General features: G+C 41.0%; 1 protein-coding gene across 4 annotated transcripts; it reads right to left on the bottom strand.

Moving 5' to 3' along the window:
* Positions 1–38,889: 38,889 nt before the first annotated feature.
* On the bottom strand, positions 38,890–67,563 carry CDC7 (cell division cycle 7). Of its 4 annotated transcripts, XM_053592310.1 has the most exons (13): positions 67,453–67,563; positions 66,608–66,783; positions 58,181–58,264; positions 57,753–57,888; positions 55,397–55,490; positions 55,172–55,314; positions 52,693–52,942; positions 51,977–52,072; positions 51,026–51,204; positions 49,780–49,862; positions 46,362–46,511; positions 39,319–39,465; positions 38,890–39,219 (listed from the first exon to the last, which is right to left on the bottom strand). In XM_053592310.1, exons 2-13 carry the CDS (start codon positions 66,696–66,698, stop codon positions 39,191–39,193), a joined length of 1,482 nt encoding a protein of 493 aa, XP_053448285.1. In that variant the 5' UTR covers positions 66,699–66,783; positions 67,453–67,563; the 3' UTR covers positions 38,890–39,190. The 4 variants fall into 4 exon arrangements, with proteins under 4 accessions (XP_053448285.1, XP_053448284.1, XP_053448283.1 ...); XM_053592309.1 differs by having other exon boundaries at positions 38,890–39,465; XM_053592308.1 differs by lacking the exons at positions 38,890–39,219; positions 39,319–39,465 and adding an exon at positions 42,978–43,445.
* Between the last annotated feature and the right edge of the window lie 4,526 nt (positions 67,564–72,089).

The following is a 72,089-nucleotide window of genomic DNA, read 5'->3' as shown; positions in this document are numbered from 1 at the left end:
TTTTTTGATGATAAGCTGTAATCTATTGGCTAGGATTTTGTTGAGAATTTTTCCATCTATATTCATGAGTGAGATTGGTCTGAAATTCTCCTTTTTGTTTGGGTCTTTTCCTGGTTTTGGTATCAGGGTGATGTTTGCTTCATAGAAAGTGTTGGGGAAGATTCCTTCTTCCTCAATTTTTTGGAATAATTTCTGCAGTACAGGAATAAGCTCTTCCTTGAAGGTTTGATAGAATTCTGGAGTGAAGCCATCTGGACCAGGGCATTTTTTAGTTGGAAGCTTTTTTATTGTTTCTTTGATCTCAGTGCTTGAAATTGGTCTGTTCAGGAGGTCTATTTCTTCCTGGCTAAGTCTAGGGAGAGGATGTGATTCCAAATATTGATCCATTTCCTTCACATTGTCAAATTTCTGGGCATAGAGTTTCTGGTAGTATTCAGAGATGATCTCTTGTATCTCTGTGGGATCAGTTGTTATTTCCCCTTTATCGTTTCTGATTGAGGTTACTAGAGATTTTACTTTTCTATTTCTAGTAAGTCTGGCCAATGGTTTATCTATTTTATTTATTTTTTCAAAAAACCAACTCCTTGTTTCATTAATTTTCTGAATGATTCTTTTGTTTTCAATTTCATTGATCTCTGATTTGATTTTGGATATTTCTTTTCTTCTACTGAGTTTAGGCTTAGATTGTTCTTCTTTTTCCAATTCCATAAGATCTCTTGTGAGACTGTTGATGTGCTCTCTTTCTGTTTTTCGAATGTAGGCATCTAAAGCAATGAATTTTCCTCTCAAAACTGCTTTTGCAGTATCCCACAGGTTTTGGTAGCTTGTGTCTTCATTGTTGTTATGCTCAAGGAAGTTAATGATTTCCTGTTTTATTTCTTCCTGCACCCATCTGTTATTCAACAGAAGATTGTTTAATTTCCATGCCTTTGGGTGGGGTCGAGCATTTTTGTTAGAGTTGAGTTCCACCTTTAGTGCCTTATGGTCTGAAAAGATACAAGGTAAAATTTCAATTCTTTTGATTCTGTTGATATTTGTTTTGTGTCCCAGGATATGATCAATTTTGGAGAATGTTCCATGGGGTGATGAGAAGAATGTATATTCTTTATCTTGGGGATGGAGTGTTCTATATGCGTCTATCAAGCATAGTTGTTCTAGGGTCTCATTTAAATCTCTTATATCTTTGTTTAATTTCTGTTTAGAGGATCTGTCCAACTCTGTAAGAGGTGTGTTAAAGTCCCCTGTTATGATGGTATTATCAGATATCATATTGCTCAGACTGAGTAAGGTCTGCTTCAAGAATCTGGGAGCATTTAAATTGGGTGCATAAATATTTAGAATTGAAATGTCTTCTTGTTGTAGTTTTCCCTTGACCAATATAAAGTGACCATCTTTGTCTTTTTTGACTTTAGTTGCTTTAAATCCACATGTATCTGAAAATAAGATTGCAACTCCTCTTTTCTTCTGAATTCCATTTGCCTGAAAAATTGTCTTCCATCCCTTGACTCGGAGCTTTAATTTGTCTTTTGAAGCCAGGTGTGTTTCTTGCAGACAGCAAATGGATGGCTTGTGTTTTTTAATCCAGTCAGCCAATCTATGTCTCTTCAGTGGGGAATTCAAGCCATTAACATTTATGGAGATAATTGATAAGTGTGGTAGTATTCTATTCGTCTTATTTTGTGAGAGTCCATTGCTTAGTTTTATCTTTTGCATCAGTGTGGAGGTTAGGCTCTGTCCTTTGATTTCTGAGTTCTTACTTTGCTGCTGATCCATTGTGGTGGTCAGTGTGCAGAACAGGTTGAAGTATTTCCTGTAGAGCTGGTCTTGTTGTGGCGAATTTCCTCAATGTTTGTATATCCATAAATGATTTGATTTCTCCATCAATTTTGAAGCTTAGCTTAGCAGGGTACAGAATTCTGGGCTGAAAATTGTTCTGTTTAAGTAGATTAAAGGTAGATGACCATTGTCTTCTTGCTTGGAAAGTTTCATTAGAGAAGTCTGCGGTCACTCTGATGGATTTGCCCCTGTAGGTCAACTGGCGCTTACTCCTGGCAGCTTGCAGAATCTTTTCTTTTGTCTTGACTTTGGACAGGTTCGTCACAATGTGTCTTGGAGAAGCTCGGTTAGAGTTGAGGCGACCTGGGGTCCGATATCCCTCTGAAAGCAGTGTGTCAGAATCTTTGGTGATGTTTGGGAAATTTTCTTTTATAATATTCTCTAGTATGGCTTCCATTCCTCTGGGGCATTCTTCTTCCCCTTCTGGAATTCCTATAACTCGTATGTTGGAACGCTTCATAAAGTCCCATAATTCTGACAGTGAACGTTCTGCTTTCTCTCTCTGCTTTTCTGCCTCTTTTACTATCTGAGTTATCTCAAAAACTTTGTCTTCTACCTCTGAAATTCTTTCTTCTGCATGGTCTAACCTGTTGCTGATACTTTCCATTGCATCTTTAAGTTCCCTGATTGACTGTTTCATTTCCTTCAGCTCTGCTATATCCTTTTTATATTCTTCATATCGTTCATCTCTGATTTGATTCTGTTTTTGGATTTCCTTTTGGTTATTTTCCACTTTATTAGCAGTTTCCTTCATTGTTTCCATCATTTCTTTCATTGTTTTCAACATGTGTATTCTAAATTCCCTTTCTGTCATTCCTAACATTTCTGTATAGGTGGAATCCTCTGCAGTAGCTACCTCATGGTCCCTTGGCGGGGTCGTTCTGGACTGGTTCTTCATGTTGCCTGGAGTTTTCTGCTGATTCTTCCTCATGAGTGATTTCTTTTATCTGTTTCCTTGCCCTAATTTTCCTTTCACTTCCTCTTGCTCTTTAAGATCTTGTGCCTGTGGACTAAGGGTTACAGGACCAGAAGGGTGAGAAGATTGAAGAGCAAAAAAGGGATGAAAGAAAGGAGGACCGAGTGATAAGAAAAAAAAAAAAAAAAAAAAGAAAGATAGAGAAAGGAGAGGGGGTGGGGATAAGGAATATTGACAAAAAGAAGAGAGGCACAGAAAGAGGGAGACAGGGCAATATAGGTGTACAGTAGGGTACTTTGACACAACCTTAAAAAACCCCACCTTCTGGGGGTGCCCCAGTTGGGTGGTTCCCTTGAGGTCAGCAGCTCTTTGCTAACCTGATCAGACACAGTACCCCACCTCCACCAAGTAGAGAGGAAAGACAAAAATGCTATAAATCAAACCAAAACAAGCAAACAGAAAACTTTACGGGGATACAATGGGGTGAAAAACCAAATGATAGCGGTAGAAACACTAGCAAAAATGAAGTTGTAGTTATTAAAAAAGGCAGCAATGGGAAATTATAATTAAACTAGAAAAATTGAGAAAGAAAAAGGGATCTGTATGGAAAAGATTGAAATTAAAAAACAAAAGAACATCAACAACGTCAAAATAAACAAACAAACAAAAAAAAAAAGAAAAAAATACACAACCAAAAACAAAGCAGTTTGTATATGTTATTGAATATTGTCTGGGCAACACGTGGTCTTATGGGGTATGAGATGTTAGTCACAGTTCTGATACGACTGGAGGCAGCTGAGTTCTCAAACCCCAGCAGGTGGACACCCTAAATCTCTCTTCAGCCCACTTAAAAGGCACTTTGAACTTGTAAACTTGCTGAGTAGAAGCTTTCCCAGCTTTCTTGCTGGAATCACTGCTGAAGTGGCTATCCACTTACCCAGGGTGCCAAAACCGGTCTCACTCTGCCCCTGAGGGTTAGGGCTGCAAGGCGGCTCAGACCCCACCCTTAGGCTACTTGGTTGCTGGGTTACCAGCTCCCACCCGTTTCTAGCTCTGCGACCCTGAGGGCGGAGCTTGCCGGGGCAGATCACTGACAATGGATCCGTGTGACCCACCGCCAAACACTATTAGCTCCGTCTGGCTCAGCGGCTCAGACTGGGGCCCTAGACAACGGCCAAAGTTCTCCGCACTCCCGCTCAGGCCTTCTCCAAGGCAGTTCAACTCAGTGCCAAGTCCAAGGACATCAAAACAGTTCACAGTTAAGGCCTTTCTGGTTTGCAGTCTCGCTGCTACTGAACTTACAGTTGTGGGCGGGTTTAGACGGATTGAACACACGCGACCACTTGCCGGTTTTCCACTGTTTTAGTCCTCCTCTTGGGGTCCAGAAGTCTCTCGCTGACTCCCTGTATCCTCATAGGAGTGATGATAGGCAGTTCCCACCAGCCAGAGATGCCTGGAGTCCTATCTCCCCCGACTCACGGTGCCCAGATGCAAGGAAGCTGTTACTCAGCTGCCATCTTGCTCCGCCTCTCAAGAGGACTCTATTTTTAAAACATAGTCACAATACCTTTGTTGCATTAACAAAAATAACAAATCCTTAATATCATCAACTATCTAGCCAGTGTTCAAATTTTACATGGTGTCATAAATGTCATGATTTTTTTAAAAAATTTCCTCATTTGATTCAGGATCCAAATAAGGCCCATCCATTGACCCTGGTTGCCATGTGTCATTATGTTTCTTTTGTTATATAAATCTCTCTCTCTCTCTCTCTCACCCTTAAAGGAACTGGGTTGTTGGCCTTGTAGAGTTGCTCATAGTCTGGAGTTTTCTAACTACATCTTTGTGGTATCATTTTACATACTGCTTTGTTCTCTCTCTCTTTTTTTTTTTTCTATAAATTGGTGTTTGGATCTTGGGCTTGATAAACTTCAGTTCTGATTGATTGATTTATGAAACAGAGTCTCACTCTGTCGCCTTGGGTGGAGTGCCGTGGCATCATCTTAGCTCACAGCAACCTCAAACTCTCAGGCTTGAGCAATCCTCTAGCCTCAGCCTCCCGAGTAGCTGGGACTACAGGCACCCACCACAACACCCAGCTAATTTTTCTATTTTTAGTAGAGACAGGGTTTTGCTCTTGCTCAGGCTGGTCTCGAACTCCCGAGCTCAAGCAGTGCCTGACCTTCAGTTTTGATTTGTAAAATTTTTCTGGTAGGATTGCTTCATAGGTAGTGGGGTATTCTTCTGTCAGGAAGTATGTAGTGTTTGGTTTCTCTTCTTTTTGTGGTACTAGTAGCTTTTATGATCAATTCCTAGACACACTAATTCATTGGAAGTTGTGCAGTAATGATGGTGATGTTCCAATTCTACCAGTACTTTTTCATTTCTGGCTCTAATGCTTCTATAAAGAGAAGAAAAATCCTTTTCACCTGCTACTGGATCGCTCAGTACAATCCTTCACAAAGCAGAGGCAGAACAAATGCTTAATTTTTTCCTCTTATTTACCTATAATCAAAAAAAAATTGATCCACCAGCCACCCTCAGGTAACCAATTATTATGCTTTAGAATCCTCAGGAACTCATATTTATGAGCTCAACATATTTAATGCATTTTAATCTATTGCAGTTGCTGACTCTCATTGCCTCATCTTTGACCGGTGGGACTTCTGTCAAGTTTACTCTTCAGGGCTTTGATGCAGTTCTAATAGTCTTTGATAACTTTCTTGCTATCTAGTGTGACAAGATGCTCCAGGGACATTTGTACATTTCTGGCTCTAAATGTAGAATCAACCATTTCTCCAAGGAGCCTTTGTTCCTTGCAGAAGGAAATTGGTATTTCTCAAGTGTACTCTGGGCACTGGGTGCCCTATGGTAATTTGGTTAGTCCTTGTTTCTAGGAAATACCTTCATTTCTTAAGATAAATACATCCTGAGTTCATATTGATATTTCGATTTAAATTTAGGGATTTTGCTTTTTTCTCTCAAAGTTGAGAATCTTGGTTTTCAAAGGTATTGTTCACACACACACACACACACATCTCAGAAAAACTGCCAACATTTCCAGATTAATATAATTCCTAAAAAGAGTTTAAGTGTTTTTTTTCTTTTGTAGTTCTTATTTTGACCAGATATATCCCCCCTGGGACCTGTAGTCAAGTTAAAAGTTTTCAGTCCCATGGACTGTTTCTTTTCTGTGTGGTCGCGCAAACTGTATTCATATTTAGAAATATTGCCTGTTTTTTAATGTAACTTTTGGTAATTACATAAAATATTTGCATAGTTCCAAAGTCAAACCTACCAAAGTATCTTTAAAGTATTTTGGCTTCTACACATAGCTTCTCCACTTTGTTTCCTCCTATGTCTTAGAGGCGTTATTTATTTTAAAATTTTGTGACTTATTCTTCTATTGCTTTTTTTAATTAATTAATTATATTTATTTTTTTTGAGACAGAGTCTCACCATGTTGCCCTCGGTAGAGTGCTATGGCATCACAGCTCACAGCAACCTCCAACTCTTGGGTTGAAGAGATTCTCTTGCCTCAGCCTCTCAAGTAGCTGGGACTACAGACGCCCGCCACAACACCTGGCTATTTTTTGTTGCAATTGTTATTGTTGTTTAGCTGGCCCGGGCCGGGTTAGAACCCACCACCCTTGTTTATGTGGCTGGTGCCATAACCACTGTGCTACAGGCACCGAGCCTATTGCTTGTTTTTAAACTGTGCCCCCCATACACATTTTCCTTTCTCAGCTGTGCATACACAATTTTCTCTACTTTTTTGGTTCACTGTATCCTGGACATCACTCCATAGAGATATTTCTTCTTCCTTATTAGAGTGTGTATGTATGATGGTTTATTCAACCAATCCCTTAATGACGGGCATTTGAGTAGTTTTATCTACTCAAAATAATAATAGCCTTGTACTTTTTTTTTTTCTCTACACTATGTGTTTGGATTAGATTCCTGAAAATGGGATTGTTGAATACATTGTAGTTTTACAGTGTTTCATTTTAAGAACCTTGCACTCAAAAATTGCAATGATAGCATAAAGAACACATTTTTCCTGCACCATTTCAAAGTAAGTTGCCGACATGACGTCTCATCACCAGTGGATACTTCAGTGTGTATTTCCTGTAAACAATGACATTTGCCCACATTGCCAAAATACAGCTATCAAAATCAGGAAATTAACGTTGGTCCAATACCCCCTTCTAATCCCTGGACTCCATTCAATCTTCACCAGTAATGTTCTTTACAGCAAAATGATCCAGTTGAATTCAGGCATTGTATGTTAATGTCACCTCTGTCTAGTCCCTGTCATTTTGAAACAGTTCTTATCTCTTTCCTTGACCTCCATGATCTTGATGTATTTGATGATTATAAGTCCGTTATTTTGTTGTTTTGCACTTCAGTTTGGGTTTGTAGAAGGTTTTTTTAAAAGATGCATAGGCTTAATGTTGGTCGTTTTCTCGTTCAATTAGTCTCAGGGCCTTGGCTGAGAGGGTGGAAAAGGATGAAGGGAGAGAAATCTCTCTAGAAGAGAAGGGCCCACCCCCTTTGGAAATGTGTTTATCTTACTGTACACAAAGGATGGGGTCTTTTTAATGGAGAGCACAGTGGAGGGAAGGAAGCTGATTCCCCAGGAAGTTCTGCCAGATAAGAAATCTGCAACTCCGTAAACTCATCTGTTTCTGTGTTTTTATACTGTCCCTCCTTAGCTTCCTCCTTAGGTCCAGTAGAACTTTTTGTGGGGGAGGAGAAAAAGCCCACCTTTGTTTCAGCTGAACTAAGGGGAGAGGGATTGGCCAAGAGAGGCAGTTAAGAAAAGGCTAAATTGGGCGGCGCCTGTGGCTGTGAGTAGGGCACCGGGCCCATATACCGAGGGTAGCAAGTTCAAACCCAGCCCCGGCCAAACTGCAACAAAAAAACAGCTGGATGCTGTGGTGGACGCCTGTAGTCCCAGCTACTCAGGAAGCTGAGGTAAGAGAATCACCTAAGCCCAAGAGCTGGAGGTTGCTGTGAGCCATGACGCCACGGCACTCTACCAAGGGCAACAAAATGAGACTCTGTCTCTAAAAAATAAAAGGCCAGGGCGGCACCTGTGGTTCAAAGGGGTAGGGTGCTGGCCCCATATGCCAGAGGTGGTGGGTTCAAACCCAGCCCCAGCTAACAACAAAAACAAAAACAAAAAAAGAAAGAGCCAAATAGTGGGAGTGCATAGCAAGCCCTGGACTGGTAGCCAGGGTGTAGGCAGGGCTAAGGGCTCCTCTTTCTGATGACACAAAGGCATAGCACGTGATAATCTATCACTCCCAGTGTTCATTTCCCCTCTGTAGGGCCTACCCTGTTGAAACTGCTGGTGATTCTCTTCTCTATGGAACTGTAGGTGCCTCCTAAATGGGAGCCACAAATCACTGCTACAGCCAAGCGAGAGGAGTGGTGGGTGTTGAATAACCCCCCATCAGTACGGCTCTTAGCTGCCTAGCCTTTAATAGCCATATCAGGAGAGCTTCAGACAAGCTGCAGCTCCTCCAGAAAGAAGCTGGGTAAGGGCACACTGATACGGGAAGAGAAGAAAGGAGAAGAGTGGCCCCTCAGTAAGAAGGACCTAGTGAGGGGGGCTTCTACTTGATAATTATTTTACCATCCATCAGCCAGAGTAGTTTCATTTAAACTGAACTTGAGGAGAGAATGAAGAGAGAGGAAAATAGGAAGTTAAAAAAAAATTGTGAGTGATTTTCTTTTCAATTCAAGCTGCAGGAGCTGTCAGAGGGGTCTAGTTGAGCCAGTACATCCAGGAGCCCCTGAAGCCCGAATCCAGCCAGGCTCAGCCCTGGGACTCTCTATCCTGAGCTTACCTGGCAGGTTGAGAGTTTGGTAAGGCAGGGAGCAATTTACTTTAGCCAGATTGGTAAACTGGAGGTTTTCCTTTTGGTGGTGAACATGACTTCCCCTGGGGAGGGGAACAGACATGACTTCCCATAGGGAGGGACGGTGACGGTGGTAGTTTGGAGGGTGGTATCTGTATGTGTATTTCATTGGGTAGAGCTCCCAAATAGACAGAGTCCTTTCATTACTTCTATCCATTCATGAAGGAAAAATCAAGGTGCACCTTCAAACAATGGCTTTGAGATAACCTTAAAGATTTAAAAGTCAATATTTGCTTATAGGAACTCTGTATACATTCCAGACACTTCATACTTGGGTCTCTTTAAAGTCCTTCTTTCTGAAGGGTCTAGCTTAGAGATCACCACTCAATAGAAGGTCTTGGGCAGGCATAGTTGCCCAGGCCTGTAATCTCAGTACTTTGGAAGACCAAGGTAGGAGGATAGCTTGGGACCAGGCATTCCAAACTAAGCCAGTTTGGGCAACATAGTGAAACCCTGTCTTTATTTAAAAAAAAAAAAAAAAAAGTCCCTATCCTTCGTTTCTTTTTTATTTTATTTTATTTTATTTTATTTTTTTGAGACAGTCTCACTATGTCATCCTTGGTAGAGTGCTATGGCATCACAGCTCACAGCAACCTCAAATTCTTGGGCTTAAGTGATTCTCTTTGCCTCAGCCTCCCAAGTGCTAGGACTACAGGTGCCCAGCACAATGCCCAGCTATTTTTTTTGTTGCAGTTGTCATTGTTGTTTAGCTGGCGCGGGTTGAGTTTGAACCTGCCAGCCTTCGTGTATGTGGCTGGCACCCTACCCACTGAGCTACGGGCACTGCCCTCTTTTTTTTTTTTTTTTTTTTTAAATTAAGCATTTTTTAAAAACTTCTAATGATTGGTACTGGGCTACATAGTTGGAGCTTTCTGGCATGTTTTTGTTTTCTAAAAAAATTTTTTTAGAAATTGAAGCAAGAGCATGATTTGACGTTAGAGCTTCCAGAATAAAAAAGATTTTGTTAAAACTCTTGAAATTTAAAAGCCCTTCTTGTCCTGTAATAGGCCCTTTGAAAGATAATCTGTTTGGGGCCATCAGGGGTTTCTGAGGAAACGTGCAGCTTCAAGGGGAAATGCTTTCTCTCCCCTGGTCCCACAAGTGCACGTTCCTCGACCCAGCCCTTGAGCTGGACTGCTCTGCTTCCTGGTGCAGTAATCAGATATTTGGTGAGGGGAATTTTAAAGCCTCATCATGCTGTGGTGAGGAAGGTGAGATTTCTTTCACTGCATGCCACTCAAGGGTGTATTTTACCCAGAAACCAGGTATTACATTTTGGCTTCTCATAAGATGTCCAGACCAACGAAAGAGCTCATAGTCCCTGACCTTGGAAAGACCATCCAGAGCAGAGGAAAGGCTGCTAGCCAAATAATTTACATGTGTGGTAATTGCAGTAAACTTTTACTATGTTGTCAGTACATTCAACATGTTTATTGCATTTACTGAGCCCAATTACTCGGAACACAAAGTCAAATATTAAAATGATCAAATCTATGCTATATATTCCAATTGTGTCATTACTTTTTTGGGGGTAAGGGGGGTCTCAGCAAGAAAGAAAACACTTCTGGCCGGGCACCTGTAGCTCAGCAGCTAGGGCACCAACCACATAAACTGGGGATGGCAGGTTCAAACCTAGCCCAGGCCTGCCAAACAACAATGACAACTGCAACAAAAAAGTAGTTGGGTGTTGTGGCAGGCACCTGTAGTCCCAGCTACCTGGGAGAATTGCTTAAGCTCAAGAGTTTGGGGTTCCTGTGAGCTGTGACACCACGGCACTCTACTAAGGGTGACATAGTGAGACTCTGTCTCAAAAAAAAAAAAAGAAAGAAAGAAAAAAGAAAACAACACTTCTAATTATAATACAAATACACCTTGATGCTAGGAAATGGAAAATCTGTATCTTAGAATGAATGAGATATGGTAACCCATCCCAGATTTACCTTGGAAGACAGGTAGGGAACAATCTTACCTTGGAAGACAGATAAGAAGCACCATTATACCAGCATCTGGGAGGCTGAGATGGGTGGATTGCTTGAGCTCAGGAGTTCGAGATCCACCTGAGCAAGGGCGAGACCCCATCTCTACTAAAAAATAGAAAAATTAGGCTGGCGTTGTGGTGGGTGCCTGTAGTCCCAGCTCCTCGGGAGGCTGAGGCAGGAAGATCGTTTGATCCCAAAAGTTTGAGGTTGCTTTGAGCTGTGAAGATGTCAGCACGACAGAGTGAGACTCTGTCTCAAAAAAAAAAAAAAAACCCAAAATAAAAAAAACAAAGAAGAGGCACCATTAGAGAAGTCTGAGCAAAGTTAATAAGTTGGTCCACAGCCAGGAACATCTGGTGCTTCCTAAGAGGCAAGATGGAGAGGCTTCACAGAGGAGGTGATATTTGAACAAGACCTTTCTTAAAGAATTAATAAGGGGTTAGCCAAAGGTTGGTTAATGAATACAAAAGAACAGTTAAATAAGAGGAATAAGTTTCAGGGTGCTACAGCACTGTAGGGGGAATATTAAATATAATTAACAACAATTTATTGTGTATTAGCAAATAGCTGGAAGGCAGACTCTGAATGTTCCTAACACAAAGAAATAATACATGTTTTAGGCAATAGATATGCTAATGACCCTGATTTGATCACCACACATAATATACATGTATCAAAATATCATACTGTACCTTGTAAATATGTATAATTGTTACAGGACAAAGAGGGTCCGGCCACTTGTCACTCTCAGTCAATATGCAGAGACAGGGATAGGTCCACCAAACTTTGTCAGAATGTTAGAAGTTCTGGAAAACAGCAAGAGTAACCTCTCCAAGACTGTTCTGTTCTTCCATTTCCAAAATCACAGTTTTATACATGAAAGTTCACAGTAAAAACCATGTTAATCTTTATCTTAAACAACAATAATTTTAACAATATTAAAACAATAATCAGCCTAACTCATGACCCAAACCAACATTCCAATTCAAAAGTTAATCTCCTAAATCAATTGCCCTAAACTACTCAAGATATACACTCTTAGCTTAAAGCAGACTTTATAAAACAGGAAGAATGGGAGACATGAGGTGAAGGTCACGTGGGTCCTAGACCAACAAGACCAGCTGCGTCATATAGGCCTTAGCCTGACTGACTCCATCTTATTCCCACTCCATGTGCTCGCACAATGATTATGTGTCAAAAACAATAATAAAAGTGAAAAAAATGGAAAGTAGACTAGTGGTGCCTCTGACTGGGAAGGGAGGAGAGAGATGGAGAATGATTAAAATGTTCTCAAGTTAGGGTGGTACCTGTGGCTCAAAGGAGTAGGGTGCCAGCCTCATATGCCAGAGGTGTGGGTTCAAACCCAGCCCTGGCCCAAAACTGCAAAAAAAAAAAAAAAAAAAATGTTCTCAAGTTAGACCATAGTAATGGTGGTACAACTCCACAATGATACCAAAACCAGTGAGTTGGTCTACTCACTTCATTGGACACTTTAACGGGTGATTTTTATAGTATGTGATTTATATTTCTGGGAAAGAAATTTTAAGTTTAGAAAAAACATTGAATAAGGATTTTTAGGTGAAGAAGACAGGTTGTACAGGCTGGGGAAACTAGAGGTGGGAAGGCAAAGAGGAATAATAATCTTGTTCAAGGCCTCAGGTGTATCTCTAGGCTTAATGCACACAATAATATCTTAGGCTTTATTTTTATTTATTTATTTTTTTGAGACAGACTTTCACTTTGTCACCCTCAATAGAGTGCCGTGGCATCACAGCTCATAGTAACCTCTAACCCTTGGGCTCAAGTGATTCTTTTGCCTCAGTCTCCCAAGTAGTTGGAACTATAGGCCCCACCAGAACACTCAGCTATTTTTAGGGATGGGGTCTCCCTCTTGCTCAGGCTGGTTTCAAACCCATGAGCTCAGGCATTCCACCCACCTCTGCCTCTCAGAGTGCTAGGATTGCAGGCATGAGCCACTGGGCCTGACCCTAACTTTCCATGCAATCTGTGGAATGTGACCACCCACGATAGCACCCTATAAAAGGATTCTCTAACTGCCCTTGGGCGCAGAGGCCATCTTTGGACTGCCCAGGTGGGTCACTCTTCCCTTTCAATAAACCTGGCCTGAACGTATCCTTTGCAGCCTCTGGGCACCATCATTTATACCTTTCACTTTGAACCCAGGCAGCCTAGAGCCCATCTTTGAATTTCACCAATGTGAGTGATTGTAGCTGAGACCACGTTGAGTGCAAAGTGGGTGGGGCCAGCTCACTAATGTGTTACGTATGCTCACATTTCTGAGCAGTGAGTGGCATTTGGAGAATTTCTGGCACCAGGGGCAAGACTTCGAGGAAACAGCTTTTATCCTAAAGCAAGTGCCTGTGAGATCCAGCCTGTTTCTGTTTCCAAGGCCCCCAGGGTTGGCCTGTGTTAGTGAACTTCTGCCTGAAGCCTACTGGCAGCAAGGCCCCTTCTCATGCAGGACCTGCCTGCTTTGTAACATCACTGTTGTGACGTCTACCCCACCTTCCCCACAGCCTCACACCCCCCAGCTCTCTCTATACCCCAAGTGCTTCTGTGCCTCCGCGTCTTGGTACATCCGCCCCTGAGCTTGTTTACCTTTCATGACTTGCCCAAAGGCCAAGTCATTCCTGTAGACCCAGCTCAAACATCACCCTGTCTATTGCCTTCCCTGACCCCTAAGACAGAAAGCCTCACTCCCTCTGCTTTTCCATGTGGTGATTCTTTGTGGCTCCTGCCTTCGGCAGTGGTAGCATCCTATTGGTCCTTGTCGACCCCAGCAATGCCTGGCAAGTGTCTGCACACTTCAGATGCTCAGCACCTGCTCTGGAACTGAATTGAATTGGGTCACATTTAAATAACTGAAGGAGAATGCTGATGTTAGGTGGATAGTTAGAATTCTGGTCCTCCTAGGCAAAAAGGACAAAATGGGTGCTGGACCTTCCAACTGCCTGGAGCAATTGCCCCCACTGTGAAGAAGGAAGAGCCTGGCCCTGTCTGAGTGCCGCCCCCCCTTAATCCTATTCTGAGCAACTAACTGCCTCCCTCCTCTGGGAGCCAGGTGACCCGGGCACTGGAAGGTTTGGAAAGTGACTTAGAGCTGATGATCATGTCATTAACTGTCCACCAAAGTGGTTCCATGGTACCTTCTGGACCCTGAAGAGGGCCCCACCCAGACAGTATAAAACAAGACGCTAGACCATGACCAGAGCTTTTTTTGTCACAACAAAGGGGCCTGTTTGTTGTCTGTGTTGAACAGTATCTTGCTCTGTGAACCTGTTCCTTGTTCTCTAACCTGTCCCTTGTTCTCTAACCTATCTTTCTCTTCCTCAATATACTTTGCTTCACACTTGTCTTTGCTAGGTCTGGTCCTTCTTCAGACAAGAGCACACCAAGAACCAAGAACACAGCTGTCTGGACCCCAACAGTGACAGCCCCTCGCAATCGAATTCTCCTTTGCATAATCCTCAGGGAGACTAGCTGCTCCTGCTCTTAGCCTGTCTGTTAAAACAGGATTCAAAGAGGATCCAGGTAGCAGTATTGTCAGGGTTTTTTCAGCTTGTACAATGACTGTTGGAGAAGAAAACTGTGCAAGAGAAAAACCATGATAAGGCACCCGCATGACTAGCGCTGAGGCACCTTTCAGGGAAAAGGAAGGTTGGTTTTGTTCAGAGCCTGTCAGTCTGTGAAACTCAATCACTCTTCTCATTGGCGTCTGATGCTATGATGTCTTACAGCGTGGGGCATGAGCCGAGGCCCATTCTGGTGACAGCTGAAGGCTCTACACTTGGTTTCTTCCCTTGATGAACTCATTTGTTCTCACAGCAGCCTCTTAGAGTACAGTGAATTGTTTGAATGTTTTCATGGGTTTTGTCCTGAATTCTCAGCGTGTGATGACTTCTCCCACCTGCACATGGTTTGATGTTTTCCTTTCACACCTACTACTTATGGCTGTAATGCTCTGGGTCCTGCCTGGTGGGCTAGTACCTGACGTCCATCTGTGGAAGCCAGATGCTGATGGTAACAGGTGCCAGTGATGTCGTTAACAAGTAGCCACAGCCCTGAAAAGGAGTTCCAAGGCAGACTCAAGGGCTGGTCCACCAGAAGTTGGATCTGCCTGAGATCAGGCTCCCTCCCTAACCTCTGACCAATCACTGTACTCCCACCTTGGGCTCTCCTACGGCTGTACATGTCTGGTGTCTCTGGGAGTGAGCTGCCCTCTCACCACTAATCCTGCCCCCCGCCCCCCGCCCAGAAAAATAAAACTGACTCTTATTGTAAGAAGAAAACATTGGACCCTCCAACCACAATGTTACTCCATTCCAGGAGCCTACCCTATCACCTCAACTGCTATTTTGCATAAAAATTTTGGTTAATTTATTACAATGTCTAGGAAAGATTCAGCACCTTGAAGCCAGACAAAGCAGCCGCTCATTTTTCTCCCTGAGTTCATAAATTTTTGAGTATGTACAATTTAGAGAAGAAAGTCTGCCCTCTGCTAAAGAATAACAGGAAATTTGCCTACATGTATGTCAGTGTGTGAAAGGCTGTGTGGTAGACTGATCTGCTGAGATTTATCTTCAATTATTGAGTTCTCCAAGTCCCCCTCCAGCTTCTCTTCTCTACTGAGAAAGGTACCAGAAGGTCTGGGAGGGTGGACTGTCCTGAGGCACTGCAGGGAGCTCCCTGCTCCTGAAGGTAAATAGGGACTCCTCCAGCCCACTAGGGTGATCAGGCTGGAGAAGTGGGAGGGAAGCCCTGTTTGCTGGAAATGAGGCATAATGAAGACCTTCTGTGCTTTAAGGGTTGAATACCCAGGACAAGTTGCCAGTAATAGTCCCAGGGGGATGGAAAGGCATGAAAAGTTTTTGTCTGTAGGGCTAGACAGCTTGATTAAATCTAATGCAGGCCCTTGGATGACTAGATCATTGGGGAAAGATCACATAAGGCATGGAATGATGGCATTAACAGCTGCAATTCTGGAAACCCAAGCAGGGAGTCATCTTGGCCACGCTGAACACAAGGGTGGATTGTTTTCCCCAGAGATCTTGCTGTGGTTCAAACATGTGCTCTCCAAAACTCATATGTTGAAGCTTAACCCCCATGTGATGGTGTTGGGAGGCAAGGCCTTGGGGACATGGTTAAGTCAGGAGAACTCCACCCGTATAAATGAATTAGTGCCTTATAAAAGAGCTGGAGGAATTCGTTTAGGCCTAGTTTGTTCTTCCACACTTCTGCATGGAGGACACCATGTTCACTCTGCTTTGGAGGATGAGGCAACCAGGTACCACCTTGGAATAAGATCCTGAACCTACCAGTACCTTGATTTTGGATTTCAGCCTCCAGAACTGTGAGAAATAAAGTTCTATTGTTTATAAGTTACCCACTCTCAGATGTTTTGTTATAGCAGGACAAAGACTTTCAGCAGCTTGTACAACGCTCTGAACCAGCATTGTCTGAAGGCTCAGCTGGGCACCTTCCACAGCTGTGAGGTCACGATCAGCACTTCTCCTGCCAGGTGTGGAAAGCAGCTGACACTTCTTTTTTTATTTTTTCAAGTTAATGTGAGGGTACAAACAACTAGGTCACGATGTTTGCATTTGTTAGGTAAAGTCCCTCTTGTAGTTGTGTCCCCCACCCAGGAGGCATGCCATATACCCTTACATAGTGCCCATTAAGTGGGAGCACACCAGTTCCCCTCTCTCCTCCCCATCCCCTTCCTTCAGTCGCCCCATCACCACCAACTTAAATTGAATTGAGGTTTTCTCTTAAGTAGGCATGTATGAGATCATCTACTGGCTTCATAATAATATTGATTGCCTTGGATACTTGCTTTTGCATTCTTGTGATACTTTACTAAAAAGAATGTGTTTCAACTCCTCCCAGGTTAATACAAAAGATATAAAGTCTCTGTCTTTTTATGGCTGAATAGTATTCCACGGTATACACTTTGTTAATCATTTCTGGGTAAATGGGCATTTAGGTTGTTTCCACATCTTGGCAATTGTAAATTCAGTTGTGATAACAATTTAGTGCAAGTGTCTTTATGATAAAATGATTTTTCTAGATGCCTAATAGTGGGATTGCGAAATCAAACTGGGAGGTCTAATTTGAGTTCTTTGAGGATTCTCCCTACTTCTCTCCTAAGAGGCTATATTAGGTCGCAGTCCCCCCAGCAGTGACACTTCTTTTTGGATTATGTAAGCCTCTGGGATTTTGGATAAACTATGAGAAGAGAGACCCAAGACAGAGATGCTGGACCTTCTGCAAATCCCATGAGAATTTAAGCTACTTGTTTTATGTGAAGAACCTGAATGTGACAGTATTGGCCCCTTGGTTTTGTGGAATAGCCCTACTGGTTACGCTCAGGACACCTATATACATAAACTATTTGAAAACATTAAGTTTCACCACCAGCCTCAAATGGAAAGCCAGAGAAGGGGCTGATCCCAAGCCTCTGTCTTGAGGGTTCTGCAATTTACGAAGTCAAAAATAAGCAGCAGAAGTCATTTGATACATATTTTGTGTTTATCATAAGAAGGCGAAACGATTACTCTGCAGGAGAATAGTGCTCAAGCAAGACAAAATGAGAGTCTGAGCTTTGAGGCAAGGTTTGTCCACAGTCATTCTGCGTTTAATGAATATTTCCCTAGTACCTACCTCTGCCATGTACTAAGTACTAGGGAATAAAATGATAAACAAAGGAGACACAGTGCTTGTCCTCTAGTATAAAGAAATACATTGAAGCAAAAAAAAAAAAAAAAGAAAGGAAAAGAAATACATTAATCAAATAATCACTCAGGTAACTAATTGTAGTTAGCATTGAGGACTAATGGTTATTTCTTTTCAGCCTGACTTATTTTCAGCTAAGAAATAACCTAGATGAACCTTCATATATAAAGCTCCAGGTAGGAAAGCATTAGCCCATGGGACCCTGCTGAGGTTGTCCTGGGGAAAAGAGGACCCCACTCATTAGAGCTTGAGCAATGGGCTGGTTCTTCTTCTGCGTTTAAGAGAATGTGTGCTCCTTCTGGCATCCTGGATGGCCTGGAAGGTCACTGCAGGCTCCGGGTACCACAAACATAGGATTGTTCACTCTCCTTGGCCAAAGAACTGGGCTGGGGACCAAGCTGGCCCACAAACTCAGGTTTTCTCATTTCATTTCAAAGGCAGCCAACTTCAGGGCCTTAAAAATGGACTTTTGGTAACACTGAGAATGATGGTGAGGGGAGCCAAAGTCAATGCCATCAACAGGCCATGCTGCCTTCAGAATGATTTCCCAATCTTTGAAGTGAGTGTGAGATAGCCAGAGTGATTCAGAGGGGAAGAGAGGTGGAGTAACTTTGGTTAGTGAGCTCATGTGTTGGAAATTATAGAAGGAATTTTCTAGGGATCCCTAATCTAGTCTTTTTTATTTATTTATTTTTTTTTTTTTTTGAGACAGAGTCTCCCTCTGTTGCCCAGAGTTGAGCGGTGCGGTGTCATCGTGGCTCATAGGAACCCCAAACTAACTCTTGGGCTCAAGTGATCCTCTTGCCTCAGCCTCCTGAGCACCTGGGACTAAAGGAGCCTGCCACAACACTTAGCTAATTTTTCTATTTTTAGTAGAGACAGGCTGTTCTCCAACTCCTGAGATCAAGCAATCCACTTACCTTGGCCTCTCAGACTGCTAGGATTATAGCCTTGAACCACCACACCTGGCCTCTTGTCTATTTTTTTTAACAGTGTGGGTTTCAATTTATTCCTATAATTCCTGGGCATACAATGAATTTGCTACTAATTAGCTAATGGATTCCATACAGAAGAATCCTTTGGTTAGCTATTAGATCTGGTTATAATCCGTCTGTCGGTCTTTCTTGTTATCCAACCATCAAACATTTATTTAGTGTCTACTATAAGTCAAACTGTGCTACATTTGAAGAGTGGAACCTAATCCAGACTATAAACGAGAAGAGTAGTGTGAGGGGACTTTCCCTTTAGCAGAGACAAAGCTTTGGGGGCACCAAATCTCATGTTACTCCTCTCTTCCCAAGGACATGTGAAAACTACATTTCTGGATACCCTTGGAAATCTCAATTAGTTTAGAGACACATGACTGCATTCTAGCCAATAGTATAGAGCAAAAATGATGTACATTACTCTCAGGCCTGGCCGTAAAATTCATTGTGCAATTGTCCATGTTCTCACTTGCCATTCTGAGTCCAGATGGCCCCAGTATAAGACGAAAGGAATGTAGATCCTTGAGTACCTGCTTGGAAGAGAGCCACAGAGGACTGTCTTGTGGGGCTTGTTTGCTATAACCTATTCCTTTACCCTAATGAAGCCACACTCACTAAAGGTAGGGAAATTTAAGTTGAATACTGAAGGAAAAGAAAAAAAGAAAATGTCAGATAAGGTGACCACTTTTAATGATCTTATTCCAGCTGGAAAATATAAGTGATATTGAAAAATAGCCAGCTTACCAAGCAAATACCAAAGTCTTGAATGAATGCCAGGTTTTGCCTGAACAAGTGGGTATAGTGGTTGTATTTCTTAAAGTAGAGATTGTAGAAGTTTCCTGAAAATTTTTGATTCACATTTTAGAAAATTTTAACAAGACTAAAGGAGGTAATAGGTTAGTTGAAAGAATCACTTTCTCATCATAAAAATAAATCATCCAGTTCTTGACCCGAGAGAGAGAGAGAGATTAAGGAAGGAAGGAAGAAAATAAAATATGAAGTGGAATAGAGAAGAGCAGTGAGAAAATGTCAAGTTTATTCGATTCCTAGAGCGTTGGACCTGGAATTTTTTCCATTTCACGATGGCTGTTCTGCTTAAATATTAAATGTGTCTCTGCTTAAATGTTGCTTCTTTGGAGAACCCTTTGCTGACAGCTTGATGTAAAGCAACCGCCCAGGTACCATGTTGAATATCCCCACTCTAATTCTCTATGTGGTACTTACCACTATCTGATACTTAGTTGTTTATGAATTTTGTTTATTGTTGCATCTCCCTTGACCAGAATGTTCACCACTATCTCTATCACACTGAACAGTAACTGGCACATAGTAGGAATTTCACAAATGTTTATTAAATAAATGGACAACAGGAGTCCAAAGGGGGGTGAAAAAAAGCAAATGTTTAGCTTTGAAACAGAATTGTAAACATACCGAATGGCCAAGTTTGGGATGTGTCTCAAATGAGAACTATGAGGTGGCCATGTTTATTATGCTACATCAAAGAAAAACCAATGCCAATTGGCATCAATCTCTGAACTGTTTTAAAATTAAATTTTCTCAAGTAGTCACACAGGAGCAAGTCTATTTCTGGAGAATTACTTCTGTAGACTTGACAGAATCCCAGGGATGTAAATAGAATTTGATCTAATAGAATTTGTATACATTCAGCCCCTTGACTGTAATGTGTCCCAGATCATTTGATGCTCTGATGCAATTTTTGTGTAGAAGTGAAAGTAAGCAAGTTTTTTCTCTCTCCAAGGGGATGTGAGTTGTTGGGCTTGGACCTCCTGTGTAAGACCTAACTTCTCTGGGCCCTGAGGCATGGAGATTTCAGATGGAGTTATCAACAGATCTTAAGAACCTGTGTGTGTGGGTATCTATTCCATGACCTAATATTGTCTTCAGACAATCAACTCAACTCTGCTTGAATATCATGTCTGAAATGAGTGTAAAGACGAAGGGATGTGGTTGCAATCCTGTAGCCAGAAAAATAGGTCAAGAAAAAACAGACAAACAAAAACTGCATGGAACCAGGCTCTAAAAGGACAATCATTGCTGGTCACAAGACAAGGAGGATGCCTCAGGGAAACTGAGGAACTCCCATAATAATAGTTTTAGTAACAATTACCACAGCTATTTATTAAGTGCTACTTAGTATGTGCCAAGCACTCTGTCAAGTACTTACCACACATCATCTCATTTAATTTCTTACAACATGGGCCAGTGAAAGAGGTATCAGTAATTTTTGTCCACAGGCCAGGAAATTGAGGTTAATTACCTTGCCCAAATACAGACAGGATCAGACTCCAAAAGTCAAGATATTAACCGCAACCTCTCTGACTTCAACATTCAAACTTCCCCTTGTGAATGTCTAAAATATGGTAACACAGAGTAGCCCCCCCAAAGCATGAGATAACCAAACGTATTTAGATGTATATTTTATTTGTGTCTTTTCATAATAAAGAGGATCAAAATGTTAAATTCAGGAGACAGGATGTGGGGTAGTGGAAACCATAAAGCATGTCAGATTCGGTCTGAGCCCTGCATCATTTCTGCCTTAACCATTAGTATGACTCCCATTCCCTCTCTCGCCTTGTGCCTCAGTTTGCTGGTCTGTAAAATGGGAGTAATCCCTGTCCTATATTTTTCAGTCCTAAGAAAGCTTTCTGAAAGGCCTAGCAAGTGAAGGACTCTAATTTAGTTTGCCTGATAAGTATTAAGGTTGGCTGTTGATGGTTCATGGCTCTGGGAGGCTGAGGCAGGAGGATTGCTTGAGGCCAAGAGTTCAAGACCAACCTGACCAACAGAGTAAGACCCCCATCTCCACAAAAAATAGAAAAATAAGCTATGTGTGGTGGTGAGAACCTGCAGTCCCAGCTATAGGGAAGCAGCTGGCATGGTGTGACAGTCTATAAAACAATAGGAGAGATGAGATTGTGCCATAGAATTAATTTCCTTCAACATTTTTTATCATCTGCATTTAAAAGCTTCAGAATAGTAAATTTGTTTTGGTGTTTTCTAGGCAGAAAGCTTGGGTTAATGCCATATGTATTATACTCAGACAAGGTGGAAAGCGGTTCTTAGTCTGGCTGGCCGCCCTGGAGGCAGGCGCATGTTAGGAAGGGCAGCAGACACGGGGCTTGGGGTCTGTGGGCAGGAAGCTGGTGCTGCCCAGACGTGCCGAGCAACTTCAGAACTGGGCTTGAGGATGCTCTGTGTTTGAAGGGTGCATCCCAATAGCTGGTTCAAAACAACATTCTTTCTTCCTTCCACAAATGTTTGATGCGTGATACATGCCAGGCGCTGTCCTGGGCACCTGAGAGACAGGGATGAAGAGTACGGTCTTTTTAGAATGTTTTAAGACAGACTTTTGAGGCTATCACACTTAGGCTTCAATCCTGCCTGTGCCACTAATTAGCTGTGATCCTGGGGGTTAACTCTTTGAAACATAGCTCTTTCATCTATAAAGCATCTCAGTTCTGATTGGGAAAAGTAAGTGAAATTAAAGCTAGGCGTGGTGGTGCACCCCTGTAATCGTGCTTACTCAGGAGGCTGAAGTGGGGGGACAACTTAAGCCTAGGAGTTTGAGTTCAGCCTGGACAATATAGTGAGATGCCATATATTAAAAAAAAAATGTTTAAGTGAGTGAGATTATGTATGTGCAACCTTTAGTGCAGTCCCTGACGTGCTGTGAGGGCTTAGTGAACGGTGGACATACACACAATGCCGTACACCCTATAAGGCAGAGGTTACAGCTTGGGTTCTCTTTGATTCTTCAGTGCCTACTGCTGTGCACAACCAGTGTGTGCAGAAGGTGCTAACAGAAGGTTTGACAGTTATTGGAAGAGTCACCTTAGAGGCGAATGTCAAGAATTAGAAAAAGCAGAAACAGGATGTAGGAAGAGAATGTTCACAGTAATTAAGGTTCCTAGTAGAGGAGGCCTCTACAGGGGGGAGGTGGGTGGGTGTGTGAGCAGGGAATAGGGGCACAGAGTTGTGACAGATACAGGGCTCGCTCCCTTAGAATGGTCCCATAGGCTCATCAACACTCCTGCCCTCCCAGACCTAGCCTGCCCTACTTCCAGCAACCATTAGAGATTAGAATAATACAAACACAACTAACTAGCAAGCAAAACAGTTCAATTATTAGAGAGTTGCCTCCTGTAAAAGCTGGGGACAGAAAACAGGCTCTTGAGACCATATTCTTAAACCACGGCCCAGTTTGGAAGGGAGAGGCCTTCAGAGCTATGGCTGCTCAGACCTCTTTTCAGCCTGGTGCCCTACCTACCGTCTCCCTGAGAGGAAGGGTGACCGTAAGTCCAGGTTGCCCAACTTTAAGCTTGTATCCCAGTGCAGTCACCAATAGAGCAGGGGCTCTTACACTTTAGTGTATATACCAATCACCTGGGATGTCACCGGACCAAGGCATTTGTCTGCCAGTCACCTAAGTTAATCAATAGAGAAGTGGATGAGAAATTAACAATTTCATTTTTATTTATAGAAAAGTCAGCAATTTTGGAGAGCAGGGTGGATATTTCACTCAAAGAACTTCTCTCCCATTTCCTTTGTTATTCTTATATTTTAGAATTAGTAGGCATTAGTAATGCTATTAGTCATTATAGTATAGGTTAGATTGATTCCCCTTCATAGGTTACAAGGTTACATATTATCTTTCTATCTTAAAGTCATTATATCTTCAAAGCATTTTTTTAGACTAAATTTATAGTTAGTTACTATTTTACTGGGTGGACAGAGTGCCCTGGGTCTTTGACCAGTAATGTGGAGTCTAGTTCCCCAGCTGATCTATGATAGTATTCTTGGAAATATACAAACTACTTCTAGACGTTGGCACATAGGCTCTTCTGGCCTGGTTAGGGTCTATCCAGCAGTGCCTTGCATGAAATGACTGTTCGGGTTAACAGTGGCTGATAACATGGAGATTTTACTAAAATGCAGATTCTGATTCAGTAGGTTTGGGTAGGGTCTGAAATTCTGCATTTCTTGAAAAATCCCAGGTGAGGCTGATGCTATTTGCCTGAGGATCCCCCATAACAAGGATCTACCACTGGTTCTCAAATGTAACTAACATCAGCAGCATCTGAGCTGCTTTGTAAAATTACAGACTCTGGCACCTCAGTCCCCTATAAAATGTGCCTCAAAGGTTCAGAAAAACCTGCTCTGAAATAGCCCCACCCCACCCCCAAATTTCCATCTGCCTTTTCCATCAAATCTTTTCTTTGGATAAAGGGAGTACAGAGAAAAAATTAATCTGTTAACCTCAATGAACACAACTCAGTCTGCACACAAGAGGTTTCGGGGAAACCTGGCAGTTCTCAGGGGGCATTGGGAGGGTAGCAGCTCTCCTTGGTCTGAACAGCCAGTCTTGAGTTTTTCTTCAGACATCTTGGGCTTTAGTTGTGTGGCATACATGAGGATTTGTGGGAGCTGATCAATATACTGTGGATATTGTATAGTCAAGAATGAACTGGGTGGCGCCTGTGGCTCAAGGAGTAGGGCGCCAGTCCCATATGCTGGAGGTAGCGGGTTCAAACCCAGCCCTGGCCAAAAACCACAAAAAAAAAAAAAAACAAGAATGAACTAAGCACTGTGCAGGGTGAGGAAAGCCAGCACTCTGGGGCTTTAGGGAATTTGAAATTAAAGAGTAAGATTTCAGATCCTTTCCTTCATGCAAAAGGAAGCAAACAGAATGCCAGGGTGCAGAAAAAACGTGGAGAAATGGAACTGGAGGGCATCAGAAGTCCATTTTATACTGTGTTCTGCAGGAGATAATCCGGGGGGATTTGTGGAAGTGGATGGAAGAGGTTGGTGAGTTGAAGAACTGAAAGGCGGAGGTACCCAGCAGGAAGGGACCAGCTCTAAGAGGGCCCTGCCTGAAAAGACTGGATTGTATTTTTTTATTAAGTCATATATACATAGATCATGAATACATTTATGCATACGTGGGGTATAATATGTTGATTTTTTTATACAATCTGATGTGGTTACATCAAACCAATCAACATAGCTTTTGCCTCATTTACTTGATTATTGTGTTAAGACGTTTATGTTCTACGCTTGATAGATTTTACTTGTACCCTTGCAACATGCTCCATAGGTGTGGTCTCACCTTTTACCCTCCCTCTATCAAACCCTCTGCCTCCCCTCCCTTCCCACTGGAAAGCAATACTTCCATTTATCAAGGACCCACAGGACACTGCTCTGACAGCACAGAGGCTTCCAGCCCTCCCCACAGGCCTGTCCTGGATAGTACGCCACTCTCGCGCCTGGGGCTGGAGAGACCTCCCATTTGTGCTATTGTAGTCATTCTTGCCCAGCATTAAAATACCGGCCCTACTAACTAGCGGCCAGTTGCAAACTGTTGGCACCGACTCCTCCTTCCCTGGCCCTATTCCCACCTATACCCAAGCGGCCCCAAGCAGGGGAGGGGGGAAATGGAAATGAGAGGCCAACGACCCGGGATCTGCGCCTGAAGCAGATTTTCCAGGCACTTCAGAGCCGGGTCAAGTGAAAGGCACACTTCTGGGGGGGAAAGGAAGGGCAGGAAAAGGGCTGCCTCGCTGTAAGACACAAAACTGGGTGAACAACTGAGTCTTTGCCTCGCTGACAAAGGAGAATGAAGGACTCGCGCCAGACGGGCTTGGATTGACTGGAGAAAAGCGACTTTTGTAATTCAGGGTCCTCCGCTCAATGGAAACGCTGACAAAGCGGCGTGGCAGGCGTGCACTCTCCGGGCTGACAGAGAGCGACAGTTGAGGCCTCGTGGGGGTCGCAGATAGAGTTGACGGAGTCCCCAGGGCCGCCTCCAGGCGGGGCATGAGGAGTTCTGACCGCCCCTCCGGGCCTCGCCTGCTCCGCCTACTCCCGTGATCACGTGGGTGCTAAATAGCCAATCCGGGTGGGCGCTGCAGGGCACGCCAGTTGCCGCGGAGGTCCTGGAGGCTGCTGGGCGCCGAGGAGCGTAGGCTCAGAGAACCAGGCAGGCCCGGGGTAGTGCGGGGTAGGGAGCCCAGCGCACCCATCGTCAGGTTGTCAGCAGGGATTTACGGGGAGGTTTATTGTGCCCGTCATGGCAGTTGAATTTGGTTCCTCTTACGCACCTAACAGGCTTTGGGGAATAGGTAGAGAATAATTTACCGGTGATACAACGTACTGAAGGCCCCAACAGCCACTCGGGAAGCTCAGAAAGGCTTCCCGGTTTGTGGCTAATACTGTATTTCTCATCAGTTTTTGTGGCTAAGGCATGAAATGTTTATTTATTTGGATGAATAAATAAGAAGTTTCTTACATCCAAGTAGCCAAGAAAAATCTATACTAATTACACAGTACAGATCTGCGATCGTGAGCTGAAGTGGGGTGCAGTCAGCGCATAGCTGTGGCAGAGGAAGAACAGCACCCTTATGCGGTTGAACTCTCATTAGGTGCTAAATGATGGTCAGAGTATGGGAAGGGGACCCTTCCCATGCCACGCGGGGAGAGGCGGCAGTCAAGACCCTGGGATGCGCATAGTGGGTTTAAGGGGCTTCCAGGGTCGGGGAACTTGCAGCCTTGAGGCACCTGTGGCCTTCCAGGTCTTCACGCGCCTCCTTTTGACCGAATCCAAATTTTACAGAACAAATCCATTCATTAGAAGGGACGCAGCACAGAAAGATGAAACTTTTCTTGCCTGTTTTTGTGTTTTAAAAAGAATAATCCTGAAATCAGAAGGCTGGAGGTTCTCCACCCCCGCACGGGCTGTTTGGAGTTCCCTAGGTACTCCAAAGAATATGGAGAAGAACAGAGCAGCAGAAGTGTGGAGAGGGTCTGGGTGCGGGACCTTGCAGCTGTCTTCTCCTGGGACTCATCCTCAACTCCTTTTGGGGTTTAGGGAGACATTTCCTCAGAGCGCCAAACACTGGTTAATTTTCAGCTCCTCACTGAGTACCCACAGAAGACAGCCAAAAAGCAAGCGCTGTTCCTCTGAGGTACTAAAAATTCTGGTGCCGAGGAGACAGAGCTACTCCAGATGGATCTCTGAGAGCGAGAGATGAGCGTTTTAGAGTTTTATATACCTTTTAGGCCAAAAGGTGGGAGGAGATGGTGAGGATACCCTCCAAGGAAGAAGAAAGGCTTTATCTCTACTTTTTCTGCAAGAGGCATCAGGATTCCCTTTGAAAACAAAGCATCCAGCATCTATCAAAGGTGAAAAAGACGAAATGTTTGCTCTCATTACTTCTATTCAGTTTTATATAGGAGATGCTAGCCAGTGCAGCAGGACAAGAAAAAGACATTACTAACATGCAGGTTGGAGAGGGATGAAGTGGAGCTGTCCATTCTTTACAGGCGACATGATTTTGTATGTAGAAAAGCTGAAGGAATCAACAAGATCTACTAGAACCAATAGGCAAACTTAGTATGTTTGCAGGACACATTGCTAACAAACAATCCAAAAATGAAATTAAGAGAACAATTCCACTCATCACAACATAAAAACGAATAAAATACTTAGGAATAATTTTAACAAAATAAATGTAAGACCTCTACACTAGAAACGTCAAAACACTGATGAGAGAAATTAAAGAAGATTGAAACAAAGGAAGAGACACAGCATATTCATGAATTAGAAGATTAAAAATCATTAGGGTAGCAACTGTCTATACTTTCAACTCATCGTCAACTCAAATTTCAGCAGGTTTTTTTTGTAGGACTTGACAGGCTGATCCTAAAATTTATATGCAAATACAAAAGAGTTAGAGAAATCAAAATGATTTTGAAAAAATAAAGTTGGAGGATGTTTTGTAAAGCTATAGTAATCAAGAGAGTGTGATATTGACCAAAAGATAGGCATATCAATCATTGGGACAGAATAACCCCAGAAATAAACTCTTACATTTATGGTCGATTGATTTTGGATAAAGGTGTCAAGGTAATTCAATAGTCTTTAATAAATGATACTGGAAAAATTAATATCCCCACGCAAAATAATAATAATTTATATCCTTACCTCACACCAACCATATGGAAAAATTAACTAAAAATGAATCATAGAGCTAACTGTAAGAGCTAAAAGTATAAAACTCCTAGAAGAAAACATAAGAAGAAGCCTTTGAGAACATGAAATCAATGATTTCATAGATAGGACACCAAATATATGATCCTTAAAAGAAAAATATTGATAAATTTAACTTTATCAAAATTAAAAACTTTTGCTTTTCAGAAGATACCATTGAGAAAATGAAAATGCAAGCCACAGCCTAGAGAAAGTATTTGCAAATCATGTATCTGATAAGGACTTGTATGTAGAATACCATATAAAGAACTCTTATAACTCAGTAAGAGGACGAACAAATTGATTTAAAAAATGAGCAAGATTTGGGCGGCGCCTGTGGCTCAGTGAGTAGGGCGCCGGCCCCATATGCCAAGGGCGGCGGGTTCAAACCCAGCCCCAGCCAAACTGCAACAAAAAATAGCCGGGGTTGTGGCGGGCGCCTGTAGTCCCAGCTGCTTGGGAGGCTGAGGCAAGAGAATTGCGTAAGCCCAAGAGTTAGAGGTTGCTGTGAGCCGTGTGACGCCATGGCAGTATAGTGAGCCGTGTGACGCCCGAGGGCAGTATAGTGAGACTCTGTCTCTACCAAAAAAAAAAAAAAAAGAGCAAGATTTGAATAGAGATTGCACCAAAGCAGACATATGAATGGCCCAAATTCTTGGTTTCCAGTACTAGTTCTGCCACAATCACACCATATGACTGTAACAGGGTTCCTTAACCTCTCTAGGCTCCTAAGATATGCCTCACCTCCCAAAAGGGATCCTTGGGATGCTTCAGAAGTCAGAGCTCCTATGTAAGGTAATGATGGCGCAGAGCACAGGGTGGGAATTGGGAGCTGGGGGCCAGCATAAGAGGCCAACATTTCTGTGCTTATGAACTGGGATATGTGAAGCACAGCCCAGCAGGAGGCCATGGAAATTTTCACAAACCAATACTGGCATTTGGAGCTGCACTGGAAAATTGTGAACACAGGATGTTGCTGAAAATGGTGCCAGCAGGGCTGCTACCTGAGGTTTTGGCAGGCTTCACTCCCTGCCAGTTGATTGCAGAAGGATGTTGGGTCATCAGGAAATAGGGATTTGAAATGATCCCACAGGAAGATGTGAACAACAGAAGCAACAACAACATAAAAAACAGCCCAGCCAGGTTCGATTGGGGGAAGAGTGGGTGTTGGGTTGGGGGATAAAGTTCTTCAACAGTTTAGAAGCTTCTAAGGAGGAGCCTGGTTGTCATTCAAAGACACTGTGATAGATTCCTCTTCCTGCCCCTCTGTCCTTCATGAACACCTCCTGGAGGAGAAGAGGGATAGTATAAGCTTGAGGGGATGATTCATTTCTGGCTCAGGCTGCTGACCGCCCTCCAGTCAACAGTTCACAGTGGACATCCCTACTTTTTAGAATGCCCAGCACACACTCCCACTGTTTTCTGGTTAAGATCACTACACCCCCATATACACAGTCTTGGTGGGCTGTTAATACAGGCATGCTGCTCTCCTTTGGCTATTAAATTCTCTCTCCTGGAATCTGAATTGAGCCGAGTGATGAGTAAAAATGGAAAAAAACCTGTTGGAAAAGATCTAACTCCATGGCTTTAATTAACCTTTACCCATCCAGCTCGTTGAATCCCAGTACTGCCCCAGTTTCTTAACTGTTCTTCCATTCAGTGAACCTCTGATATCATCCATTAACTTCTGTTGTGCTAGAGTTAGCTGTGGTCCATTTCTTTTACAAAGAACAGATGAAGAACATGACTGTGACTCTCACTTGGGGCAGTCTTCATGAGAGACATGCCAGGGGAACAGAAAGAGCATAGCTTCAGGTACCCACCTTCAGTCTTCCTACTCGTCAACTTTCTAGTCACATGACCACAGGTGAGTTGCTAAATCCCCCTGAGCCTCACCTTCTCCTGTAAAGTGGAGATATTATCTTCCCTTTGCAGCATTAGCAGGATTAAAATTTTTTATTCTTTTATTCATGTGATGCTCACCCAGCAGCCACCATTTGCCTGGAACTCTGTGAGGGACCAGGACTGAGATGTAAATAAGGCAGACATTCTATAGTCCTTGTTTTCACAAAGCCTGTCTTCTAATGGGCAGACATTGAATCTATGCTTACAAGTCTGCTGATGTTCTAAAAGAAGTCCAAGGCACTGTGGGCATGGTTAATAAGAGATTGTAAAGAATCCAGTAGGGAACACGTTGACTCAGGGGTCTATGTAGGGAACACGTTGACTCAGGGGTCCTCAAACTGCAGCCCACGGGCCACATGAGGCGGTGTGATTGTATTTGTTCCCGTTTTGTTTTTTAACTTCAAAATAAGATATGTGCAGTGTGTGTAGGAATTTGTTCTTTTTTTTTTTTTTTAAACGATAGTCCGGCCCTCCAATGGTCTTTGGGACAGTGAATTGACCCCCTGTTTAAAAAGTTTGAGGATGCCTGGCTTTACTAAATATGACTTCCTTTCCCCTTCTTTCTCCTGGCTGTTTTCTATACCACTCTATTTTTCAATTTTTATGCATGTTTTCTTCTTCACCATCTTCACCCATGTCCCTGTTCTTGTAGCAGAATTAGGATCCTCCAGAGGGGTCCTGATTTGATTCTGTGAGTTATATCTGCCTATTTTATTTGCAGCATACATTGGAAGCCACTCATCCCAACAGGTAGGCCAACTTCATAGGATGTCCTTATCTCAGGCATAAAGCGGGGGCAAGTTTAAGGGAATATGGGGAAAAAAATAGGGAAGCCTTAATATTTAGAATTGACTTTCTCAGGTTAACAAGGTATGGTAGGAGTCAAGATATAAGAGGCTTGCCTAAGGTTGATATTAACAAAACAAGGGTAGTCAACTTCCCTGATCAATTAGGTATCTCTCTAGCATCACAAAATCTCAAAAATGATTCACAGAATTTTAGCATTAGAAAAGAACGTAAGAGAACATTCAAAAAGGGTTTTATTTAGAGGTGAGGAAACCATGTCTCTGGAGTTAAGTCTTATCCTGAGTGTCACGGGAGTGTCCTGAGTGACACCTTACACCCCTGCTAGGCAGTCAGAGAGCCCAAACTCATTCCTTTCTCATGTGGACAAGTCCTGGTAGATCTACCCTCTGAGGAATAGCCTGAGTTAACCTTCCAAAGGGCAGGAACCAGAGGAATGAGGCTCTGTGCTGGGTGTTGGGGAGGGACAAAGACACAAGTCTTCTATGGTTCTTCTGACAGTGGGGAGTTGAGACAGTGCCAGATAATTACACAAGGCAATAATGCATGAGAATTGCCTATTGGACATCAGTATTTCCAAAACCCAACTCATCATTTTCACACACTTACATCCTAAGTCTCTTTCTACAGGTGCCTTCTCAGACACCTGTATCAATAACATTCTCCACTCACAAGACTTGGTAGATTGGAGTTAGTTTTTATCCCTATCTTTCCCTCAATCCCTCATCTTAAACTTGCTTGCCTTAAACTTGCTATTTATTTATTAGGATGCTAGTTATTTATTAGGATCTGTTGATCTGGTCCTTACATTCTACCCTATTCTGTCCAAAGACACCAGAATTGTATTCCACATACCTCGTATGCAGCTCTTGTATTATTCCCCTGCTCAAAATCCTTTGGGGTGCTAGGAAAGATCATTTGCAGAATGAAACATAAACTCCTTAGCTCAACATTTATGGTCTCTTAAGATCTAAGTTTAGCTCCCTCCCATTTCCTCCCTCAAGTCCTACTACCTCCTACATGAATCTAGTAACCGTGTTTTTCATTTTTTGTATTTTGATGCTTTGATGCTGGACCCTTGTTGACCCTGCAGTGGCTGCCCCTCCCAAGGATAGCCAATTCCTAGAGACAGTAAATAACGTGCCCTCTAGCAAGCATACCTTCCAAGGGCAAACCAACCAGCTCAGAGCCCATCCTCCTAAATACCTCCTTTATTGGACTTTCTCACTCAGGACCACTAGTCCTCTGCCCTCATCACCCGGGGGCCATTGCCAGACAACTAGGGATAGCCTTCTGCCCCTGAGCTGGCTGAAATTATTCAAACTAGCGAAATCCAAACCTGCGTCCTCTGCCTTGCCCATTGCTGCCCACGGAGACCGTCCTGACGGCCGTTGCTGATGTTGCTCCTTCTCCGTCTGCCTCCCCGGGGCCCCGCGGTGTGGTGTGCCCCCTTCTTTCGGGACTGTGAGTATAACAAACGACCTTTTCTGGAACAGTCTTCTCTGTCTCCTTATCTGTTACAATAATAAAACCTACATTTTTAAAACAAGGAACCTTATGCTCTTGAGTTCCTTCTGCTTCCCAAAAAGGCTCTTGCTTTCCTAAGCCCGTGATCTTTGCCTGTGCTGGTCTTCATTCTCTGCATAAACTTCCTCTATCACTTCTGCGTCTTACAATTCTATCCATCTCTCAATGTCCTCTTGCTAGCATTGACTTGAATGTCTGGTGATAATACATATTTAAAGATGAGAGTGCAAGGTTTAGAGTGGTTTAACTTATACTGCATCACATAGCAAGTTTAAGGCAGCATCAGACCTCAAAGCCCAGCAGGCTCTCTCAGTGCCTTTCACAAACATTGCACACATATTGGCACAGGTCTCTGAGTGTGTGCAACAGAAACAAGCCTCAGTCAACTCGAGCTCAATGGAAATTGAGATGCTGGGTGAAGTGGGAACAGGGGCAGCCCAGCGATTAGTCTGAATCTTCCCAAAGATCCTCATCTTTAATATGTCTCAGCTTAAACCCCAGTACCTTAAAGTTTTAAAAATCTGGAAGTGACAATTTGAGGGACCCAGCTTGTTAGATTTATCCCCTGAATTACTCAGCTATGGTAGGACGTGCTTGGGAGGTGAGGCAGGCTCACAGAACACTAATGTGAGCACTGGGGGACCAGAAATCCATTTTTCCCAAAGAAAATGCAGCTGTTGAGACCTGGGCATACATTCCAATTTGAGTCTCTTACAGTCTCTTGAGTCTCTTTCTAACATATTAAACACTAAGTTCCCCAAATAAGTTGGGGCAGTGAGAAGTATTCGATTAAAACAGCTCCGAAACAAACTTTAACAGTGCAGAAGATATCAGAATGCCAACTCTGCCAAGTACCGTGCTAGACACTGGGTGGGAAGGTGCAAGGTTGGAATGCATGTATGAAAACCTACAGGACCTGGCAACTGCTCAGGGATGAGACAGGTGCACAAATCAGGACAATGCAGGGCAGAGGGCGGGCTGAAGGAAATGCTGCTCCAAAAGAGGTACAAAGTACTGTGGGGCTTTACAATATGGAGAGATTCCCTAAAATTTATATCCTGAGGAAAACCAAAAAGCTAAAGTCCAGATTTTCCTTCTTATTGCAACTTCATCGTATGCTGGAAAAACTATTCACGATTCCACGTGCAAAGGAACACAATGTTCTTATTTCCACCTACTGCGGTCCAGCTGCCAATTCAAACATCTGCCACCCCTTAACTGTGCAATTAGGGAAGCGCAGCATTCGGGGGCTCCCAAGCCACTGATAAGCTCCTGCTTGGATGGGCTGCAGACACAGAGTCTCGGAAAGGAAAACAGGAATTGCTGGAGGAGTCTTGCCTATACTCCTACAAGATTTCAGATGTTGGCTTCGTCAGAGAGAATTTTCATCTGAAAAATCTGTGAGCACGGTAATGAGAAAGTACTTTAGCACTTTTTTTCTGACTGGGTTAAGGATAGAATTCTTGGCTGACAACGTTGCTATACAAGGAGAGCTTGCTGCAACATTTTATAACTCAAGAGCTGTAGGCCGAAGGCCATGCTATTGCGACATATTTGGATCCATCTCACATTGTGGTGATGAGAGTGAGAAGAAGAATTTAAACATCTTGGTCTCATTACGATTATCAAAACAACTGTGTTTTATGGAGAGCACCAAGGTGTACCTCGTGACCTCTCAATGTCAAGGAAAATCCACTTAGGACCTGTTATGGGGGTGGGAGGACGCAATGGCTTCTTCGCTTACTGCCCAGTGGTTGCTGGAGGCACAGGAGGAGGGAGGAACAAAAGGGATGTGGAGCAAGAGAAGGCTGGAGAAGCAGGTGGGTGAGGAAATTAAGGATGGAGGAGGGCGTATATGTCTGAGAGAAGGGGAAAGGGCAGGGAAAGAGCCTAGAGTTGTTTAGCACTATTTTCACTGCTGGAGTGAGGCAGAAATGAGTAAAACAGAACCCGTCTCACCCTCAGCAGCAGAGTGAAGAGATGATCGGTTGAGGGAGGGAGAGGACGAGCAGTCGATTAAAATTTCTGGAGGCCCACTGTGCACCAGGCATGGCTGCATTTTCTTCTACTTAGGAACAGAGAAGCCTCCAACATTTGTACTTGGAAAGATACAAAGACATTATCAGATTATCTCCTCACCTTTAATACATATATAGGCTTCTCTAGAATTCAGAATTCTAGGATTTATCCTTCTTTTAGCCCGGGCTACAGCCTCCTCTGCAGGGTCTAAACTTTTGTTTAGAGGCTGAGAGTCCCTACACGCAGATGGGATGCCCTCAACCTTCAGGCTGTAGTCGGTATTGGGAGAGTTGGGGTGAGCGGGGGTGCCCTTAGCTAGGTCCTTGTCGTCACTACAGGCAGCACCTCCCACATAGACTTCTGACATTTATGTCCAAAAGCAGTTGTATTAGGTTGAACTACATGAAATTGTTATTTTCAAGAAATGGTTGAGTATCAACAATGTCATGTGGCTTGCGACTTAACATGTAAACTTATCATAGATTATGCACGTACCCATGTTAAAGGTGTAAATTGTTGAATGGAAATATTTAAAACTATCATTTTTGTCATTTTTAGAACATTAACACATTGGGAACCTTAAAAATATGGAGGTGATCTAGGCTTTCTTGAGCTGAGAGACTCGGGCCAGAGTGAGGTCCTACCTTTACCCCAGGGCCTTTGTAGAGGAGGCCTCATATATGAACATCATTTGCTGCGGAAGACCCAGAGCATATTCTTGCAAAGTGTTCATATGCCACATCGGATTATTTTTTTCTTTTTCTAAATGTTACACCTCAGCCTCATTTCTCATGGCTAACTATCTAAACCCACACAGTTGTGTATTTTTCTATCACTAAATTTGGTCACCAGGTAGCTGCTCAAAAACATCGGCTTCCTTAAACCTTCTGTGGCCACCTCAAATTTTTGTTCTGCAAACTATGATTAACTTCCTAAAAAGTTTGCCATTAACTCTAAATTCACTCATTGAAAATTCAGTGCAACTGCTATCAAAACCTCACCTGGCTGGGCGGCGCCTGTGGCTCAGTGAGTAGGGCGCCGGCCCCATATACCGAGGGTGGCAGGTTCAAACCCAACCCTGGCCAAACTGCAACAACAACAACAAAATAGCCAGGCATTGTGGGGGGCGCCTGTAGTCCCAGCTACTCAGGAGACTGAAGCAAGAGAATCGCCTAAGCCCAGGAATTGGAGATTGCTGTGAGCTGTGATACTACAGCACTCTACTGAGGGCAATAAAGTGAGACTCTGTCTCTAAAAAACTAAAATAAAATAAAAAAAGAAAAAACCCTCACCTGGCTGACTCTGAATACATAATAGATGCTGTGGTAGCAAAGAAGGCCTGGTGTAGGTCCCTGCTAACATCTCTCCTCCTCTGATTCACTGACCTCCTCAGAAAACAATGAAACTATGCTTCACTGTGTGCCCATTTCCCAACAAGCATTTATTGAGGCCTGTGCCAGGTACTGGAGATACAGTGTGCACAAAACAGACCTGATTCTTGTCATGGAGCTCACAGTCTACTGATACAGAAAAGAGGGATTGATAACGCAGTGCTGTAAGGGGCACAACAGGAATAACTCGAGGGTACAAAGTGCTGTGGGAGCACAGTCATTCCTTACCACAGGGTTTTGTACCAAGCACTGTTCTAGGTGCCAAAAGGAGAGATAACATACAAGTAAACCGGGAGCCTGACTGAGGAGGCAGCATCGGAGCAGGGTGTTAAATGATGAGCAGGAAGCTCACGAACACGATGGAGTGAGGGGAAATGTACGGCGTCCTGAACTCACAATGAGAGGCCAAGGAAGTCTTCCTAATGGCAATGATGTCTAAATTGAGATCTGAAAGGAGGTGAAGAAAGCTGGGGTGTGATGAAGAAGTGCTCCAGGCAGAGCAAATAGGATATGCAAAAGCCCAGAAAACAACAGAAGATATGAGAAGTTTGTGGCTAAAAAAGATGAGGGGGTATTAGATGATCCCCAGCTCTCTCTTTGCCTGGTAAAATTGTTTTAATTGCACAAGAGTCGATTTCTTTTGTGTACATTCTTTTCTCTTTCAGTAGCCTTACTGATACATCAGTCCGAACATTCTGGGCGGCTTCTTTACAGAATATGCCAAAGGAATGCCTGCCACCTAGTGGATGACAGAAAAGACATCACAATGTATAGAAAATTTGCATCACCATGGTGCGAGGCTCAGGGCATCCCAAGACAAGGGCAATTTTCCACTTCATGGTTTAAAAACTCCAATGTGCCAAAGAAGGTGAAGGAAGAAATATGTGTAAGGCAATTCTCCCCTGTAAGGGCAGGAGACAAGAATAGGAGGAAGGGGAAACTATGTCCTTGTGTCAACATTGTATTTAGCAAGCATACTCTGACTTATTCCTTCAAACAGTGGGGTAGTCACATAAACCCTGTTTTACAGATGAGTAAACTGTGACTCAGTGCAGGGAAAAGCTGGTCTTGGCCGATTCCTTCATGTTATACTTCCTCCAGTTAGGATTTATTTTGTTAATCAACAAAGGGTGAAGAAAGAGGCATTACAGTGTTCCCTAGTTGTGCTATCTATACTTTGAAAAGTGAGACCCCAGTGAAGATACTTAAGGCCTCGTGTGGTTCTCAAAAAACACTGGAAGAATCTCTGTTCCACTCAATAAAATACAGCTGGCTCCCAAAGCAGAGCTAGCCTCAAATGCCACACGTCATGTTCACAGTTTTCAAAGCTAAAAATGTGGAATACATTTCCAACAATTTCAAACAGCTTCTAGTTGAGAGAGACATTCTTAAATATGCAGTTTGGATACAGAAATGGCACTCTCAGAACACATCATGAGTTTTTGGAATTTCTTGCTTGTTATGGTACTTGGCACACAGTAGGAGCTAAAACCATGACTATACTAGTCAATTGTAAAATTTTTGCTCACTGGCTTCTTACAGAAGGGATGTAAAGGGTTATCACAAATAAAATATCCACCAGCTGTTTTCTGTCTCCACTGAGGTCCAAGCAATGGGAACAAAGCACTAGCAAACGAGAATGGAGAAATTAGAATTGAGATGGATGGGATGGGGGTGGGGGAGCTGAGAAGCCTTAGGACAGATGAGCAAGGGAAAACATAATCTTGCAGATGTTTTAACAAAGGAGCTGTCCTTAGCCTGGGATTACCCTGGTGGGGACTGGAAATACCCATCGTGTCAGGTTTCTGGTCAGCTCCAAAGTTTTGACTGAGTCTCTCTAAATGTAGTGATAGGCAATATGTGAGCATATAAAACAGTCTCTATCTTTAAGAAGCTTATAATCTGTGTATAGAGAATCAAGGAAATGGACATTTGGGCTGACCAGGAAAGACTCTGTGGAGGGAGGAGTGGAACTTTTGATAGCCTAGGAAGAATGAATGAGGGTATTTTTGTTGTTGTTATTGTCGGGTTTTTTTGAGACAGAGTTTCACTTTGTTGCCCTCAGTACAGTGCTGTGGCATCACAGCTCACAGCAACCTTAAACTCTTGGGCTGAAGCTATCCTCTTGCCTCAGCCTCCCAAGTAGCCAGGGCTATAGGGGCCCACCACTAATGCCTGGCTATTTTTAGAGATGGGGGTCTAGATCCTGCTCAGGCTGGTCTGGAACTCCTGAGCTCAAGCAATCCACCCACCTGAGCCTTCCAGAGTGCTCAGATTATAGGCATGAGCTACCGTGCCCCACCAAATGAATGTGTTTGCAATACCCGTATTGGAGGGAAAGACATTCCAGGTAATGGCCACTACAAAGTCCAAAGACCCCCTTGGGGCTACTTGGAACCTACAGCACAGCATCAGAAAATCTTGCCTTCATCTAGATTACATTTTTATGGGGAAGAAGTGTTGTCTACTGAAAACAGATCATGTAAGAGGCACGAGGCATTTCATTTTTCTTACCTTTTGGTGTCATTCTCAAATCAATCGTATTAAACTTAGGAAAACAGGCACTCTTGGTAAGAGAAGTTTTGGCTTAGTATTTTGTCAAGAAAGGAAATTAATTAAATGTAACTTAAATGCATTCACTCAACATATTTATTGGCACCCAGCTTGATAAATGCACTAATCTAATCGCATTGTACAGGGGAAAACAAGAAACATGTTTCCTCATAACACGAAACAAAGAGATATAAGATGCTGGTGTTTTTAATTTTTTTTAAACACAAGAATGATAATGTGTTTCCCTTTTTTTAAGAGTACACATTTGATATGGCCATTTGCTTATAGAGTTTCAAAATAACAAAACTATAAGGGACCAAACATTCCTTTCACAAACCTCGGGGAACGGTGTATTTTAAAGGAGTAGTATTAATACTCGTCTAAAGATTACTCATATACATACCCATATAGTGTGACTGGTTTTGTTTTTACTCAGAGCATTTGAGTGTAGGAAGACAGCAATCAGCCGCATGCCAAAGAAATAAGGAAGTTTCTACTGGGCCAAAAAGCATTAAGATGAGTGTCTAGAGCAATTTGGAGGTGGCTGCTCAGTCCTCTGCTCCTTTTTCTTAAGGACAGAGCTAAAATAACCACAATATGGGGCTACTGACCCATACATCTGTTTCTGATTTACTTCTTAGTCTTGTCCTAGTTGGAGTCATTTCTTGATCATATGCTAGTCTTCAGAGAAGTTATGGAAGGAATTTACACAAAGAGCAAATACATAATTAAATACACATATAAAAACACATTATCAATAGAATGTGGATAAGGAACATATGCAAAAAGTCTGATTGGAAAATCATCCAATGATTCTTTCATTTTCTGATTTGTACTACTCAGCCCACAGCTGGCAGCATTCAGTTACTTCTCTTCTGATTTCAGGATGTCAGAAGCCTATCCTTTGATCCATCTTCTTGGTTCCTTCCTAGAGTGACGTTGGCTTTCTCTAAATCTACAACCAGAGATGAATCTAGGAGCTATTTCCTATTTTCTTTCATGTTAGGATTAAATTTCCTAGTGCTAAACCTGTTCCTTTCCTTAAAGAATTGCTTCATGAGAGTCCAAATGGAATCTGCCAATGGCTCTGACATGATGTGTTAAATTCAAAAAGGTGATTTTGTAGAGGGTGCATGCTTAATAGAAATTTCAAACTATTTACATCTGTTTTCTAGTCATCTTTCTTGCCTTATAAAAGCTACATATACCCTCTCCAAGTAAGCTTTTATTTTGTTCATTTTGAACTCTTTACTATGTATTGTTAATTTTTTAAAGCACTCAAAACAGAGGTCAAGGAAAATTTTGTCTTTTTAGTTCTTCTATTGAGAAAAAAGAACAGGTCAAATAAGCTCTGAAATTATGTTGCAACTTGTTGAACTTTTACCATTTTCTCACCCAATTTGCAATTGCTTTCCTAAGATCATGCCTTTTAACTTTAGATATCGAAAATGTCATTATTTACTAAGTACTTGCCTTACACTGACCTCTGTGGTCACGTTGTTGAAAATCTGATTGTCATTTGACACAGCATTAATTACTTCTGGTTATTTATCTGGTAAGTAGTTGATAACATCCACCTTTCAAGAAAGGAAAACAGTTCAGACGTATAATTTGACAAAATTAGGAAACAGTAACATCAGTTCTAAGAACATAGGAAAAATCTGAACAGAGTTGACCTTTCTGTCTGGTGTTAGTGTTCTCTGCCACGGACAACAGGCATAAACGTAGGTGGAAACAATACATCTGCAGACACTGGCAGACAGCATTACCCGCCAAATTTGGCCAGTTTCTTAAGATAAATAACTTTGCAGTGACGTATCCAGCTGAAATCACACAAACAACAGAAATTACTAAGACCTAAGCTTACGAGAGTTTTGTGGGTTTCAAGATTTTTTACAATCAATATTCTGACATCTGTAACACCATTTTGTTACAAATGCTGACGCCAAAAACAGTAAGATAGCAACATCGCTTTGTAACTTTTGTTCAGATTTTGAAGTAAACTGTTTAATTCTTTGGAACAACAACTCTTGAACCACATTCTTATTTAGGTCATTAAGACAACCATAATCATCTGTCTCCTTAAAAGGAAAAGTTTCATTAAAAATGCTACAGCTGCAGTCTTGCTTTAAAAATCAATACTTGCAGCTTATACATATTAATAGGTCTCAAAGTCTAAAGCTTATTAAGTGAAAGTACCCTTAACAGTTTATCTGACATCTGAGTGATAAGAATTTTTAAAAGCTGATGGTGAAAAATAGCTGAATATCCTGGGAATTTCCATAATAATAGGAAATGGCATTAACTAGTTACCTTCTTAGTTGTTCCCTAGCAATGACTATTTTGCTTAATTGAAATCTTTTAGGGAGTATCAGAAGGCTTAAAAACCTGAAGGATATGTATATGGAAACTCCTTGCTAATTCTGATTCAACACTTTGGGACTATTTGTGAAAATTAAGGCAATATTCTCTGGCGGTATTGAAATTCCTTGAGAAGCAATTTGTGATACTATCTTTTTTTTTTTTTTGGAGACAGTCTCAAGCTGTCACCCTGAGTAGAGTGCTGTGACATCACAGCTCACAGCAACCTCCAACTCTTGGGCTTAAGCAATTCTCCTGCCTCAGTCTCCCAAGTAGCTGGGACTATAGGTGCCTGCCACACACCTGGCTATTCTTTTTGTTGTTGCAGGCCCAGGTCAGGTTTGAACTCACAACCCTCAGTATATGTGGCCAACACCCTACCCACTGAGCTACAGGTTATCTTTTTAAACACCATTTCACATTACCTTCCCCCTTGCATATCAACCAAGTTCTGCCCTCTAAGTGACATTACTGGAAAGTTAAAAGAGCTCTTAATTTTAAACTTTTGTAGAGAATATTTCCCTCCCTGCCCTTATGGTAAATTTTTCTTCTGAATACAGTACTACCTCTGTAAGTTGACCACCCAAGGGGCTATAACAAAGTGGTCAACATAAGGAACTAGGCCTACTGTACTGATACGTACATGTGGTGCATATCTGGTCTATGAAAATTAGGTCAACTTAAGGTGGTCAGTGCAGGAAGGTGGTCAACAATGGTGGTTCTTTTGACTTGACTATAAGTCAAAAAGTTTAACTAAGAAAATGCCAGGAAGGCTATGTTAACAGTGTGATGAAAATATGTCAAATGGTAACATAAAACCAGTGTATGGTGCCCCATGATTGCATTAATGTACACAGCTATGATTTAATAATAAATTTTTTTAAAAAAGTTTAGCTGGGTAAAGACTTCCTTTTGGTCACTGAGATGGTTTACTGTTTTACTATTTGTGACAAATATCCTATAAATTAAGTCAATGAACACCTTTTCTTTTTTTCTTTTTTATTTTTTTATTGTTAAATCATAGCTGTGTACATTAGTACAATCAAGGGGTACAATGTGCTGGTTTCATATACAATCTGAAATATTCTCATCAAACTGATGAACACCTTTTCTATAAAAAAATCTGTTTTATTACTTGAGTTAGGGCAAATTTGTTAACCTACTGTACCCATTATTTGCTAAAGAGAGATCATTCACCGATCTTAAAAGAGAAATTCCAGTGATCAATACTTAAAAGAAAAGGCTATCATTTTTCTTTTTTTTTGTTTTGAGACAGTCTCAAGCTGTCACCCTGGGTAGACTACTTGGCATCACAGCTCACAGCAACCTCCAACTCTTGGGCTTAAGCAATTCTCTTGCCTCAGCCTCCCCCAGTAGCTGGGACTACAGGCACTCGCCACAATGCCTGGCTATTTTTTGCTGTTGTTACAGTTGTCATTGTTGCCCTCGCTGGCCTGGGCTGGGTTTGAACTCACCAGCCTCCGTGGATGTGGCCGACACTAACCACTGAGTTACGGGCACTGCTAAAGCTATCATTTTTCAAATGAATAGTCTGACATAAAAATATAAAAGGATAACTTTATTAAACATATCAATTCAAGAACATTCAGGTTTTTTAAAAAACATTATAACATAAGATAAAGCAGACCAGTGGTAATGGTTTATATATACATATTAATATACTTACCAAATGTATCAGATAGGCATACTGACCTATCAGTGCTCAAAATAACAAAATATATGTATGTCCCTAGCTGTTTCTAAACTGACTACTAAATGGGAAACCTGTCAGCACACACCCTCCCAGACTTATTTCCCATAGGAAGTTTGATATGCTGTCATTAAAACACAGCATTTTGGGGCGGCGCTTGTGGCTCAAGGAGTAGGGCGCCGGTCCCATATGCCGGAGGTGGCGGGTTCAAACCCAGCCCCGGTCAAAAATAAACCACAAAAAAAAAAGTTTATATACCAGCCTGGACAGCACAGTGAGACCCTGTCTCTAAAAAAAAAAAAAAAACACATCATTTTGAAACATAAATTATATATAAACCCCTATTGTATGTCCTTTTCTTCTTTGCCTACCTCATTATTTCCCTTCTCAACCTACCTAAGACTCTAGCATAATTATCGTTCTCTGAGCAGAACCAGCTCAGTCAAAACAGGATATAGAGATATGCATGACTCTGGACAGAGGAAAAATCTCTAATATTTTCAATTGTATTTACTTTCCTTTTAGTAGCTACCTAATTACACTAAGATGGTGTGAAAAAGAAAAGCATTTTAAACTATCCATCTTCACTTTGGTCCTGCAGCTTTCCTTTATCAACTGGTATAAGCATTATTTTAAGTTCTCAACTATAAACACATGCAATGTTTAATAAAGCACCCAGAAACTCTGTGGTAAGCACCGTATAATTTCCAAGAAGAATGTTTCCAGTGGAGGCAGAGAAGGTAGAAAGATCAAAACAGCAATTCACACGAAAATGCTTTCATAAAATACTTTTTTAAAAAAAGTAGATTCATTCAATTTTAAGTGATATTTTGCCCTATGACCAACATTTTTTCATGAATTTAGCGTTCATAAAAGGCATAATAAATATCTCTAGACGAAGTAATCTTTTTTGCTTATAAAACTGCCAGCACCAGGGTGAGTTACCCCAAAGTATACATAGCTCATAGCTCTAAGAATCAGTAAACTATATCCTTTTGACTTATTCGATCCCTATTACATCCATTAATTTTAATTAGTTAAAATTAAAACTGCTCATTTTTCTGTATACAGCAGTGAAAAGTAGTAAGGGAAACTAAAGATCTGATTCTACTTAGGGTAGTGTTAATTTACAGATTGTGTTGTTAGTACAAAGAATATCCCTGGCATTTTAAGTAATCTTAATCTGTATTTTAGAATCTGCCACCAAAGCAAATATCAAAATTTTAAAATAAATTATTCACCCTGCTCTGGTCTCAAAACATATGGCCATTACACAGAACTCTTTTTTACTCCACCTCACAATGCACAAATGTAAACATTAAATGAAGACCCATAATTACAAGCTCATATCTTTAAAAAATGGATGCAACAAAGCTTCTTCTGCTGTTATTCTTGAAGCTGGATTTAGATCTAGAAGTTTATCAAGCAAGTCATAAGCTTCATCAGGTACCTCATCCCAGCCTGCTAAATTGGTGGTGTACTCATCAAAACGACCCCCACAGCCATTACTGTCCCTTTTATACAATGAACTCCCTGAGTGTTGTTTTTGAAGTGTTTGGATGAGGGGAGAAGCTTTATGGTCAGTCTTCTCTGAAAAAGTGGGATGATGAGAAGCAGGCCTTTGTGAATCACTTGTTAATTTGAGAGTGTTGGAATCTATACCCCTGAGCCTCTCACAGAGTTTTCTCAAATCTTGTGCTGGAACTTCTTTGCTACATAATATTGATTTGCCTAAAAGGAAAAAAAAAGTGCATTTTATTATATAATTGAAATATATCAGAAGCCTCTCTCATGAGAAACATACAAGTCCAACCATGTGCTTTATGGATATTTAAGAGTATATACACATTGGGTATGAGATAAAGAGTACCACACGCTATATTTAAGTTGTCTGAATTACACAAGTTGAAGGCCAAACAATAAAGTGGGAGATAGTACGTAAAAAGCAGTGCTATGCTATACCAGGCACTCACTTGACTCTGCCAGCATCCTTTACCCTTGTATAATCTTTAACTAGCTGCAGTTTTATTCTTAATGTACTCTATAGTCATGAAATAATTAACAATATACATGATGGCATGTCATGAAGCTGTATGATATGCCTATATTATTTATTTATTTATTTTTAAAGACAGAGTTTCAAACTATCGCCCTGGGTAGAGTGCCGTGATGTCACAGCTCACAGCAACCTCAAAATCCGGCTCAAATGATCCTCTTGCCTCAGTTTTTCTATTTTTAGTAGAGACGGGGTCTTGCTTTTGCTCAGGCTGGTCTTGAAATCATGAACTCAAACAATCCACCCACTTCAGCCTCCCAGAGTGCTTGGATTACAGGCATGAGCTGGGCCTGCCTACATTATTTTTTTGATGATCAAACAGAGAGCTCATTTAAAATAGGGAAAGTAATTTAAACTAACACATACAATTGAAACATATTTTGTCATAGACTACTATGTGTCAGGAATTGGTTTTAGCTGAAGGTTTTCCTTTTTAATTTATTCAACACAACTCAACAAGTAGTTAATGACAATCCACGATGGTTAAGGACAAGAAGCAGGTTACAGACAAAGGAAGTGAAGGCTCTCTCACTGCTAATCTCAGCCAAGTCATTACTGTAGGTTCTAAAGGGGAACACTAGTTTGTTGAAATTTTGAGTCTTCTGTACTCAGTCCAAAGTTATAGTAAGATCTGACTAAAATAACTAAAGAAATCATACTAATAAAATTGAAGTAAGTGCTATATAGCATTACTTTTTTATTATTATTATAATGATAAACCTCTAAAAGCTCTTGCCTGCTATCATGGCACTTGCTCTGGAGTATTTTTATTGTCAGAAGCTATACTTCCATTGTTAGTTCTGACTATAACTTTACCAACAGGGCTTCAAGCTGTACAACAAAATATTCTGGAGCTGGCTGATAAACTTCATGTTCATAAGCTTCTCACAACATTATTCAATAGTAGATAAAAGTTTTTGCAGTTAGTTAAGAAAAAACATACTCATGTTCTATTTATTCTTATGTAAGAATGCCATTTCCAAAATACCAATTTTGCCTCCCATTCTTGGTCACTTTTCCTTTGTATGTATTATATCATCCTATTATCCTCAAATAATTTTTTTTATACTAGGTATAAGACAGGTACAACTGTAGATTGATTTTGCTGTAGGAAAGTATTTTGGATGAGGACTTCACCACTAAGTTTTTCTTGTGGATCAGACCACAGTACTGGTGCTTAAGCAAGGGACAATTATTTTTGTTCTTAACCACAAGTAGCTCTTGGTTAAAATCAATTGTTTCAAACTATCAGTCCTGGAGCCTTCCTAATTATCATGTTTTCCTGAATCTCATTTTCCAGGAATGAGAAGGATAGGGCAGGCATATGCATTTCTTAAATAAATGTTCTCAGACAATTCTGATATGCACTGATCAGTGGTTAGGAACCACTGATCCTGGGGCTGAGCACAGGCAGCCCAGCTATTTGTGAGGTAGGCCGAGTGAAGCTTTGCCCGTAGGGGTATTCCATAGTCTGTGATAGTAAGCTGACTCAAGCACACTCACTCTTTAGAAAGTATTAACTATCACTGAGCTTGGAAAATAAACATAAGTGCGCACTTGAGCTCAGGTTGTTGGTCAGAGTGAGGTTGAGGTAATTCTCAGGTGCCCTATGAAATATACTACTTATCCCAGGCTTAAAGAAGAATTTGAGTGGCTGAGGAAATAACTTCCCATGGCCAACATATGCTTACAAAAACACTCCATCAGTTTAGGTGTTCCATTCATTTTACTTCTACCTTAACCCCACGGAATCTCACAACTACACACACTTCTATTCTCCCACCTATTGTAGCCCTTACTACACTGTATTATTTATAATTAACTATTTAAGATCATTTCAAGGCAAGGACATTCTGAGTACCAAGAAGTAGTGTACCTGATGTTTAATATAAAATAAAAAAAAAAACATATTATTAAAAATATTTGTTGGCTTGGCACCTGTAGCTCAAGCAGCTAAGGCGCCAGCCACATATACCAGGAGCTGGAGGTTGCTGTGAGCTGTGTGAGGCCACGGCACTCTACCGAGGGCCATAAAGTGAGACTCTGTCTCTACCAAAAAAAAACAAAAAAAAAAAAAAAACACATATACCAGGAGCTGGCGGGTTTGAATCCAGCCCAGGCCTGCCAAACAACGACAACTACAATAAAAAAAAAAATGGTTGGGCGTTGTGGCAGGTGCCTGTAGTCCCAGCTACTTGGGAGGCTGAGGCAAGAGAATTGCTTAAGCCCAGGAGTAGAGGTTGCTGTGAGCTGTGATGCCACAGTACTCTACCCAGGGTGACAGCTGAGGCTCTGTCTCAAAAAAAAAAAAAAAAATTTGTTATAAAAGCCAAACCACAACTAAAGGGATTTTACTCTTTATTCTTTTAAGATTATACAGTTAAACTTTAAATACTGAAGCAGTATAGTACTTTGTGCTTAATAAAATTAAGTGATTACATATATAAAGAGATGATAAATTTTCTACCTCAGATTAGAGAACTTTATGAACGCTGAATATGTTTATTTATAAAGAGATTTTAATAATAATTTATTGAGTGATCTGTAGGAGATAATCAAAGTCATTTGTTTTGTTATATAAAACTGCTTACCAAAAGTTTTAGCAGCTTGGAAAGTTTCCCTGGATCCTCGAATTGTCATAATTTGAGCCAAAGCAGTTAAATCATCACTTGCTTTATAAAATGGATATCGTCCACTAAGCAAACTAAGAAATATGACACCTGCCGACCACATGTCAATTGCTGCAACAGAAGAAAACATTTTAAAATAAATTTCAAACCTATGATTTTATCATTTAAATCAATAGTTCTCAACCTTTATTATGCATTAGAATCATCCTAGGAGCATTAAAAAATGTAACTGCCAGGCTTGATCTCTCTAAGATTCTGACTGAACAGTTCTGGAGTAGGGTTCAGGCACTGGTATTTTAAAAGTTCCTCAGGTGATTTCAACAAGGATTGAGACTTCTTAATGAACATCCTCCCTATAAAATACAATGTTTTCATAAAGTGAATTGAGTCTGTTAAAAAAAAAAAAAATACAATGTTTTCTTAAACAGCATGTTGGTAAAATTTAAAGGATATTTCATTATAAGAAAACAGTAAATGAATGAACAAAGAAATAAAAAATAAGATGAAAAGAAATCTAAAAATAATGTGGGAAAAAATCTGATGCTCGTCAAGAATTACATAACATAGGAGTGAAAGTGTTTTCATTTTAGTGAAAAGTAGTGAACATCAGCAGCACTTCTTCAGCTAAATGCTAACTTTAGCTAGTGTTTTAAAAACTTTAACCTCACTCTGGAAGGCTGAGGCAGAAGCACTGCTTTCAGCTCAGGAGTTTGAGACCAGTTTGAGCAACAGCGAGACTCTGATTACTAAAATGGAAAAATTACTGGCCAGGCATTGTGGCGGGCGCCTGTAGTCCCAGCTACTCAGGAGGCTGAGGCAGGAGGATTGCTTGAACCCAGGAGTTTGACCCCAAGGCACTCTAGTTTAGTCAACAGAGTGAGACTCTGTCTCACAAAACAAACAAAAACAACACAAGAACACACACACAATGACAAAAATCCCTTTAATCTACAGAATTCCAGCAGTTAAGACCAGCTCAGCTTCATGTTGAAAAGCTCATTTTTTTTCCTTTTAGGGACCTCTCTCCTAACTGTCCTCCTAGTATCACCACGTAATTCGCTCTCTAATCCTTTAGCCTCTGTTTAACATGCCTTTTTTTAGTTCCCTTTGTACCTCTGCCTGCTCCTTCTTCAATATTTCCTCTAAGCCTTAAATGCTGAGGTTCCTCGAAGTTCTAACATCTTCCCAATTATACGTTCCCTGATTGGTCCACCTGCTTCATGGCTTCAACTACCATTTAGTATAAAGGTGACGACACTCAATTGTGTTCCTAGCTCAGCTCTGTTCCTGAGCTTCAGTTTCAACTTTTATTCTGTTGGATTATCTCTGTCTGGAATTCCACAAATATCTCGAACTAATTATGCCTCGAACCAGCCTTACATTTCCCTATTATAAACCAGTTACTTCTCCTTTACTCTCCAACTTGTTACTAGCACACATTCAAGGCCCTAAGATAGGAATCTGTAAACATCCTGAATGCTTTGCTCCCTCACCATCCCAAATTCTACCTAATTACCCACCAAAGTCTGCCTTCCCAATCCTTTGCCTTTCTTTTTATTTCACTCCTATTACCAATGCTATCATTCACACTTGCACCATCTCTCACCTGAACCACTGCAAGCTACCACTCTCCAAAACCTATCCTCTGCACATCTGCTGGAATAATCCACCTAGAATGTCACCTTACCATCTCTTCCTCTTGAATAACTTTCCAGCATCTATAGCATAGAGTCCAACCTGTTAACAAGTGTGATTTGACTTTGTTTACCTCTTTCCCAGGTTTGTTTCTTACTGTTCCTCAACTTGCATCTAAATATCCTAGCAACAATAAACTTTTAGTTTCTGGTGCAACTGGATTATTTCTTGATTTCCTCAATTCATGTCTCAAAGTTAACCTCCCACCCCAATTTATATATATATATTTTTTCTTATTGCAGTTTTTGGCCGGGGCCGGGTTTGAACCTGCCACCCCCAGTACATGGGGCCGGCGCCCTACTCCTTGAGCCACAGGCGCCGCCCCCAATTTATATTCTTATCTCAGAGGTCACCTTTTCCAGGATTCTCTTCCACAATCCCTTTGAGTTAGGATAATTGGATACCTTTAAATACTTTGTATGGTTTTATCACTACACTCAATAGGTTACTTTATAATTATTTGAGAGTATGTTACACCAGAGTGAAACAGATGGTCTTATTCAATTTTGTATGATCAGCAAGCACAGAACAGACATATAATGAATTAATGCATTTCTTCAAAGCCCATAATCCATGTGAATAGTGGGATTCATTTATTCATTCAACAAGGTGTTTCCTGGGTTCCAGCTCCATGTCAACTTTTTAGATTATAAGGCTTTTCTCTTTTTCAAAATCTTTTTTTTTTTTTTTTTTTTGAGACAGGATCTCACTCTGTTGCCCAGACTAGAATGTAGTAGCATTTTCATAGCTCACTGTAACCTCAAACTCCTGGACTCAAACATTTTTCCGACCTCAGTTTCACAAGGTAGTGGAACTATAGGCACATACCACCATGCCTGGCTAATTTTCCTATATATGTATATGTACATACACATACATATATATAGGGATGTAGTGTGTGTATATATATATATACTTTTTTTTTTTTAAGAGACAGAATCTCATCATATTGCCCTCAGTAGAGTGCCGTAGCATCACAGCTCACAGCAACCTCCAACACCTGGGCTTAGGCGATTCTCTTGCCTCAGCCTCCCAAGTAGCTGGGACTACAGGTGCCCGTCACAACGCCTGGCCACTTTTTATTGCAGTTTGGCTGGGGCTGGGTTCAAACCTCCACCCTCGGTATATGGGGCCTGTACTCTACCTACTGAGCCACAGGCACTGCCCACCCTATACATTTTTTTAAGAGATAGGGTCTTGCTATCTTACTTAGGCTGGTCTTAAACTCCTTGCCTCAAGCAATCCTCCCACCTTGGTCTTCCAAAGTGCCAGGATTATCAGCATGAGTCACGGAGTCTGGCCTCAAAATCTTTTAACTACTATTACACTGTTTATACAGTAACAAGTAATTTTAATCAAACACATCACAGAAAACTTTTAAGGTATAAGGCAAACAGATAAAACCCTGCAAGTCTTAAGTTAGCAAAAACAATTTTTTTCCCATAAGGGTGATATCATCTTGTAAGTAAATAAGCAAAATGTAGTCTATGGGAAAAAACTGTTAAGAAACAAAAGGAAGATTAAAAACTTTCATGAAGAATAACAGCATATCCAAAATTGGAACGCCACACTGCCAGAACACACTTAACATAATTTAATTAAAAGCAGAACTCAAATATTAGTCATAAATAGACAAAGATCATTAAATAATCTATTTGGGTTCTGTATTTCCAGTGCAACATACCTGTAGTTTGATTGGGGCACTTTGTCAAGACCTCTGGTGCTCTGAATCCTGGTGTACCTGCCCTAGGGGCAACCTGCTGACGTCTTATAATGAAATAAGATTTCTTTAGTTATGTCAAAGTTGAACTAAAATCCAAAAAATAATACTTATCAATTTAGTTCGCAGTATATTTTGCCTTGATAGCTATACGAAGTTATTATAAAGTAAACCTTGGCCAGGCCTTGTGGCCGGTGCCTGTAGTCCCAGCTACTGGGAGGCTGAGGCAAGAGAATTGCCTAAGCCCAAGAGCTGGAGGGTGCTGTGACTTGTGATGCCACGGCACTCTACCAAGGTAACAAAGTGAAACTCTGTCTCTAAAAAAAATTAAAAATAAAAAAATTTAAAAATAAAGTAAATCTACCATAATGAACATCCTAGAGTTTGCTTTTTCTGGCTGCGCCCCCTTCTGGTTCCCTGGACTTACTCCAAGAAACGTTTTCAGGTAACCTTATTTGTTAGGGATAATTACTTATTCACTTATTTATTTGTGTTAATCAGGAAAGACTTGATGAAAGCTAAGTCTTTTTCTTTTTTTTGGGACAAAGTCTCACTTTGTTGCCCTCGATAGAGAGCTGTTGCATCATACCTCACAGCAACCTCAAACTCTTGGGCTCAAGCAATTCTCTTGCCTCAGCCTCCCAAGAAGGTGGGGCTACAGGTGCCTGTCACAACACCCAGCTATTTTTTTTTTTTTTAGAAGACAAGGTCTTGCTTGGTCTCAAACCTGTGAGCTCAGGCAATCCACCCTCCTCAGCCTGCCAAAGTACTAGGATTACAGGAAAGCTAAGCCTTGAAAGGAAGGAAGGAATTTATGAGCCAAAGATTTGAAATGGGAGTAAGAGAAGAGCTCTACTACTTGGTTCTGATTATTCCACATAGGCAGGAATAAAAGAAAACAGAAAGATTATATCAGCAAGCAAAATATATAATTCTAAGCCTCTAAAAAGGCTATTCTGCCCACCACCACACCAAATATTTGCATTAAAAGCAAATGTTATTTTCCAAAGGGCATGTCCCTGTCAAATGAGCAATATGTGACAATAGTTATCCTTTGCTCAAGGACTGCTCTGTATCAATGCTCGTGTAGTTTACAGATCTACCTTGTGCCCTTTCACTCACTTAATCAATCATCCAGCAAAATCAATGCAATTTCTAACCTTGGCTGGCAGCATGCTAGTGATTTTATAAAACCATCAAAACATATTACCTTGAAAGGCAAATACTGCAAACTTTATCTGTTGCATGGCAGTCACAGGGCAGGCTAGTTGGGCAAGAACTGGCAGTTTTCCTTGTCACACCACTATGCATAGCTCTTGTAGAAACAGCCTTCTTTTTTGTTGCTAACTTTCTAGATAGTACATCCACAGTCTTTGACTGCTTCATAAGCTGTAAAAGAAAAGTCAAATTTTCTACTTTGATGACACTTAACATGATGTTCTCAAATATTAGCATGGCAAAAAGCATAGCTTTAAAAGGCACTGAATATGCTACTGAATTGTAAATGAACAGTTGTCTATTACAATGTTTAGATTTTTTTGAGTTTACCTATAACCTTATACATGTATTAAAATCTAATTAGTCTTAGTTTGGCAAATATTTGACTAATTATACTTTATTAAAACTTTTCTTAATATATTACAAAAAGTATAAAACAGTAACGTTCTAGTGTCTAACTCCATTTCAGAACTGTAAACTGCACAATTACATTGGCTAAAACCAGAGTTTTAATGTATTGGCTCATGCTGTCCAGCTGCTGCAAGATAGAAATCAATTTAAAACCATCTAACATTGATTGACAACAATTTTATTAACTTTACCAACATCTTTACGCTATCAACTATATGTCAGAACTTTATTACATTTTGGGAGCTCACATTCCAACAATGGCAGAAAAGGCTTTAATATTCTAAAATGTTCCTCTAAGAAAACAGCAACAATAGTCAGCTAACCAAAAAATGATGAAAAATTTCACCAGAAAAGTTCAGAGAAAAGCTGAAGAAAACCAAAGTTTTGATTAAATGCTCAAAGCAATAATACCTCTGCCAAAGGCAAACTCTACTTTTAAAAAACTGCTGAAAGTACATGCTAACCTAGTGATTACCTAGATTCCCGAGTGTTTGGCTGACTGACCATTGCACTATTAAGCTACATTACTTACTTTCACTGCAGGGCTCTCATGTGAAATGGAGCTGTGTATATTGAAATTTCTTTCTCCAAAAACAGAGCGCTGGGCAGAAAGGCCTACAGATCCCTCCTACAATACCAACAAAAACAAGGAAAATAAGGATTATATCTGTAACACTTTCTGCCAGCTGTACTCTGCTACCGTTTTTAAAGAGTTAAGTAACATGACATATGCTGCATCCAAGTCATTCTCAGGCACCAAAACACTTCTGTGAAAGGAGAAAATAGTCTAGACAGAACTCACACCCATACACAATGTTATCATAGTCCACAAATATAAATAAAAAATTCAAAACCACCTGCATGGATGTTACATTTTGCTGTGCAGCTAAAATGGAGATAGACACTTCAGAATTTTTCTCCTATAATTAATGCTTTCTTTCAAAAACGATAATTATTCTGAACTTTTCAACATGCAGGGAAAATTATTTTCTATTTTTGTCATATAATTTTTAATACATAATGGCAATATATTATAAATTGGCAAAATAAATGTTAGTTTTGAAATAATGAGCAAAATGCTTCAATGTAAATCTTATTTTAATATCCAATCAATTGAACACATGTAACAAATGTAAAAAGAAGTTTTTAAAATTAGAAGTACTATCCTAGTATTATATCTCCCTCTATTGGTTGAAGGAGTACACTTCTAAAACAATATCAATGCTTAAGAAATTAAAGAGGCAGAACCTTTCCGTCTTTTCCTTGTTTAATCTGAATTTGTGCATTTGTGTAGGGTCTTTTAGCACAAGTTTTTGTGGTAGACTGTTGATCCGGCTCCTTAGGTGCTGGGCCACTCAATGAAATCTTGTTTCCTGTGATTGTGTGGGATTTGTTTTGTGAACAACCTTCCTGCTGAGTTTCAGACTGGACAAATTTGAGAAGCTCTATTTTTGTATCATGGGTTCCTTGGGCCAAACCAAAGTCTACCAAGGCGTATCTAAAAAACAAAATTAAGCATTTTTTACTCCTTTTAATGAGTAAAGCTTAGTAACATCATAACATCAAACCATCTTCATATAAAAATGGTAATTGTTTTGGGAATCAATTAAGAATTTATAATATTCCTGAAAAAAGGTAAGAAAAATAAGCTTTCCAGACAAAGTAAGAATTTAATAGCTCACTGGGATTGAAAATTAAGAAAGATACCCCAGGCTGAAAAGTTTTTTCTTCACTTTGATTTTATCAAAAATAATTTGACTGGACTAGATTAAAAGTTCTAATCAGAGACCCTGAAATAAAAATTTAGCTGCTTCTTCCTTAAAAAAAAAAAAAAAAAGAAAGATATATCCAACAATCAATCTTTTCTCTCTTTTTCCAATGACCTGTGCTGATAAAGCAAAAGAGCAGTACATGAAATAAGCCCAATTCTTTGTTCTCTAATTATGGCAAAGATAGCATCATAGCAGATAATTTCTAATTAAGCAAGGTAAAACAATGAAATTTTGGTTTTAAAATTGAACTTAGAGAAAAGAACTTTTGAGAAAAGTCAGGACCATAAAAGCCCAAAAGAGAAGTGATAGTTTTTGCAGTGGCTCACACCTATAATCCTAACACTCTGGGAGGCCAAGGCAAGTGAACTGCATGAGCTCCCAGGTTCGAGAACAGCCTGAGCCAGAGCAAGACCCTGTCTCTAAATTAAACAGCCGGATGTTGTGGCTGGTGCCTGTAGTCCCAGCTACTTGGGAGGCTGAGGCAAGAGAATTACTTGAGCCCTAGAGTTTGAGGTGTGAGCTATCACACCATGGCACTCTACCAAGGATGACAAAGTGAGACTCTGTCTCAAAAAAAAAAAAAAAAAAGAACTTGTAGTTTTAATCTTATCATACTCAACATGATCCATTATATAAGGAGCAGTATTTAAGTTCTTTTCAGCTTATAATGACTCTATGTACATAATCACCATTAAATATATAGATATATGTATAAATATATAGATACACATACAACTTTAGTGTTGAAACAGGAAATGGACTATCATGTGATTCAATCTCTCATTTACTAGAAAATAAAAATGAAGCCCAGAGATAACAGACGTGTTAGGTTAAAAAAGATTAGACTTCTTCTAAGTCCCCTTTAGCTAAGTCCCACTTCCACCAAACCATAGTACATCTAATGATGTACACTATTTTACTAATACAAGGTTATCTTCTTTTTCACTGCATTTCCCATCCTAATTACAATGAAAATTTGAAACAGAAATAATCTGTGGGCTTGGCGCCTGTGGCTCAAGCGGCTAAGGCGCCAGCCACATACACCTGAGCTGGCGGGTTCGAATCCAGCCTGGGCCCGCCAAACAATGATAGATGCAACAAAAAATAGCCAGGTGTTGTGGCGGGCGCCTGCAGTCCTAGCTACCTGGGACATGGAGGCAGGAAAATTGCTCGAGCCTAGGAGTTACAAGTTGCTGTGAGCTGTGATGCCACAGCACTGTACCCAGGGCTACAGCTTGAGGCTCTGTCTCAAAAAAAAAAAGAAAAAGAAATAATCTGTGCATGGCCATGGCAGTATGAACTATGTCTAAGAGATATACAATGGAGGACACAAAGTAGAAGACAAACATGTCTAGAGATAAGCTGTGCAACAGGAAGACGACAGATAATAAAATTATACTGTACATGACATGCCAAGTGAGTAAAGTTTACCTGCTTTTGCTAGAAAAACAATAAAAAATGGGTAACTGAGATGAATATATTTATTGCTTCACTATGGAAACCTTTTTTTACTATGTATCTCACAACATCATGCTGAATACCTGAAATATAGATAATAAAAATATTTTATTTAAAAAAAAAAAAAGATGGCCGGGCATGGTGGTTCATGCTGGTAATCCTAGCACTCTGGGACGCCAAGGTGGGAGGATCTCTTAATCTCAGGAATTCAAGACCAGCTTGAGGAAGAGTGAGACTGTGTCTCTACAAAATATAGAAAAATCAGCCGGATATGTTGGTGGGGACAAAGTCCCAGATACTTGGGAGGCAGAGACAGGAGGATCACTCAAGCCCAGGAGGGTGAGGTTGCAGTAAGCTATGATGAAACCATTGTACCCCATCCTGGGCAACAAAGGGAGACCCTGTCTCCAAAAAATACATACATAAAAATGGGAGAGATAGAACCCCTAGCACAAATTCATTCAAGTAAGTATTTCCTAGTAACTCTTCATACTTACTTTTTCAAGCGCCTGTTATACAAAAAATTGCTGGGCTTAACATCACGGTGAACAATACCAAACTGATGGATGCGTTTCAAAGCTCTGAACAGATTAAACATATATTCCCGTACTTCTTGAAAGGAAAGAGAATTCAAAATGTCCTAAAATAAAGTTATGATTGAAATGAGTTATGGATGAAAATTGTTTTCAATTAAATGTTTAGAAAGAAATACTAAAACCTACCAAAAAGGACTCATGCTCCAGATATGGCATAGCAATAACCACATGATCATTTTTCCTAAAACAGTATTTAACTCCCATGACATTGTCTTGCCCCCTAGTGGAGAAAAGCACAATGAACTTTAGACGAAAGGTCAAATGAACTGAAACTTTATGCCTCATTTAGCAACATATACATATTTGCTAGAAAACTGACTTCAAACTCATCATCATATAAGACAGTATAAACATTTAAGTGACTTATATTAGAGATAAAGTTTTCTTTTAAAACAAAAATACCACCAGTTATGAGTTTACTATAATTCAAACATGAGATAATTATAGTTTTAACTAGGGAAGCAGGAGAATGAGAAGTAAAGGAAAAGAAGAAATTGACATAGTAGCAGATATGAAGGTAATACATTTAAAAAAATAATTTGAAAGATTTGAAGTGTGGAACATCTGGTTTATGTTATATGCATACACATTTCATATTTTAATGATCATTCTGGCTGCTGTGTCAAGATGGAGTTAAAGGAGTAAACGAAGAAGCAGGCTACAGTAGTCTAGGCGTGGGCTGAGTAATGGCAGAGAAAGCAGAAAGAGATGCATGCGTTCTTTAGATACATTCTGAAGGCAATAAGGACTTGGATGTGGTTTAGAAGAGAAATGGAGAAACTAGGTTTCTGGCATGATGGATTAGGTGGATGGTAGTGTCATTTGTGGAGGTAGATAAACAAGAATATTTGTTCTGATGGGTGTTTTTGGCAGGGAAAATGGGTTAAAATTTAGTTTTTGCCATATTTATTTTGAGTTATCAATCAGGCACCCAACTGTTAAATCGGTACAAATCTGCAGTTAAGATAAAAGGTCTGAAGTTAGATATCTACTTTTAGGAATTGTTACTGTCAGCCATGTGGAAATACAGGGTACTAAGGAAGAATACAGAGAAAGAATGCCAAAGATCAAGCACTGAAGAACTCCAACACTTAGGCATCAGGTACAAGACGATGAACTGACAAAGGTACTGAAAATGAAAGGCCAAATGAGGAAGGAAGAAAACCAGGAGGGCGTGCTACTACCAAAGCCTAAGGACAACAGTTCAAAGCCATCCTGTTAAATGATGCGCAGAGTTAGGGCTCTTTAGAGAAGGGACGTTACCTAAAGTACCTTCAGTTTAGCATGGAGGGGGGTTGCCACGCTGGAGTGTGCAGGTAGTGGAAGAGGGGGCTGGAAGTGAAAACAGTAGGTGTAAACAATTCTTGAGAAATCTGGCTATGAAGGAGAGCACAGAAATGATGGAGCAGCTGGAACAGGGAGGGAAGTTCAGGAGGAGTAAGATACTAGATCATGGCGGGTGGGGGAAGGGAGAGCAGAGAGAGAGAGAGAAAAGGAATAGGAGTGGGGGAAAGGAAGAGCAGAGAGAGGGAAGGAAGAAGGGGGTGGGGTCTCGGTGGGTGACACACCTTTTGGGGGCAAGACACAATTGTAAAAGGGACTTTACCTAATAAATGCTATCAGTGTAACCTGGTTTCTTATACCCTCAATGAATCTCCAACAATTAAAAAAAAAAAAAGATACTAGACCATGTCCATGTATTGACAGGAATGAACTAGCTGAGAAACCATGGAGAAAGATACACCATGATTCTGTTGTTCTAAATGTAAGATGAGATTGTCAATAATTGGGGAGATGTGAAATGTGAATGCCCTACATTAAAAAAAACATTATACAGCAGCGCCTGTGGCTCAGTGGGTAGGGTGCTGGCCCCATATACGGAGGGTCGCAGGTTCAAACCTGGCCCTGGCCAAATTACAACAAAAAATTAGCCAGGTGTTGTGGCAAGCGCCTGTAGTCTCAGCTACTGGGGAGGCTGAGGCAAGAGAATCACCTGAGCCCAGTGGAGTTGGAGGTTGCTGTGAGCTGTGTGATGCCAAGGCACTCTACAGAGGGCAATGGAGTAAGACTCTGTCTCTACAAAAAAAAAAAAAAAAAAAAAATCAGCACCTGTGGCTGAAGGAGTAGGGCGACAGCCCCATATACTGGAGGTGGCGGGTTCAAACCTGGCCCTGGCCAAAAAAAACTGCAAAAAAAAAAAACTATTATAAATGATGAAAGCCAAGGCTTATGATTTGCCAGAAAGCTTCCAAAAAGAAGTGGCAGAAGGATGGGAAGTCAAGCTGAGCCTCAAGGGAAATCCACTCTAAAAGAATTATATAAATTTAAATAACTACTGCAAGGTTAGATGAAAAGTACTAGCAAATCGCAAACACTTGACTGCAAAATGTATGTGATTCATGTACAAACTCATCATCTCTATTAAGCATCTACTTTAAAATCTTATAAATTATATAAAGCTGTTCACTATTAAATTGCCTACCCAGCCACTGTTAGGCACTGAAGTTCAGCTGCAATTCTTATAGGATGACTGGTTGGAATTAAGTGTTTTAGAGCAATTTTCTCTTCAGGTCCTACTTGTAACTGTGCTGTGGCCAAATAAACAGAGCTGAAAGTGCCTGTAAAACAATTTATTAGATTTTTCAGCACTGGGTTTTTAAAAATATTAGTGGAACAATGCTTTTAGTAACATAATAGATTAAAATAGCACTGTTCATTTTACTATAAATATTATTTATTCTTTATTTACACAAAAGAAGAACAGCTATTATCTTATTTAGTCATATAACCATGGTCTTAATATTTAAAGAAGTAGTGTATTTTTCAATAATAGTAATGAAAACCAGGATTATACAAAGAAATAGCAGGAAAATAAAACTTGTATAAATAATAAAATATATTCCAAAGTACCTTCTCCAATTTTGTCCTTAATCTTAAACAGATTACCAAGCTGTGGTACAGCTTCATAAAGCTTCTCAATATCTTTTTTAATGCCTATTAGGGAAATAAGAACGTACAGTTATTATCAATGAGAGTATATTTTATAACTTCATAAATTAAAAACCTCAATGAAATAAATTCTAACACATAAGTATTTTAATATAACTTAAAACGATAATAATTAAAACTCCATCAAGTTGCTGTAATTCATATACACCCCTTAAAGAGACAAAAACGACAGTCCCAGAATTTCACACAGCAAATTTCTACCTCACTGGCATTACACACTAACAGATACACTGTTACTGCATACACTACAACACAAAGAAGCTAAGCTTTAAAGTAACTAAATATTTTGTGCTGTTATCACTGGATGGCATGACAAGGATGCAATGACCTTGAAAACTACTTCCTTCCCACGAAGATACAAAAAGATACAAAAAGATAAAAAAGACTTAGAAAAGTCTTATATACTAAATATTTTAGTCTCAGCAAGAAAGCCTACTAAAGCTGTCAGGCGTGTTAACAAATTTTTTTAAAAATTGGTCCCAATCACTAATATCCTCTATCCTTGATAGCAGATAAACTGCTACTTTCAAATAAATATAAGCTCTTTATGAAAACATGGTTAAAACTTTTTAAATCCAATACACTACTAGATACAAAAGAGTACTACATAAAAGCCTTCACATTTCATTACAATATCTAGGCCAAGCATCAGCTACTTTAAATTATAATAACATTCTGCACAGCATAACCATTTAAGACATTTTCAAAGCAGTTTCACAATGCATTATCTTTTCAGACTGTCACAACAGCACTGTGATAATGGCAGAACTGGAATTATTATCTTGATTTTTAAGGGAAGTGAAGTAATTTGCCTAATTTCACAGTGATATTGCTGATGTCTACAGAACTCATTCATTGAACAAACACTTTTTAAAATGCTCAGCAGTGGGCATATTAAAAAATGAATAAATGTGATGCAGCCACTGAGAGCTCAGGTCTACTGGAGGAGACAGATGTTATCACTCTTAATACAAGGTGATAATTGTAATAAAGGAATGCATAATATGGGGAGGGTGATAAACACTTCAGAAGGTGCTGGGAAGCCTTCAGGGGACAGCTAAGCTATGTTCTGAAGCATTCATTCACCAAGTAGCAAAAATGGAAAAAGACATTTAGGAAGGAAATGTATGTAAAGACATGGGAAAGGAAAAAGGCATGGATGATGGAGGGGGGCAGAGAGATATAAAATGTGGCTGAGGAGGGGAAAAGTAGAGAATGCAAATAAAAGCCAGGGAAGTTTTTAAGCTGAAAAAATGACAAGTGGAGAATGGACTTAAACAGCAAGAGAAACATGAGCTGAAGACCAAATAAGAGGCCAGAAAGATGTACTCCAGGGTTCTTCCCACTGTATCAACCCATCTAAGGAAATGGGAAGAATTTACTACTTAAACTGGGCTAGAATATAGAAGCATGTGACATAATCATAGCTCACTGCAATCTCAAAGTCCTAGGCTCCTGGTTCACTCTCCTGAATAGGTAAGACTACAGGCGCCTGCTACCCTGCCCAGCTAATTTTTAAATTTTCTGTAGAAATGGGTGTTTTACTATGTTGCCCAGTCTAGTAACTCCTGGTCTCAAGTGATTCTCCAGCGGTCTCCTAAAGCTAGGATTATAGGTGCGAGCCACCATGAGCCACCATACCAGGTCTTCATGGATTTTAATGCAAGAGGCAATGTAACACAGCAATTATGTGTACTAGTTTGGAAATCGGAGGGGTGGGATTTAGAATACTAGCTCCACTATTCAAAAACCAGTATGACTTTACTTCAGCATATAGCTTATCTCTGTGAATCTTAGTTTTCTCTATCTATAGAATAGGAACAATAACAGTATCCACGTCATTTAGATACTGTGCAGATTAAATGAAATAATACATCTAAGTAAAGCTTTCAACACAATGCTGGGCACATAGTAAACAGATAAATGACAGTGGTAACTCTTATTGTTACAGTTACTGTTATTAACACTATTTCTTAAGGGCTTTTGCTCTCATTAGCCCCTCAGCTTGAAACGTTCTTCCCTTGTAACTTCATGCTTGCTATGACTTCTTGCTCAATAGTCATAGTCCACTTAAATTGCATTCCTCCTATTACCCCATTTATTGTCTTCAGAGTTACTTATCCACTATAAAATTATCCTCCTTATTTTAATTTTTCACTGTCTGCCCCTTTCGCTAGAATATAAGCTCCATCAATTCAGGTCCCCTGTTTGTACAATTCACCACAATATACTCAGCTCCTAGTTAGAACAGTGCTTGGAACATTGGTTGAATAAACAATTATTATCATAATGGGCATCCAGATATAGCTGGAGGGAAAAAAAAAAGCTAAAGTTTAGAAGTCACAACAAATGAAGCCAAAGACAGTATCAGCAGCATGAGCTACTTCACTATCAGCTATGACACTACTTCACTCTGGAAGCCAACACCAAGGCCTGGGGAAAAAGCTGGCTTTCTAGCAGTCTACAGTTGCCATAGTCCATTAAAATCTCTCCTAATGAGTGTCAGTTCCAAACAGCTTCAAATTCCACTGTCACAGGAAAGGCACCACACAGGGGCACTAATTTAATGTTACATTTCTTTGAGTCTAAGACACAATTTTATCAACTCTGGAAATCCACATTACAATTGTTGTCAAACAGCATCAGAACTTACAAAATAGGTGTTAGTGACTTGAAGAAGCACTTCTTTAACCCTTGAGAGAAAAGCATTGTCACAGTGTAACTGGCAGCACTTCTGAAAGTAACATAAAATAATGGTGTACCTTTATAATTAATGGTGTTTAGATAATGATGAAATATTTTTGTAGTAGCCCGTATAGCTATGGCTAGGAGGAGTGAGAGTTCTAAGAAATACCTGTATAGTTCAATAATGGAACGCCTTGATGGAAAGGGCATGGAGAGGGATTTAGCGCTCCTAACAAGCAGGAGAGCTGGCGAGATGAGAGCAGTGGTGAATTGGCAGTCTCTACACCTGTGGTGTTGAGAGGCACGAGATCAGCCTTATATTAGGCTGGAGAAGGCAGGCGGGAGCGTGGGCATTCTATCACAGACACGCTTACTCTGACTCTGTCTCCTCTCCTGCCTGCAGAACACCAGCACGGTGTCTCTCTGCTGAAGATTACCAAGCTCTGCTAAAGACTAAGATCTATCTATTCTAAGACTGCTTTACTCTAAGAATCTCTCTCTGCCCTATGGAAGTAGATAGCCCTCAGGCACCTAAGAGCAATTGTTCCTGAGCAAAGTAGCTTAGCGGTCCACGTCCAGAACCTAGTTAAGCCAGGCCCGAGACCTGGCCAGTCCTGGGCCCTGACAAGTGGTGTTAGAAGTGAGATGTGACATATTTTAATGTTGGTACCTGTTTCATTACTAATTGTATTCCAGTGTTTGTGTGCATGTTTTGTTTTGTGTGTGATAAGTAATACTGAAAACTCTATAGTAGAATGAAATAGCTGTACTGCCCACTACTTTCATGTAGCTACTAAAATTTAAAGTAATTGGCCAGGTACAGTGGATCTCGCCTGTAATCCTAACACTCCATGGGATCAAGGTGGGAGGACTGCTTAAGCTCAGGAGTTAGAGACCAGCTTGGGCAAGAGCAAGACCCCTGTTGAAAATTTGAAAAAAATTTTCATTTTCAATTTCTAAGTTGAAAAATTAGCCAGGCGTCATGGCAGGGGGCACTGTGTAGTCCCAGCTACTTCAGAAGCAGAGGCAGGAAGATCACTCAAACCCAGGAGTTTGAGGTTGCCGTGAGCTAGGCATGACACCATGCAACTCTAGCATGGGCAACAGAGTGAGACTTTGTCTCAAAAAGAAAAAAAAATTTTTTTTAATTAATTAAAGCTAAAAATTCTTTTCCTAAGTTGCACTAGCCACAGGTGAGTACAGAAACATTTCCATTGTCACAGAAAGTTTCATTGGATGGTGCTGATATAGAGGACCCTGGAATCTAAAGATCTGGATTCAAGTCTTGTCATGAACCATCAGTTCCTTAACTTGTAAAACAAAGGGGTTGAATCAGACAAACTTTACATTCCAACTGTAACAGTCTGTGGTTTTTCTATGAGCTCTGCACTTTGGACTTTCACTCTGCATGAACGTGAGCTGCTAACTAGTAGTAGAGATACTGGCTAACTGCCAGCTCAGATTACAGTAAGTGCGGGAATGCACAAGCCATGTGAATAGCTATGTAAGCTTAATGTGCTTCCAGGTGACGATTCAATTCTCATGTACTTACCCATATTTATTTATTTATTTATTTTTTGAGACAGAGCCTCAAGTTGTTGCCCTGGGTAGAGTGCAGTGAGATCACAGACCACAGCAACCTCCAACTCCTGGGCTCAAGTGATTCTCCTGCCTCCGCCTCCCAAGTAGCTAGGACTACAGGCGCCCACCACAACACCTGGCTATTTTTTTTTTCTTTTTTGGTTGCAGCCATCATTGTTGTTTGGTGGCCTGGGCTGGATTTGAACCCGCCAGCTCAGGTATATGTGGCTGGTGCCTTAGCTGCTTGAGCCACAGGCACCGAGCCTATTTATCTTTTACATATATATTTTTTGAGACAGAGTGTTACTATGCTGCCCTAGGTAGTGCCCTGGTGTCACAGCTCACAGCAACCTTTGGGCTTAAGCAATTCTCTTGCCTCAGCCTCACAAGTAGCTGGGATTACAGGTGCCTGACTATTTTGTTGTCACCATTGTTTTTAGCTGGCCCAGGCTGGGTTAGAATCCACCAGCCTCAGTGTATGTGGCTGGCACCCTACCCACTGAGCTACAGGCGCTGCCAACTTACCCATATTTTAAAAATTAAAAATGTTTAAAGTTTACTGTCAATACAGAACAACTTTGATATTTTTAAACAACAGTAAAATTTCCTAGGACTGAAGTGAATGGGATATCCTCAAATTCTAAAGTGGGAAATGTGGGAGCAGAAAGCGGAAAAAAGCATTCATGTCAAAAGTTGGACAACAGTGTTAAAGAAAGGGACAAATACATACTTTGAAGATTACAGGGAAGATCCTGAAAAGTCCATAACATGCTAGAAAATAATTTAAATGCCCATTTTTATATATGAAGGTCTAGGCTTCTTTCTGTTTTGAAATTTTAAGTAAATTTTATTTTGTGCTACATAATACTGTATATCCAAGTAGGCTTTACTATAGCAATAGCCTCCTTAACTATACTCCCTGTTTCTGTACTTGGTGACTGTTGACATGATTTATTCCTAGCACCTAGAAAAGTGCACTTAATAGATATTTAGTAAGTGTTCATCATATAAAGAAACGTTTTTAATATCTTACTAAGTAGCAGAACTGACACTCCAGGAATACAGTCATGCTTATTCTAGAGTTACATGTACTGTATGATTTACAGTTCCTCCAACTACAGATGCGTACAATTTAGCCCAAACATGTACACTCCTGAGAGTGAAAGGGGGCACCAATAAATATACTGAGACAACAGATGTAAACTACATCTGTCCTAGTCAAACAAAAATGGTACTATAAACCATCTCTGAAGCAAGAGCCAAGGGCATCCATTTAACACATGGAAACCTCCCTGTAGAGATAAATCACATGGAGGAAATAGTCAGTATATAACTAGTTTTTACTCCATTCTTTTGTTGAACAATCTTTCTCACTAAACTTTACATATAGTACATACTTTAGAAAAAAAAAAGCTTGCTGAAACAATGAAAGGATAAACACTTGACCAGTGTTATGTCATATATATAGTATGTGCACTGCAGTTTTCTTTTTGTTTTTTTTTTGACACAGAGTCTCATCATGTCACCCTCGGTAGAGTGCAGTGGCATCACAGTTCACAGCAACCGCAAACTCTTGGGCTTAAGCGATTCTCTTGCCTCAGCCTCCCAAACAGCTGGGACTACGGGTGCCCACCACAACGCCCAGCCATTTTTTGGTTGCAGTTGTCATTGTTGTTTAGCAGGCCTGGGCGAGGCTCGAACCCACCACCTTTGGTGTATGTGGCTGGCATCCTACTCACTGAGCTACGGGTGCTGAGCCTGCAGTATTTTTCTTAATAGGGAAAAATGGAAAATGATCTAAAGGTTCAACAATAAAAAGTTATTAAATTATAGCACATTATATTATGGAACTTAAATCAAGTTGGAGAAAATTTAAGTACATGAGAAACATTCAAGATATATATATATTAAGCAAAAAAACGGAGATTAGAAATAAATGAAGACCCCAATTTAGTTTTTTAAAAAATGTAATTACGCATACCTAACAAAATGTCAACCATGGCAATATCTGAATGATGAGATAACATTTTACTTTGGCTTTCTATACTTTTTTTTTTGTAGAGACAGAGTCTCACTGTACCGCCCTCGGTAGAGTGCCGTGGTGTCACACGGCTCACGGCAACCTCTAACTCTTGGGCTTACGTGATTCTCTTGCCTCAGCCTCCCGAGTAGCTGGGACTACAGGCGCCCACCACAACGCCCGGCTATTTTTTTTTGTTGTTGCAGTTTGGCCGGGGCTGGGTTTGAACCCGCCACCCTCGGCATATGGGGCCGGCACCCTACTCACTGAGCCACAGGCGCTGCCCAGGCTTTCTATACTTTTTAAACTTCCTTAAATAAGCATGTATAATTTTTATTAGAAAAATGTTATAAAAATCTGACAAATAATTCAAAACAAAAGGCCAGACTACTCATCCATTACACTAAGAATTTTACTTTATATTCTCACATTAAATTGTTCATTCAAATATTTTCAAGCACCTACACATATTATGTGCTGGATACTATTAGGTTCTGGAAATGCAACGATATAGCAAAAGCAACTTCAACAAGGAGTAAAGCTGATGAGGTCCAGGCACGTCACTGTCTCATAATCTAACTTGACTTCTCCAATTAGATCAAAAGAGAGCTATGTGCCTGGAACTCATCAGCTTTTCTCCTACCTGAAGTAATGTTTGTTTTTTTTTTTAATAAGCATAGCTTTTATTAAGGGTCATATAAAAAAAGAACTATGAGTAAAGTTACAGCATGTTGTATAAATTATCGCAGCCATTATGTTATCCAACATTCGGTTACAGAAAGGCTATAATACTTTTGAAATTTGGAATAAAATTCACTCCATTCTTTATTTCTCAGCAGATTTTCAGAATATTAGAATAGCAGCGTTATCCTGAACATAATGCTAGAACCAAGTCAGAGTCATCCATTCACACTCCTCTGAAGACACAACATAAGTCAGAAACTAGGAGATACTGCCTTCAAGGAGCTTATAGTAGAAACTGAAGAGTCAAAATACACATTGCTAAACAAATATACAATGACTGTGTTATTGGATTATGTGTCCAATGTGCGGTAAAGAAAAGCCAAGCTGTGAAAACCAGGTAATTGTAAGAAAATTGGAAGGAAGGAGGGACAGCATTCATGTAACTGGATGAAAGTGTCATTTTAAGATTGTTCTAGCTATTTTGGGGAAGAGTAAATTAAAAAAAAAAAAAAGGTTTAGTCTAATAGCAGTGTACAAATGACCTGGAGGATGGAAAAGAAGTGAAAATAGATGGTTTAGGTAAGAAACTGCCATAATTCAGGAACAAAGTGTAAGGAAATGAATTAAGGTGGTGGAAAATGGGAATGGAAAGAAAATGCAATGCCAGAGATGTTAAGAAGATACAGTTGGGGTGACTGGATATGGGGAGCAAATAAAAATTCACTTAAGACAAAGATGAAAAAGAAGATTTAGCTACCTCTTAGGGAAAAAAAAGTACAGTCAATTGGAACTATTCTATTTAACAAACATGTACAAGTAGGTGTACTGAGTGCCTCCTTAGTCCCAAGTCCTGCACAAGAGCAGAACTATGACACGTTAGCCTCCAAGATCAGACACTGCTTGACCCTCTCCTCCTCCCCTCAAACAACACTTCATGATGTACACTGAGATATGGTGCTTTTTTATTGTTACAAACATTTCATTCATTTTTTGTCAATGTATTCTGCTTTTGAATATTTAAGTAAAGATTTCTCCATAGTCGTCTTCTAAATCCAAGTACAATATGGTACGTAAAGACAAGGTCTTTAGGACCTAAACATGGGTCTTAAGACAAATTCTAGTGTGGGCATCATACTTTTGTGTTCTTTTGGCCATAGCAACTTCACCTGTGCAACAACAAAGTTGCCTCCTAAATGTAATTCGATCCTACATCTAGATCTTATGAAGCTTTGTAAAATGCTCCTAAATCAACCTACAACTCACTTTAAAGATTCAGTTATTTTTTTAAAGGAATCGAAGACACATAAGTGTTGCCTGTACATCTTTGAAACTGTACGTCTTTGGAATCAAACACATACCTGGAAGTTTATAATTCGGCTCGTATTTTTTAACAGAGCCATCAGCCTGAAACCGGTCATGTGGGGGAGAAAAAGCCATCGGCTCATCCATCTGAATCCCCAAAGACGCCTCCAACACCAAACAACTGAGATGCAAAAGGGGTCACGTCCACGGAGGGGGTGCGGAGGCAAGGCAGCTGTGAAAATTATGCTAGAGAAGTTTAGGTCATTTACTAAACCAAACACTAAAAAATGCCACTACTCTTCAAAGGCGCAAACATTTAAAAACGCACCATGTGTCTAAACGCCCAAAGGAAGGAAAACTGTGGTCATTTCTAAGCAATTTCATTTGCTTTACTTTCGCCTTCCAGAAACACTGGCAGCGGGCTGAATGAAGCGGTAGGAAGTGGGGTTGGGGGGCTGCCGCCGCAGCGAGCCAGGCACTAGCCTGCCGGTCAGCGTGGGTAAGGGGCAGTTTGACCCGAGGCAAAGGACTAGGGGAGGAAATCGTGTGACCACTGTGGCTTGTCCGAAGCCCCACGCAAGTTAGTGGAGAAATGACACGACACTGCCTACGAGCACCGGGCGGGAGGAGGGAATGAATGGGAATGAATGAGAGAGCTGGCCGCGAGCTGGGTTAGGAAGGACCTTCTTCCTCAGACTCAGACCCAGACCGAGACCCAGATCCCGACCTAGACCGAGACCGAAAGCTTAGCGCGCAGGCGCGAGACTTTCCCGCTGCAGGTCGGAGGGGTCGAAGTGGGCGGGGGACGGAACCGCACTGCGACAAAACCGAAGTCGCGATCCAGAATTCGTTTCTAATCCCTCACAACCCGGCGCCATGGAACAAACCGTCGGAAACTCACGGTTTAAGAGAGTACGACTTCTGTGGCTCCCTAGATGCCTGGGTTGCCGCCTCCAAGGCCTCCCCACCAACCGAGTCGACAAAGTGCGCCTGCGCCACACTTCCCGCCGCGCCGCTACTAGCTGCTCATGCGCACTGTGAAGCTCCGGCGGCGCGGACTCCGCCCGTGGCGCTTGCGCATTAGCGTTGTGCTTCTTCCCCCGAGGTCTGGGCGCGATACTGTGTTACTCTTAGGAGGGCGGTCGCAGAAGTAAAGCCTTAGGATAATCCCTTATTTAAAAATAGGGTCTACCCTAAGGTTAAAGGCCCAACGCTATTTTAAAGGAAAGAAGATAATTAAGAGAAAGAAAGGTCTCAGGCCCTGGAGTTCTGATGCACCCCTGCATACTGTGGCCACACAAGATATTGGGGTCTCTATGGATGGAAGACAGGCAATTTCTTGACTGTCCGCTTTTTCTTCGTTTTTGTTGAGCACCTTACTTATCCATTAAAAACTAAAATGTAGGGCGGCGCCTGTGGCTCAGTGAGTAGGGCGCTGGCCCCACATGCCGAGGGTGGGCCCCACAGCCCCGGCCAAACTGCAACAAAAAAATAGCCGGGCGTTGTGGCGGGCGCCTGTAGTCCCAGCTGCTCGGGAGGCTGAGGCAAGAGAATCGCGTAAGCCCCAGAGTTAGAGGTTTCTGTGAGCCGTGTGACGCCACGGCACTCTACCCGAGGGCGGTACAGTGAGACTCTGTCTCTACAAAAAAAAAAAAAAAAACTAAAATGTAATTTCGGATTGTATGTAGCTGTATTAGAAATGAGCACAGCGGAAGGCAGGCATTGCATAGTATAGTATTGTATAGTATTTATCGAGCCCTTGGCCATGAGGTAGGCAGATTTCTAGGAGCTGGACTTAAAAACAGCGGGACAAACACCGTTCCCTTATTAAGCTAAATTTCAGTGAGGTGGTGGCAATAAATGTATGAATAAATGAAAAATATACTTTCAGATTACTCTGAAGGAAATAAAATGAAAGGATGTGATAGTGACCAGGAAGCTGGCATCTTTTTTTTTTTTTTTTTTGAGACAGAGTCTCACTATGTCGCCCTCCATAGAGTGCTGTAGTGTCACAGCTCACAGCAACTTCAAACTCTTGGGCTTAAGCTATTCTCTTGCCTCAGCCTCCCAAGTAGCTGGGACTACAGGTGCCTGCCACAACGCCCAGCTAAGGAAGGTGGCATCTTGATGAGATGATCAGGGAAGCTCCTTCAGAGAAGAGACTTGAATGAAAAGGAACTGACAGGCCTCTGCCTGTCAGACTATATAGTCCTGGCAAAGAACAGAGCAAGAGGAGAGATAGGGAGAGCTTGGATGGGAGGGTATTGTGGGAGGCAGTGCTGGTGAAGTATAGTGAGTGAGAGGGAATATAGTCTGAGATAAGGTGGGAAGTCAGGCCAAAGCCAGACCAGTGTACAGCTTTGAAAGCAAGGGTAACAATTTTGGCTTTTATTCTAAGTACAATGGGAATCTATTTGAAAGTTTTCAAGCAAGAGAGTGAAGTGTTCTGATTTATTTCTGTTACGGAAAACAAGGGATTGTAGAGAGGCAAGGGATTGTCTGGCTGTGGAAGATGAAAAAAATGGCATCATCAATGATGAATCTCAGATTTTAGGATGAGAACACACGGGAATGAATGCTGGTGCCACATAGAAGAGAAGGCTGTAAGGTATTGATTTTTGGTTGAGTGAGGTGAGAGGAGAATAAATCAAGAGTTCCAGTATGGATACTGAAAAAAGAAAAGCAGACATCTAGGTGACAGCCTGGTGCTCCCAGGTTCTCTTGGGGTTGCTACAAGCTGCCCTGGCAATCACCACTAGGCCTTGGAGTTCTTCTTTTGGAGAACATCAACATCAGACAAGGACACTCTGTGACCAGCACTGATCAAGACAAAAATAAGGTCATGCTGTAATTGTGTCTGAACACAGACAAAATGTAAGCACTGTACAAGCCACAAAAATGACCAAACATTCCCCTGTTCTGATAATTAGGAGTGCTTGCTGCTTCTTTACCAATTATAACTTTAGCCTTAGTCTATTCTTCCTTCCTTCTAGATAATTTTTGTTGAAATGTTCAATTACAGAATTATCTTTGCTTCCTTACAGCTTCTAATCCAGGCCAAAGTCCCTCTTCCTTAAACCCTTCTATAAATCATCTAACATAAGCTCAAATTCTACAACAGGTCCTTTCTAACACTTCTTACTAAGATGTTCTATGGTTCTTCATGGTGTATATTCTCATTTACTGAGACAAGTAATAAACCCAATTTGTTCAGCTGTAGTTGTGTTTCTGAGAGTCTAGAGGGCACTGACAGTAATCAAGTCCAAGATGCCTATTAGATACACAACTGATAATGCCAGGTAAACAGATGAGAATATTGATCTGGCATATAGTTTAGGCTGAAGATATAAATTTGGTAGTTATAAATTTACAGAATTTGTAGATGAAACTTAGTCTTGAACTACATGTTATTATCTTTTTTTTTTTTTTTTTGAGATGGGGTCTTGTTATTTTGTCCAGATTGGTCTCAAATTCCTGGGCTCTAGCAATTCTTCTGCCTCAGCCTCCCAATAATATTACCTAAACAAAGACTATAGAAAGAGAACTGGGCTACAATAATTTCCAACATTTCAAAGTTGAGATAAGAAGGTGATGTCATAGAAATCAAGAGAAGAAAGTTTTTTTTGTTTTTTTTTTTTTTTTTTGGCCGGGGCTAGGTTTGAACCCGCCACCTCCGGCATATGGGACCGGCGCCCTACTCCTTGAGCCACAGGCGCTGCCCAAGAGAAGAAAGTTTTACAGTTAGAGGGGAGCGGTCAGCTACAGTAAATACTGCATAGAACTCAGTAAGAACACAGAATTGACCAGAGACAGTCATTAGAGCTTCTGGCAAGAGCAGTTTTGGAAAAATAAAGAGGAAGAAAGACTGTATTAAAGAACTTAAAGAACTTCTTGAAGAACTAAAGATCTAGAAGTTGAAAGAACTCTTGAGGGACTTTTTGGTTTCTAACTTTTTTTTTTTTTTTTTGAATTTCAGGTTAATGTGAGGGTACAAACAACCAGATCACAACCTATAGCTTCTCTTAGTAAACAAGTTGACACCATGGCCAAGGGATGGCCACACGGTCTGCAAGTTGTAGCAGCTGTAGCTCTCTTAACCCTGGAGACAATTAAGCTAACTGTTGGAAGAGACCTAATTATTTATACTTCTCATGACCTTACTGGACTTTTAAATTCAAAAGGCAATCTTTGGCTGTCAAATGGTGTGCTAATCAGATGTGTGTCTTCCAGAGATACTGTCATCAGGCCACAAGCAGTAAAAAGGGTTCCAGCCCAAGACTTGATTCTGTTGTGGACCCCTGGATCTCCCTCCCTCTAGAGAAACCCTAACTGGCCCCTTCTATTGATACAGGGTTCCTCCATTCCAGGCTGGACAAGGAACCCCAGTTTCTGAGGCCTAGGCAATTTCATGAAGAAAATACCCTGACATTTTGCCCCAAGCTAGAGAGATCAACCAGATTTCCATTTACCAGGAACCCTGGATCACTCTCCTCTGAGGAACCTCTAACTGCCCTCCTTCATCACCATCCATCTTCAACAGGAAGCAGTTTGGAGTGGTCAGTGCCCCTTTTTCCCTAATGGCAGTTAGAGCTTCTTTTCAGAGAGGGAGGATCGATACAGGATTCCCCTGCTCAGGGCTGAATGGAGACCCCTCATTCTCTAGACCCAGGTGAGCTCAGAAATCAGACCCCCGATCTCTAGGCACAAACAGGCTGCCCTTTCCAGGCTGTAGCAAGGTCTTGCCTCTAGCTGCCTCTGGGCTGTAGTGAGGTCTTGAATAAAGCAGCCTGAAACATTTTGGGGTGGTTCCACCTTCAGTAGGGAGCACACACCCTAATCCCTACCCTGACACAAAAGCTGCAAAGACCTAATAACCTTGCCCTAGCAGAGGGAGTGCATTCATGCATTAATAAATTTATTAACTTTGTTTTTATTTTTGTTTTTGTTTTGAGACAGAATTTCACTTTCTTCCCCCCCACCCCCTCACCCCCACCCCATAGAGTGCCTTGGCGTCATAGCTCACAGCAATTTCAAACTCTTGAGTTTAAGCAATTCTCTTGTCTCAGCCTCCCGAGTAGCTGGGACTACAGGCACCTGCCACAACGCCCAGCAGAAAAAAATGAATTCTTTAAAAATCAAAGAACAATGAGTTAGTTCTGAAACTTCACAATGGAACAGCAAGGAATTTTGAAATATACAAAAGTCCCCAAATGTACCAAAGTTCAATTTCTCAATTAGTTAATGTAGGAAAGAAAAATAAAAATTGTTACATATACCAAATAATAGTTAAAGCTTCTGGTAGCACTCATAGAAGATGCCCAATGTTTTAATGTATTAGTGCATTCAATAAATGTCTTCTCACATTCGCCGTGCTCAGCCTTAGATTAAGTCCCTCCAATATCAGATGACTAAAAGGGGAGCTCCACCTTTAAGTGCTCTCTAGGATTTGAAGCAGGAAGTTTTCATACTCCTCCTTCATGACCCAGAATTGAGCATCTCTTTTTCAGGGATGCCTCACCAACTGAATAGGCGGAGTCC

The sequence above is a fragment of the Nycticebus coucang genome, chromosome 5, assembly GCF_027406575.1.
Source record: "Nycticebus coucang isolate mNycCou1 chromosome 5, mNycCou1.pri, whole genome shotgun sequence".
Classification (NCBI taxonomy): Eukaryota; Metazoa; Chordata; class Mammalia; order Primates; family Lorisidae; genus Nycticebus; species Nycticebus coucang.
Note: the sequence above shows the minus strand (reverse complement) of the source record. Positions and strands in the feature narration are given on the sequence as shown.

Bases quoted from the DNA above. Each gene is read 5' to 3' on its own strand.
- CDC7 (XM_053592308.1), bottom strand. From the start codon at position 66,698: ATGGATGAGCCGATGGCTTTTTCTCCCCCACATGACCGGTTTCAGGCT. The intron at 51,205-51,976 runs GTAAGTAATGTA...TTTCTTTTACAG, and splicing joins ATGAGAGCCCTGCAGTGAAA to CTTATGAAGCAGTCAAAGAC. The intron at 43,446-46,361 runs GTAAGCAGTTTT...TTTTCCTTTTAG, and splicing joins CCAAGCTGCTAAAACTTTTG to GCAAATCAATATTATGTAGC.